The following is a 72,089-nucleotide window of genomic DNA, read 5'->3' on the forward strand; positions in this document are numbered from 1 at the left end:
TTAAAAGTAAAATATATTTTTTATTTTTGAAATTTGTCAAAAATTTTAAAAATACTCATAAATTTTATTTTGTGTCAATTTTGTTCAAAAAGTTTTCGATTCGTATCAAATATATTCGTGACAGCTAAATTTTTAAAAAATTTAAGATCGATCTATCAATAATGTATGACAACTATATCTGATTAGTTTGTGTTAAAAGTTGTTTTTGTGTATCTATTGGTAGATTAGTTCTAAAATTTTTTAAAAATTAGTCGCTAAAAGTATATCTGATGGATATTAAATTTTTTGGAATAAAATTCAAATAAAATAAAACTTAAGAATATTTTTAAAATTTTTAATAAATTTTTAAAAATAAAAAATATATTTTATACTAATTTTAAAGTAAATTATTAAAACAGATGTGAGCTACACTTTTTTAAATTTCGTTGATCAAAAGGGTGTGTTGTTTTTAAAATCTTAGTGGTTTTTTGTGTTTAAGACTGTTAGTCATGATGGTGGCCCTAGGCACCTTGATCCTTATCCAGATCTAAAAAGTATGTGAGGCTTGATTCACTTGTTTCTCAATAATTAAGCAAAAAACCCAAGAGATATATAGTGGTATTTTGTGCTTCATCATGTTTTTAATGGGGTTTGATTAACAGGTGTTTTAAGGATAACTTTAAGAATTCATTTACCATTTTGGTTGGGAGTAAAATAATAAACAAAATTTGTATGGATGAACTCTATTTGACTTTGTATATAATCATGATAAAACTGAAAGTAATTTACACTCACCAAGTCTAACTTAATTAAAATTTGAACGTTATTCTAAATAATAAAATTGAAGTTATTCTAAATTATAAAATTAAATCTAAATCTATTATAGTTTAAGAATATGTTTTAGAAAAATGTAAGATTAAACTCATTTAATATTTACATATTTGTTAGTTACTCTTTTATATATTCAATTATGTAATAATTAGTTTAAATAAATAAAATATGGTTTCAAATGTTAAAAAAAATTATCACTTCCTATTTAACAATGTCACTTTTTTATAATATAAAATTTATAAATTATTATTATAATCATTTTTATCTTCACTATAGAAATAAAATAAAAAGAGTAGAGGACAATTTAAACAAATTATAAAAAAAAGACATTTTCAACTATGAAAATATCACTATCTTAAAAACAACCTATTATGCTTGGATTAAATGAAAAACATTACCTTTGTATAATAACATAGGCAAGAAGGTGTAAAAGTATTATTTACAGAATAATGCTAGAAATATATATTTTTTTATTGTAAAATAAATAAATAAGGGATATATAAATATAAGATAAAAAAATATAAATATAAAATTTTAGTATTAATGGTTACTAATATAATCATCTTGATATAATAGAAGTGATATAATTATCTTGATATAATTATCTTGATATATATATATATATATATATATATATATATATATATATATATATATATATATATATATATAAAAGTAGTATCTTACGTAAAGAGAGAGAATATTGTTATTAATGTGTATGATACCTTGGATACATGTCTCTATTTATACATGTATGGGTCCTTATTTTCAACTTTCATTTAAGTTCATTCTTTTTGGAGAATGAACATCCACGTTAATCTTTATTACAATACTCTCCTTTGGATGTCCATTTAGGATTATGCTTTATTAAAACCTTACTAAAGAAAAATCCAATGGGAAAAAATTTTAGTGAAAAAAAAAAAGTACAGTATCCTTTGTGATGGGTACTGTTTCATTAAAAACCTTGTCAAAAAAACTCAATGAGAAAAAACCTGATCAAGGAAAAAGAGTACAGTCTCCCCCTCTTCTCGACATCATTTAATATCTCGAAATCGGCGCATCCCAATTTGATGTACCAATCTTTTAAAGGAGGATTTTGGGAGTGACTTTGTAAATAAATATGCCAAAGTATCACTTGAGTGGATCTGTTGGATATCAATTGTTCCTTGATTTTGAAGATCATAAGTGAAAAAGAATTTGGGAGAAATATGCTTTGTTATATCACCTTTGATATATCCACCCTTAAGTTGAGCAATGCATGTTGTATTATTTTCAAACAGGACAGTTGGAGCTATCTTATGATCAATCAGTCCACATGATGACAGAATATATTGGATCAAACTCATGAGCCAAAAACACTCGCGACTAGCTTCATGTATCGCTAGTATTTCAGCATGATTAGATGATGTTGCTACAATCGTCTGTTTTGTGGACCTCCATGATATAGTTGTACCACCATATGTGAACATGTATCCTGTTTGAGATCTCCCTTTGTGTGGACCAGACAAGTATCATGTATCTGCATAGCCAACTAGTTGTGACTTGGATCCATATGGATAAAACAATCTTATATCAACCGTTCCATGAAGATATCGAAAGATTTGTTTGATTCCATTCCAATGTCGTCTGGTTGGAGAGGAACTATACCTTACTAGTAAATTCACAGCAAATGATATGGTACTTCAAGACCAAGGATATCTTCATTTTTTTCTTAAGACAAAACTAATCCTTTTCCACATCCAAAGACCTTACGATCATTGGGGTACTCAAGGGATATGACTTATCCATATAAAATCTTTTCAAGATCTTTTCTGTGTATGTTGTTTGATGAATGAAGATCCCATTTTTTGTATGTTTGATCTGCAGGCCGAGACAAAATTTAGTCTTTCCAAGATCTTTCATCTCAAACTCTTCTTTTAGAGTTTTTTATAATTGTTGGAATCTCTTTAGGAGTTCCAATGATATTTAAATCATCAACGTACACAGCAATTATAATGAATCTAGATGCAGATTTCTTTATGAAAACGCACGAGCAGATATCATCATTCTTGAATCTATTTTTGGCCAAATACTCAGTAAGACGATTATACCACATTCGTCAAGATTGTTTTAGACCATATAAAGATATTTGCAATTTAAGTGAGTATAACCCCTCTGAATATTCATTGGATGGTTTAAATATCTTTAGTCCTTCAGAAACTTTCATATAGATATCATGATCTAACGAGCCGTATAAGTAGGCTGTTACCACATCCGTTAAATGCATATGTAATTTATGATATGCGGATAAACTGATCAAATAACGCAATATTATTGCATTCACTACAGGAGAATATATTTATTCATAATCTATCCCGGGCCTTTGTGAAAAATCTTATGCCACAAGTCGAACTTTGTAGCGTATAACTTTATTTTTCTCATTTCATTTTCTCACAAATACCCACCTGTATCCAATAGGTTTTACATCTTCTGGTGTACGGACTATAGGTCCAAAGATTTCACGTTTTACAAGTGAGTTTAACTCAGCCTTCATGGCTTCTTCCCATTTTGGCTAATCATTCTTTTATCGACATTCTTCGATTGATCTTGATTCAAGATTCTTACTTTCATGCATGATATTTAATGCCACATTATATGCAAATATTTCATTGACAATTGTCTTATTTCGATCCCATTTTTCTCCTGTAAAAACATAATTTATCGAGATCTCATCATTTTCACAATTTTCAGGTACCTGAACGTCTTCTTCCTTTAAAACTATATCAGAATTTTGGACAACTGCAGGTGTCTTTACTATATCTTTTTCAACAGGAATAATATTTACCTCTTTTCTTTTTCAAAAATTTTTATCTTTGGAACCGACAGGCCTACCATGTTTCTAGTGTGAATTCGTTTTAGTGGCTATTTTTTCAATTGGGACATCAATTCGAATTGAGGCATTTTCCGCTGGTATATAAGATTTGATTATCCTTTTTGTATCAAAAAATGTATCAGGCAATTCATTTTCTATTCTTTGCAAATATATAATCTTTTGAACTTCTAGTTCACATTACCCTGATAGAAGATCTAAATACATCAAGAATGATGCATTTCAATTAAGTTCCTTTTTAGGAAGCTTATTCTCTCCCCCTAATGTTGGAAATTTTGATTCATCAAAATGACAATCTGCAAATCTAGCTTTAAATACATCCCCAATTTGTATCTCGAGATACCTCACTATAGATGGAGAATCATATTCAACATATATAACCAATTTTCTTAGGGTCCTATTTTGGTGCGAGAAGGTGGTGCAATGGGAACATATATCGCACACCCGAATATTCTTAAATGGAAAATATTTGACTGCTGGCCAAAAGCTAATTGCATATGAGAGAACTGATGGTAACTCGTTGGCCTCAAATGAATGAGTGCTGTGACATACAAAATAGCATGCCCCCAACTCGAGGTTGGGAGATTTGTTCTCATAAGTAAGGGTCTAACAATTAATTGGAGGCGTTTAATAAGTGATTCTGCTAACCCATTTTGTGTGTAAACATGAGCTGCTGGATGTTCAACACTCATTCTATTAGCCATACAATAAGCATCAAAGGCTTGGGAAGTAAATTCACCAGCATTATCAAGATGAATTGCTTTGATTGGATTTTCTGAAAAATTGTGTTTTTAATTGAATAATTTGAGCAAGTAATCTCATAAATACCAGGTTGCGAGAAGACAATAAGCACACATGTGACCATCTCAAAGATGCGTCTATTAGGACCATAAAATATCTAAAAGATCCACATGGTAGATGAATAGGTCCACATATATCACCTTGAACCATTTCTAAGAATTCAGGAGACACAAATCTAACATTTACTGGTGATGGCTTTAAAATTAACTTTCCCTGAAAACATGCATCACAACAAAATTCACTAAATTTAAGAATCTCCTGATTCTTTAGTGAATGTCCATGTGAGTTTTCAATAATCCGCGTCATGGTTGTTCCCAGATAACCCAATCGATCATGCCAAGTTATGAATTCATTTGGGCTAGTAAACTTCTGGTTTACAATGGCATGTGATTCAATTGTACTAATTTTGGTATAATATAACCCAAATGAAAGTGGGGGTAACTTTTCTACTATAACCTTTTTATTTAAATCATGAGTTGTGATACATAAGTACTCATGATTTTCCTCATTCATTATTTCAATATGATACCCATTTTGGCGAATATCTTGAAACTCAATAAGTTCCTTAGGGACTTAGTAGATAATAGTGTATTATTTATTATAAATTTTGTTCCTTCATGAAACAAAATTATAACTCTTCCAAAACCTTCTATCACATTGTCTGAGCCAATAGTAGTATTAACATATTTTTCTTTTGGCACAAGATGAGTAAAATATATATTACTTTTAAGAATGGTGTGCGGACTTGCACTATTTACAAGACAAATATCTTCACTATATGTTCTTGCCATTTTCTTCAAAGACAAATAATAATAATAAAATGAGTAGAAGTATATGCCCATAAAATTATTTTCTTGATTGAAAATATTTTTTTAAGAAATATAGTATATACTAAAAATTTTTATTACCTTGGCACATTCAGTAATTTTAAAATTCATAAATATTTTATTATACATCATACTTGAAATTCAGATGCATAGAAAATAAAACTTAACAAGAAGTTTCTTTACATTATTTATTTACACGAATACTTAACAATGCCACATATTAAACTATTCCATCACTGATCTAATGGCCAATATTTTCTTCAAAATTTTCAAAGAAATCAGATACATCATAATGAGTAGTGTAATTTTCAGCATCATTTGAAACAAAATTTGTTTCCTTTTCTTTATCATCATTTTTTAAAGATGTTTGATAAAGATCGATTAGGTGTCTTGGGGTACGACAGGTACGTGACCAATAACCATTTCCACCACAACAGAAATATTTATTCTCTGTTGATTTATTTTGTCCGATATTTCTTTCTTTATCTCACTTCTGGTGAGATCCTTTCTTATGAACATAATTCTTTTTCCTTCCATAATTTTTCTTGTTACTAAAATCTTGCCATTTAACTCTTTTGGGGTAATAAGTTGCCGCATTTGCTTCAGGAAATGGGGCAGCGCTAGCTGGGAGCGCTTCATGATTTTTTAAAAGCAATTCATTGTTACGTTTAGCAACAAGAAGATAAGAAATTAGCTCAGAATATTTTTTAAATCATTTTTCTCGATACTGCTGCTGCAGGATCACATTCGAGGCATGGAAGGTCGAGAAAATTTTCTCTAGCATATCATTATTAGTTATCTTTTTCCCACATAATTTCATTCGTGAGGTGATTCGAAACACTGTTGAATTATATTCATTTGTGGATTTAAAATCCTGTAGACACAAGTGCATCCATTCATATCGGGTTTGAGGAAGTATCACTGTCTTTTGATGATTATACATTTCTTCATGGTCTTTCTACAGATCTGCAGGATCTTTTAATGTGAGATATTCATTTTTCAATCATTCGTCAAGATGACGATGAAGAAAAATCATGGCTTTGGCTTTATCCTTTTGGGATGTATTATTTTCAGCCTTAATGGTATCACCAAAATCTATTGAATCAAGATGGATTTCAACATCTAGTATCCATGATAAATAGTTGTTTCTATATATATCAAGAGCATTAAATTCAAGATGAGAGAACTTCAACATAATGAAAATTTGTTACTTGAGTATTCCTAAAATTTGATCAGAGTCTCGTGCTGATAACGTATTGTAAAATAAATAAATAAGAAAGATATAAATATAAGATTGAGAAATATAAATATAAAATTATAGTATTAATGTTCACCAATATAATTATCTTAATATTATTGTTATTGATGTGTATGATGCCTCATATACATGTCCCTATTTATACATGTATGAGGATCTTATTTTCAACTTTCATTTAACTTCATTCTTTTTTGAAAATGGACATTCACGTTGATCTTTATCGCAATATTCTTTTAATTGTTTATTTATCGTAAATTTTGAATTTTAAATTTTAAATTTTAAAATAAAATTGTCTAATATTAACAAACTAGAAATTATTTAGTCGCCAAAAAAAAAAGCTAAAAGTTATTTCCATATTTTTTAATTTATATTTATATTAATTAATATTTGTGAGTAATTTGATAAAATTATTACAAATCTAAAACAGTTACCATTTTTACTTAAACTATAAACATTTGCTTATAATATGGGGAGTGCGTATTATTATTCCTTTATTTTATATTATTTACAAATTATTTTTAATAAAAATCTCTCTAATTGTCATAGAAAATAAAATAATAAAATTGACAAATAATTTAAAAAATCACGCAAAAAGAATGAATAATAATATCTTCTATTTTTTTTAAATATGGTCTTTTTTTTAGTCTTTTCCAATACTTTTTTTGTGTTATTTGAGAGTTTTAACAAAAAGTTGTTAAGAATTTGTAGAAAAATGAACGAGTGATTGATGAAACAAAACCTCTAGAGTAAAAATTGGAATTGAATTGTTTCATATAAATAAGGGAAATCAAATTCTCTTTTGAATTGTGTATTGTGATAGCGTAACAATGGCGATGGCGCACCGTGACATAGGGCTGTACATGAATTAGATAATATCCGCATATCTGCAGTAATTATTCGCATCCGATCTGAATTTTACGGATATTATTCGATCCGCAGAATCATCGGATCAAATTCGATTCGCATTATAATAGGATTGGATTGCGAATTTGGCCGTGATATCCTCGAATCCGATCTGCATATCCGCATATCTGTACCCGCATATCCGTACGTCTTATATAAATAACATAATTTAAGAAAGTAAACCCTAATATGATTTGAATTTTAGTATGTTATTTTATAAATTTTATAATATCTTATTTTTAATTTTTTATATTGTACTTTAACTTAGAATAATTTTTACTCATATGATATTATATTTAATAATATAAGATTATACATTTTTTATAATTAAGTACCGATTAAATTTTAATAAAACGAGATTTCTCTTTTTTCTTTAAAAAAAAAATAAATTGGGCTATCCACTTGAATCTGAGAATCGAGTTCCTTTTCCTTTCCCATTCCGTTCGTTGTTTCCAATGGAGATGGATTCCCTTTCCAACGGCAACAACACCACCGCCACGGCCGCAACCCCCGCAACTGTCACCCCCGACGCCGCCGCCGCTGCCGCCGCCGCCAGAGCCACCCCTACGCCCCCTCCCTCCTCCACCGGTCCCCAACTGACGGAGGCCCTGAAGCTAGAGCACCAGTTCCTGAGGGTCCCTTTTGAGCACTACAAGAAGACCATCCGCGCCAACCACCGCGCCGTCGAGAAGGAGGTGTCCGCCGTCATATCCGGCGTCACGGACGCTGCCTCCGCTGACTTCTCCCCCGATGACGCCGTCAACCACCTCAACTCCCTCGTCTCCCGCCTCCAAGGGCTCAAGAGGAAGGTATAACTCCTAGCCTAATTTTCCAATTCCAATTCTGAATTCGCGTGATTTGAGCAATTTTCTCCGTTTACTCGCTTCTTACGGTTGCGATGTTGGAAATTATTTGAGCCTTGGGTTCGTTTTGTTCAATCTTGATTGCACTGTCAAATGGTATTCAGAATGGAAAAATTAATGCCCAATCCATGTATCTTGAACTGAAGTTCAGTAAATAATTTGATTTGATACATTATGGAACTCACCGACTTTTATTTTATGGGATTTCTGTGAGTAGTTGTGATTCTTAGATTGCCTTCTGTTCGATTCGTTTACTTTCCCAGATTTTTCTCTCAAATGGTTTATATTGCATCCAATGTTCAGTGTTGCATAATTGGAAAGTTTTCATAGCCGTTTGTTAAGTTTCTAAAGACAGTCATTTATGGAATATGTTAAGCTGGAGGAAGGAAGTCGAGCTGAGAATTTGCAAGCACAGAAGTGTCGCGCACGTCTTGATCACTTAGAATCTGCTGATGGGGAAAATCTGTCAGAATGGAACAACACTCGCTTGAAGCGGATTCTCGTTGATTACATGTTGAGGATGTCATATTATGACACTGCGGTGAAACTTGCTGAATGCAGCAACATACAGGTAATCTTGCCATTTTTCAGTTGCAAAGAATATGGTGTGAGCCTGTGAGGAAATAATAATGAGTTTTTAATGGATTTGACAAAGATCTGCCTCTTTAACCTGGAAAGAGGAGTTTAATTTTCGCATAAGTTTAGGCAACTATCCTGTAAGACAGCCAGGTTATCATTTTTGGTTGCTGAATGCTGATGCAGTTCATTTGTAACGAATATGTGGTCATCTGTGAATGCTACAACATGCTGTTCCTTCAGGGTCTTCTGCATGTAGAGTACATAATTCAGTTCTAAGTTCTAACGGTAATCTTATTTTGTCTTTGTGCTTCAGGATCTTGTTGATATTGATGTATTCCAAGAAGCAAAAAAGGTTATTGAGGCATTGCAAAATAAAGATGTTGCACCTGCCCTAGCATGGTGTGCCGATAATAAATCAAGGCTGAAGAAATCAAAGGTTTATACTTCTGTTTGAGCTTAATGTTTGCCACAACATACATACAGCTTCAACCTTTAGATTTTTTATTTTTTTGGTTTCTAGGTCTGGGATATATGCTTTTCTTTTTATGACATTGAGAATAGACAATCGTCTAAGCCATACTCTTAGTGTACTAGGTATTTATCAAAATAGAAAATTCATATGTGCAGCTGTGGATGTGTATAAAGTTGGTTTAAGCTGGTTGAGAATTGGAATGTAAAAGAAAAACCCAAACTCGTATTAGGGAAGTTAGGCCCATTATCCTAATGCTACTAGGGTTGGTTTCTCATCTGGTGGAAGTTGTCAGTAACAAATGCATAATTAGGTTACTGCAGCATATTTAGTATTGCTAATTTAGTGTGTTTTAATTACAACAGAGCAAATTAGAGTTCCAGTTGAGACTTCAAGAATTCATAGAATTGGTGAGAGCTGAGAACAATATGCGAGCCATCACATATGCCAGGAAATATCTTGCGCCATGGGGTGCCACCCACATGAAAGAATTGCAGCGAGTCCTTGCAACACTGGCTTTTAAAAGAGATACTGAATGTGCCACATATAAGGTGAGGCTGCTTCGTGATTGAGTCTTTTGAGCATTATTGATATGGAACATATCTAACTAGTGGGGTTTACAGGAGCAAATTCAACAAAATTTAGTTTACACATGCATTTGCATTTTTTATTTTTCTAAATCGTATGAACCATATCTATATCGATAGTTGTTAGAATCACATGATTCACAATCCAAATTGTGCAATTTAATAAAAACCACCAATCTAGAGCTATTTGTATCAGGTACATTTTTTATTTCATTCATTCTGATTTGTTCTTCAGTGTTTGGGAATTTAAGAAGTCAATCTGAAATGGTTTATCTATATTAGGATTATGAGTTATGACTTATGACTTATGACTTATGACTTATGACTTATGGTCTTACTTAGAGCTCGTTTGGGAAGTAGCAGAAGCTACTTTTTTTTTTTTTTTTTTTTTTTTACTTTTGGATTATGAAAAATCACAATCTGCGTGTTTGGCACCATTTTAGAAAAAGCTTTTAACTTCCCAAAAAGTTAATTTGCAGCTTTTTGAAGAAGTAGAAATATATGACTTCTCTACTTTTCGATAAGTCATTCTACCATTTCAAAAAAAATTAATTTCAAAACAAAAAAAATCTACTTTCCTTTTTCACTCTGTGAAAAATACTACCCTTCACCACCATTTTCACGCAAGGTCTACTAGAAGCATTGGCCTTCCACCATAATTCCATCATCATTCTCATGCAATGTTCCAAACCTCACCATTTTCACGTAATGATTCATCTTATGGAAGTATTGATGATCTTCCACCACCATTTTCAGACAATATTGCATTTGAACAACCTACTGCATATATTCTTTCTAAGTATTTTTTTTTATCATTTTATCACTTTATTTTTTATTATTAAGTTTGTATTTAACTGTGGTATGAAATTTCAGTTTTAATTTTATTTTTTTCATGTGATTTTATAGCTTGCTATTATTTTTATAGTTAATTATAGCAAATTCTTGACCTCAATAAAAGAGAAGAGAGTTCTAATAGGAGTAAAAAAAATAAAAAACAGCAACAAAATATACATTGACACACATTTTATATTTATTTTTTATTTTCACCTACCATATCATACATAATATTAGTGATTAGGTTATGTAAAATCAACATTCAATATTGGAAAGTATTTGTTATCATCGTTATTTTAATATTCATTCTCTTCTGTAAAAAAAATTTATTTTTTGAGTTATTTATCCAAACGCTACAACTTTAAAATAAGTACTTTTATAACTAAATATCCAAACACAAAATAACTTATTTATAAGCTGCTATTAATAAAAGTCCTTATGTTGTAAGCTCTTTTTTCAAAAGAACTTATTTAAGTTATTTACCCAAAGTGGGCCTTATTACATGACTTATATTGGTAGTGTGGTACTTATAGGGTTCACTATTTTGCATAATACTTTACAGGTCTTATTTGAAGCTAAGCAATGGGATTTTCTAGTGGACCAATTCAAGCAGGAGTTCTGCAAGTTATACGGCATGACAATGGAGCCTCTGCTCAATATCTATCTGCAAGCTGGCCTTTCTGCCCTTAAGACTCCGTATCCATTAACAACTCGTAAAATCAATTTAGTTGATTGCCTAATTCTTTAACTACTTTATCTTAGCTTAACATGCATTTATTCTGTTAAAAATAAAAAATAGAAGATCGAAGTATTTATGCATTGTCATGGACTCACAACTAACTCTATTGAGACATGTCCCTTGACTTTATAAAGATATTGTTACAAGGATGATTGCACGAAAGAGGACCCTCTGTCACAGGAAGCTTTTCGAACAATTGCCATGCCGTTACCATATTCGAAGCAGCATCATTCAAAGCTTGTTTGCTATATAACTAAGGAGCTAATGGACACTGAGAATCCTCCTCAAGTGTTGCCCAATGGATATGTTTATAGCACTAAGGTCCCTGATATCCTAGATTTTCGGTATAAAAGCTAGCATGTTTGCCTGCTATATTTTTATTTATTGATTCTTTGTTATTTGTTTGCTGTTCTTTCAGGCTCTTGAAGAGATGGCTAAGAAGAATGATGGTAGAATCACTTGCCCAAGGACAGGATCACAATACAACTATACGGACCTCGTCAAGGCATACATTTCATAATTCTCTCTTATTTAAAATAAACCTTGTCAATGATTGCAAATGTCAATGCTGCCATTGCCTTTAAGCCACCGTGGCTGTGTAATTGGAAATCTTTCGGAAATTCATCAAATGGGATTTATTAGTCCATACGTTGTGTTGTGTTCCATTTAATCATGTACATATGTAAAAGTAAGATTTTTTTTTACTTTTTTAGTGTCACTGAGATTTGACCTTGGACTGTTGCATAGGGGTTTTTTCACTCAACTGCCAACCTTTTAAAACTATTTATTTCACCTAATTAAATTGCTATCCTTTTGAAACATATTATTCAATTGTCACGGTAGCAACTGGTTTCCACCTGATATTTGTCGATTTAAAGGATGGAGAGCAGCTTAATTGTCATTAGATTAGATTATTTCTTGTTAATATTATGTTTTTTTTTTAAATATATTACATAACTATATATATTTCTTAATTAATATATATAACCTAAAAAATTTAATAAAATATTATTTTTATATTTATTTAATTTTATTTTTATTTTATATTTATTTGTTTTTAAATTAATTAATTTTTAATTGTATAAAATTATTAAAATAAATATTAAGTTTTAGGGTAAAAAACACATATATGTTAATGGGAGATTGATATTACATAAATCAGCCAAACAAGAATCTCATTCATCAATCAACCAGAGTACACTATAATGTAATTCGAATCAACTAAATTCGAATTATATTTCTTCGTAATTCGAATCAACCTAGATCGAATTATGACCAACCCAAGCTTACAAGTAGTTCGAATCAAGTAGGGTCGAATTAGACAACCCTAATTCGAATTACATGCATCACGTGACAAGGGGAAGTTCGAATCATAGATTCGAATTATTCCCTTTTCGTAACAAATTTTAATAAATTTTTTTAATGAATTTATTTAAATTATACTACAAAAAATATTTTATTCTATACAAAATAATTTTAAAAAATATTTTTTAAATTATTTTGCATACAATAAAATATTTTTTTGTGGTATAATTTAAATAAATTTATTAAAAAATATTCATGAGCTATCAAGAATGGGTAGAAGAGTATTGTATAAAATTCGAATTGCTCACCGTATAATTTGAATAAGGGTTGGTTTGGTAAATCTTTTACTTTTTAAGAGTAGCTTATGAAAGCTGTCTTTTAAAAGACGACTTTTTAAAAGCTACAGCACTTGCGTTTGGTAAAATCACATTAAAATAGTTTTTAATAAGCACAAGTACTATAATTGTGTTTGGTAAAACAGTTTTTAAAAATTAAAAAAAATTATAATAAACATATTTATAACGAAGAATAATATTTTTTTTCAAATTTTAGAGACCAATAATTTAAATATTTATTTGATTTACTCTATATTAATATAAATAGAGTTATCATTAGTCAATAATAAAACTTGTACTGATACGTCTATTACCCATTTATATATATTGACTCACTTATACAAATCACAAAAAATGAGACACATATCTCAAGTAAAATTATATGAAGATTGTGTTAGAATTTGTGAAGGTTAGGTTGAGAAATTAGAAATATATGAGGATTCCAATGGCAATATAATGAGAGGAAATATGTGTGGAAAAATAAATAAAATATATTTTTAATTATTTTGTATGGAATAAAATATTTTTTTTAATTTCTAAATTATTATTGACTATGTAGAAGACTTTATTTAAAATTTGAGTACATGCATGTATTTACCTAAATTTGTATGGAATTCGAATTGATAGCTCATTCATATTTTAAAGAAGTCTCGTAATTAAATATTTTGTTAGCTTTTTTTTAATGCATGAAATAAAATATATATTTTTTTATTTTTAAATTATTTTTTTTTTAATAAATTTTTTTAATAAATTATTAATTTTTTTAATAAATCAGGATGTAATTTAAATTAGGTTGATTCGAATTAGTGTGTGTGCGTGTGTGTATAATTCGAATCAATATGATTCAAATGATATGTAAATGAAGTTCGAATTGAGTAAATTCGAACTATATAAAAATAACTATTGATAGATTCATAAAGCAATTTTTTATTTAGCTTATTTGTATAAATTTTTTTTTCTCTTGATTTAATACAGTGATTTGGCCTAAGTTTTATTAAACATCTATAAATATTTGTGATATGGAATAAGGTTCGACAAAGTTAAAATTCAATTCAGCTCCATCCATTTCAACTCCTATTGCACTGCACTCGATTTTTGTTTGAGTGTGCTTGTACAAATAAGGATTTAAATTCTCTAAATTTTAAATTTTATTTTAAAAAATAAAACATGATCTTTATTATTTATTTTATTTTATAGATAAAATTAAAAAAAATACGAAAAAAAAATTATTTAAGAGGTGAGAGATTACATTTTATTTTCTAAAATAAAAATAAAAAATTTAAAAAATCTAAATTCTACAAGGAAACTCTCCTTTTTTTCATCTATAGTTCACTTCGCTTGCCTGCTGCTGTTGTACATATTTTTCTTTTGATGTTTTATTTTTTATTCTTCTTTTATAATTTGTCAACCCATTTTTTCAACTCGTATAATTTTCTATTCCTTTTAAAAATAAATAATATTTTTCCAAAAAAATTTTGTATTTTGTTATTATTAAAAGAAAATAACTTTCTTCTTTTTCTTCGCAAGCGTGTAATATGGAATGAGTAAAAATTGTCTTGTTTTCACAGACACCTAATGTGAAAATTCACTTTTTTAGTTTTATTTTTTTTATTTATAAAATAATATATTTCTATATTCGAATTTATTTTGGTACATAATTTTTATATAATTTAATATTTATAATTTCATGTATATATTAAATATAGTTGAAAAAAAATGAAAAAAGAAGAAAAAAAACTTTGCCTTCCTCCGTTTCTCGCAATTAAAAATAATATCAATCATCATAAATAAAATATGATAACGAAAAAAATTAAATTTAAGATCTAGCATATAATTATAAGATAGCTCACACTTTATATTTTGATTTTGAAGTTACAGAAAATTGGAGATGACGATGGACCTGTTTTCTAAAAAAACCTTATTTCATTAGTGGAAAATCACATGCGCTCTAACAAAAAGCTGATAATTAAAAATTATTAAATGATAATTTAATAAAAAATATTAAATTATCTAAAAAATTTTAGCTATCAACTTCTTACATATTTCATACTTTATATATGGCGGAAACTCATGTGAAGTCGACTTTCATTGTTATGCCGTATAACTTGCAGAAAGTCCACTTCACTCGAGTTTTCACCTCTATATATATTCCTAGATTATTCTACTTCATCCACAATTATCGTTTCGCCATGTCTTGGTAAGCACCCATTTTTCCTTGTCATAACTTTTGTACAAACCATCTTCTCTGACGGACCAATGAACGGCGTCATGGCCACCGTCAACGGCAGGATCATACTGATAAAATATGACACACAAAACATCAAAATATATCAAACCCGTTTGCCTTTGACGGTCGCTATATCGTTGGACAAGTACGCCGGATACCAACAGAGTCCTCTTATCTTCGAGATTGAAGAACATAAACACTGCTATATTTTTATCGTATACCTCGTTGATAAACGTCAGAAGAACATCGTTATCCGATGCTTTTATTGCAGTTGAGTTTGATTCAATAAGGTTTTTTCTAGCATTTGTATACGGTGATGATGCTGATGAAGTTGTAGTGAGACACCCTACAACAAGAACAAGAGAAAGTAGTAAGAGGGATGCATGAAATGGCATAGACATGGCTCTTCACTAAAATGTGATGTGTCATATTAACTTGAAGTGATGAGTATATATAGAGAAATTTTATAGACTATCAAAAAATAAACGTATCTTTATGCCGTAAATCTCTCATATAACATAAATCAATATCAATCAATATATTCTTTGAATTTAATGTGGTTTAGTGTTTATTTAGAAGTACAGCTGTATAGTCTTTGAAAGAATTCAAAGTAGAAATTGGTTGAATTAATTAGTAATTGTTGATTTTGTTTGGTTTCGTTGTATTATGCAGTAAATTTTTGCGAGATTTGAATTGAATTCATAAATTCATTCAGAAATAAAAGTAACGTTTACTCTATTTCTCTAGTCAACGTTAGAATTTAATTTACTTTCTGTATTTTGTTACTAAATTAGGTAGATGAAAATTTTCTATTGTTCAATTTATATTTTTGTAAATATTTTCAAACCTTTTCTTTACTAAATTATTTTTTTGAAAGAATTCAAAATAGAGATCGGTTGAATTAATTAATAATAATTTTTAAGAGTTTAATTTTGATACACTGACATTATAAAATCTGCAATTATAATCTTTCTCTTAAATGATCATTTACGCAATTAATATAAAAAATAATTATTTCTACTAATATAATATTATTTGATACACATATAAAATGATTTTATATCCGTTCATCAAAATTAAATTCAATTTTTAAATATAATTTATTGTAAAATAATATAATGTGATCATGATTTTTACTTATTATTTTCGTACTACTGGCAGCAAAAATAAAGAAGATTCTTTTTCCATTTTTCTGAGCTATATCCCTGCCAAATCGGGAAGAGAGAGAAATTAAATTTTGTTATTTAATTGGAATGATAGTAATTGGTTTTTCCTTTTTTTTTAATGTCACTTCTATTTTTTATGATAAAGTACTATGTTAGACCATAATATTTATGTTTAATTTTAATTTTATTTTTAATATTTAAAATATTTTATTTTATCATATTTTAGTCAATTAGTCATAATTAATTTTTTTTAAATATTTTTTTGTACTTTTTTTTTGTTTTTTATTGTGACACATCTATTCTTAAATTATTAGAACCACCAATTATGATTATTACAATTTTCACTTTTTTCATTACCTAAAAGAAAATCATAATGACAAAAAATATATTTTTAAAATAAAAAATTTTAATTTTAACTAAAAGATTAAAATAGAATGAAATAAAATGTTAAAAAAATAATATTTTAAATATTAAAGATGAAATAAGAAATTAATCCAAATATTAAAATAGGACTGCACATGAATCGGATCAGATTCGTAGATTTGCGGTGTTTTATTTGGATCCAATAAAAAAATTACGAATAAGATCTGATCCGCAAAGTTATCGAATTATATCTGATCCGCAAAACTATCGGATCGCATCTGATCGCATCTGCATACTAAAAGGATCGGATCGTGGGTTTGAGATGGATACCCACGAATCTGATATGAAAATTCGCATATCCGCAATAAATAAATAAATATAATATATACTTAAAATATAGGTGAAAAATCAGGTGTAGTTAACTTCACATGAAATTGATAATTGAGAGTCGTTAGATAATTTAATTGATTTGACTAAATTTTTATCTAACGGCTCTCAATTATCAACTTCACGTGAAGTTGACTGCACCTGGAGTTTCCACCTAAAATATAATATAGCTAAGAATTAAGAAACTCTAACTCCCTTTGTATTTCGACGCTACTATCACATCCCAATCTCATCTCACTCCCTCTCCAAGTCACTGACTCACAATCATCGAACACTGCCATCATCCTCATTCATGCTATGCACCGCCACACCGGAGGTTACTCGCCGCTGATGTTCCTCAGTCGCGCTTTTCCCTTCCTCGTCCCTCTCATCCCTTTCTCGCATTACAAGAAAAACGTTGAGTACCGTCGAATTTATTAGCGGAAACTACGTTAAATTCGTAAAGGTTTTTTAATTATCAGCGGATTCTGTTTTTCGATGGTAAATCTGTTAGTAATTTTTGGAGGAAAAATAAATTAAATTGCCGTGTCCTTTACCATTGGTAATTTGACTGTAAATTCAACGATAAAGGCAGCGTAAATTCAAATAACGAACCCCTTTCCCTCATTTGAACCCTCACCACCATGGCACCATCCCCCCCCTCTCTTTCTCTCTCTCATTCCCACCGCCGTCAAGACCACCGTCGTCACCACCCCGTCTTCGCCGCTGTTAACTCCTACTGCCGATACCTCCTTTTTCTCCTTCTTTTCCTCCCTCTCAGCGCTGCCGCGGTCCTTTCTTCCTTCTCCTTTCGGCCTTCTCAGCCAATAGCCTGCAATTCCATGCTCCAGCGGCTCACGATTATTACCTTCTTATATGTTTTGTTTTAGACTATACTCCTCCTATTTATACACGTACAGAGTTCACATTTTTAATAAGCTTCATTAATATTCAATTCAACTTTAAAAATTTTGCACTATCCACCATTAAAAATTTGAACCTCTCAAATAATTTTAATAATTTTAATTAGAAGAATAAATCATGAATATTTAATTAATGCACATCCATATTACAATGGAAAAATTTTCTTCTTTATTTTTGCTTGCGTGTAGTACGAAAATGAGTAAATATTTTGTCTTGTTTTGATAGATACTTACTACAAAAATGCACTTTTTCATTATTTTTATTTTTTATTATAAAAACACAACTAAATACATAAAATGATATATTTTTACATTCGTATTTATTTTGGTAAATAAGTTTGTTTATTTAATTTAGCCTTCATAACTAGTATTTTCATTCGTAATAATATTACGAAAATATAAATTTTTTAAAATTATGTTCTACTTTGTTTTGACATTGTAAATTATGCATGGCAAAAAGATTTATAAAATGAAACTACTTTTATGAAAAAAGTCATAGGTTGACAAAAGTCTCTGACCAAGAAAATCAAGGTATCTGTAGATAAAAAATCAAATAATAAGATTTTTAGTTATTATTTTTATATAAAAAGTCTAATTTTTATTAATAATTAATTTTAACATTTGTTATCTAAAATTTAAAATAATTTAATGTATATACTTTTACATTTAATTAGGTGTTAACTGTTAAGACTGTTGCACAAGTAGAAATAATTTATTTTTATACTTACTATTTAAAAATAATATTTTTTCTCTCTATGTATATAAAAATATAATTAGATATTAGCATAAAAAAATTATATTGGTAGTTATAAAATTAACTCAAATTAATTTTTTTAAAACAATTAAATCTTGATTCTAACTTTTAATTATAACATTAGTATTCTCTCTAAATTATATGTAATAAATATTTGAAAGAGGAGAATGAAAATATAGATTAAAAAGATAAGCGGTAAAAATTTAAAATTAAATAAAAAACTAAAAAATTATGTATATAATAGTAATAATAATAATATTTTTTATTTAAATTATATTATTTTGTTAAATTTATTTTCTATAGAAGAGAAAGATAAAAAAAATAGAGAATGAAAGAAAAGAGAGAGAAAGATAAAGATGAAGAATGAGAGTGAGAGTGAGAATTTATTAATTTTGGAAGAAAAAATTTAAATTTTACATGCACGTTAATCAAACAATAAGAATTACAATAAATCAATGTTCAAATACAAAAATTATAATATATAACCATATCTTAGTTTGAATTTTAAAACTTGAACACTAAACGATAATTTTTTGTTTATAAAAAGCATAACAATAGTAAATAATAAAGTGCTGATATTGTTACTTCTTAAATTACCTGTATTCTCAGCAACATCGAATATGGCTGGGTATTTAATTTGCACATAATCATCTAATATAGTCGTGTTTTTAGTAATATCCTCAACTTCTTCAAAAATTTTTGAAAAATTTATAGTCAATTCCTTCAAGAATGTTTTTCTTTGTATCAGGTGTCTTTCTTTTTCAGCTATGCACACTTCTTCTAATTCTTTAGTATCTAAATTTGAATTAGATGTACTTGCTCCTGTAATCATTAGAGATAATATACATCAAGTACTTTATATTATAAAAAAAATGAATATTTGTTAAATGTTTGAATCAGTTGAATTATGAATATATATTATGAAAGTAGTATTAAAGATAAAAGAAGTAAAATTTTAGCTTTGTGATAATTACAATCTATCATGCTTATCTTACCATGTCTCTTTTGAAGTAGCATAGTCTTCCTATTCAGTCTTGCATCGCTTTGCAATCTAATTCGATTTGTGTACTCCAATGAATCTATAATAATTATTTAGCATATACCAAAGATTGTTTTTAATAGACCAATTGAAAAGTTAAATGTTTGGTCTTTAAGTAATAAAATCATATTATATGCTGGCTTTGTAATTGATCGATATTGTTTGATGTTTATTGAAGATGTTGCTGACTTGTCAGATGACATGGGCTATCATATGCTTCACGTGTGATACCCGAATTACTAATATCACTAATATTGGAACATCATTATTTTTCATCTACAGAGTGTAGATTAGTAGTTGGAGACCTTGATCGATATGGTGTTGGGTTATTACCTAATAAGATAACTCGAGATATTAGCTTTGAACATATTTTCTGTTAAAGTTTATAATTGAATAAATAGTAGAAAAATCAAAATACATAAAGTGCATGTACATTAACATAAGCAAGTTCCAAAAAAAATCATCCAAAAATAAATATGTATTAATGCTATTTATAATGTTCGACAACACCGATTGAAAATGCACACCATTAGAACTATCACTCGAATTTCCTGTAATTTTTTCATAAACAAATTTATTAACATATTACGAAGACAATGCAAATTAATAATTTATTACTTGTCAATAGCTAAATAATATATAGAAAATATTGTATTTTATGAGCTTTCATTTGGCCAAAATACTAATGACATGTTATTTATTTTGTATACCCAATAAAAACTAAATATATAGAAATGACATACTTAAAAATACCAAATAAAAAAATATATTATTCTAACCTAAAAACAAAAATGATAAAATAATCAATTTATTTTTTTATATGAAATCTACTTTAAATTGTGCTTCGCTTTGTATTTTCTTTGTCTTTTAATATCAATTTTCTCTTCAATATAATCTTGCTTCTCTTTGGACTTCTTGCATCTTTCAATATATACCTAAAAATATTAAATAAATAAATTTTTTAACCAATTAAAAATATATATACATTATACATAATACATTTTTATTATCAAATTTTTTATATTATTAAAAAAAATAAAGTAGTACACATATGACAGCGTTTGTTTTTGGTATACATGTCCATCAAAACATAGACACAGGAGTACACAGGAGTACATGTATGGTGTTTGTTTATTGAGATAAAAATGATGAAAGACATAGTCATACACAAACACCCATTAAAAACATGTATTTTGTGTCTCTCTAAAATAAAATGCTGAAACACTAATTTTTAACTTGAGACACTAATTTTTTTATAATTTTTCTCATGTCTAACTTACCAAATAGAATATGAAATTAGTGTCTTCTTATGTCTATGTAAAATCACACAGGTTTTATTTTCAATGGCTGCTTTAATTTCTTTTTTATTCTCATTTATTTAGTTACTTAAACATATTTTACGGAAAATAATATATATTTTTCTACAAAAGTATCTTTTTTCAAAAAAAATATAAGTTTAATCTCACGATCAATAAATTCAACTTATAGTTAAAATCTTTTTTTTTTCATTTCCTTAAATAAAGAGATTGAAAATGAATAACTTATAAGTAAAAAGAGAGAAAAAGATGAAAGTACCTCTATTGTTGTACTGGGATAATCTAAAAAATAACAATGTAAAAGAAGTAAATAGAAAAAAATTATAAATGTGACAAATAAAAAAATTTAAATTTAAAAATCAAAACGGTTAAGAAGCCACTTAATTAGGAATTAGTATTAAAATTTTAAATTTCAAATTTTTAAATAAAGTTTCCTAATTAGCTAGTATAAATTTAAAATTTTTAAATAAACTTTTTTAATTAAACGTTTGCTATTCATTAAGAAAATAGGAATTTGTTAATTTAAAAATAATTTTTATTAGTTTCGTCATAAATAGTATCAATCCTATTATTTATCGATAAAAATAAATAAAATTAAATACAATCTAAAAATTAATAACCTTATAAATTATGTAAATTTAGAAAAAAATACTTAAAAAAAGAGAAAAAGATGAAAGTACTTCTACAATCTAAAAGATAATAATAAAAATTTATAAATATGGCAAGTAAAAAATTTAAATTTAAAAATCAAAATGGTTAAAAACTTAATTAGAAATTAGTATTAGAAATTCAAATTTAAAATTTTTAAATAAAATTTCCTAATTAGCTAATATAAATTTTAAATTTTTAAATAAATTTTTCTAATAAAACGTCCGTTGTCCCTTGTCCGTTGTCCATTAGAAATATAGAAATTTGTAAATTTAAAAATGATTTTTTTTAGTTTCATCATAAACAGTATTAACTTTATTATACTTTTTCTAAAATTTAAATAGTATTATATTTTTTTAAAATAGTATAAATAACTTCACATCTTAATAAGACTGATAATTCTATTTACAAATAACTTCAATTTATATTTAAAAAAATTCTAAATTCCAAACATAAAAATCGAAAAGAACCAAAAGAAAAATAACATCTCAAGAAAAGACAATGTTTCCACCAAAACAAACATATGCTTGGCATTATTCTATTAGATAGACTCTAAAAGGGATTCCAAAACATGTGCATCCAAATTCTCAAGTTTCTTTCTCAATCTTGATCTTCTTGCAAGTTGAGGTATCTCCTTCCACCTTCGAATCTTCCGACTCCGAGGATAGTCGCTTAGTTGGTGTAATAGCATTTTCCAACAATTCGGATTCATCATTGGCCGCAACTTCATTGGAATTCAAGCAACAAATTCTGTACAAAAAACCACGTTAAATTAAAGACTTCTTTCTAACCTTTGATTTTATCTCACTAATATTTTTTTAATAAAATTAAGATCTAATTTTGAGAGAACAAACAAAAAAAAATTATTTTTTGAACAAATACCTTAGCACCTTCTACTTTCTCCCCTTCAATGATTGAGGATGTCTTTGAAATTGGAAGCAAACCACCGATGTAGTCAACATCCTAAAATTATAATTAATTATTATTTATAAATTAGATACTACTAATGACCAAGAAAGCAAAAAATAAATTAATTTTTAATAGAAAGTACACTTATATATACTCATAATTTGAATAGGGTGAGCCTCTTTGAATTTATTTATGAGGTCCACATTATCTGTCATCTTCTTAACTTTATAAGAAGGTGAAAAATGTGGATTATCAGATATTTGAACTTCAACGATGAAGAGAAAGATCTTATCAATTAGGTTGAGCAAAAGTGTAGGTGTATCCGATAGATCTCCTTTCTGCAGGGTATTACATAATATAGTAATAATAAATAATATAAAAAGTACCAATAAAAATATCTTCACTAATGCTTTTAGAAATAAATATTGGTTAGATCTTACCAATAGGAGTGGATCAAGTATCTCTACACAGCTCTTTCCCAAAACTTGTTTTGCCTCCTTGTCAAAGACTACATAACATGCATAGTCAGAATCGTCAATGACATCAAGCTTTATTCGATACCTACTTAAAAAAGAAAATAACATAAAAAAAAATTAAATATAGACTTATTCAATATCTAATCTAATGTACATAGACTTTAATTTAAAAAAATAAATAAATAACCTTGGAGTCATGGATAAAAGGATATTAGTAGAAAACTTGCGTCTTCATCGAGCCAAACCATCTTAATTGAGTATGGCAATGAAGAATTTTCGTAACTTGATAGTGTCCATGACCGTATCACTCGTATACGTACACACAAATTGTCGATTGTAGGATTGATGTCAGCAATTTTGTGAATACCAGCCATTGGAATAAGTAGGGAGATTTTGGATATATGTAAAAAAAGGGATTGATGTACTTTAAATTGTGGTGCTTTACATCTCTCATAACTTATCCTTTTATAGTTGCATCATAACTAAATTTTTTTAAATTTGGTTGACTTCAATTTAAAATTTAAAAATAAAAACCTAAATAAATAATAATTTAAAAATTCTAAACTAACGTAAATCTTTATTTATAGTAATATTAGTATGTAACAACCGAAGAATAATTAACGTAAATTTTTTTAAAACTCTAAATTTCTTTAAAAGAATTTATGTAGCTGCCATTTAAAAAAAAAATCAACAAAATTTTAAAAAATAATTCTAAAAAGAATTAACAGATTTTAAAAAAATAGTGTTAAAATATAAAAAAGAACTATCTAAGTAAAATCTAAATAAAATTTAAAAAATAACAACTTAAATAAAATAATTTGAAATTTAAAAAATAACAACTTAAGTAAAACAACCCAAACAAATAAAACAATTTAAAATTTAAAAAATAACAACCTAAGTAAAACAACCCAAACTTAAAATTTGAAAATAACAACCTAAGCAAATAATAATTTATAATTTATAAATATAAATCCAAAAATTTCTAGTGACGACACGTAAGCAAAAAAACTCCCAGACTCAACGTATGAGCGCCACGTCAGCAAATGAGCTTCCCATTTGTATACTACTAGTATTAAACCCGTGCGATGCACGGGCTTATATTTAAATTTGATAAGTTAAATTAAAAATAATATTTTATAACTATATATTTTTTAAATTTAGTATAACACTATCATCGTCGTTATATAATAAACGTGTTAAATATGTTGTTTTATCTTTATTCAAAGTAAAATATAAATAGAAGAGTTTGAAGTTTATAATATTCTTGAACCATAAAGAGGGAGACATAAAAAAATAAGAACATATATAACTGTAATAATAGCATGGTAATTTTACCCTAAATTTTATATCAAAAAGCTAATAAAAATTTATCGACAACCTAGTATCTTACTAACTTTATTAGAAAAGCAATTGGCATAGGATGTTGTGCTCCTTGCTACACATTTCATTTCAAATTTGAAAAAAGAGTTATAGATAAATTAGTTATATCTATAGTAAATATTTGTACAAAAGTGTAAATCATAACATGCTATTAAAATGAAAATAATATTATTCTTACCTAAATATTATTAAAAACCTCTTTGAACACGACATTTGTTGTTGATGACTTTGGGTTGCCGTCTTCGTCTAGAATTAAAACCCTGAGGCCACTGCGACTCTTAACTCTTGACAAAGTAACATAAAGTTGTCTATGGGTGAACACTGATTTTGGCAAATAAAGTCGTACATGTGATAATGATTGACCCTGACTCATGTTAATGGTCATTGCAAAGCATACTGTTAATGAAAATTATCTCCGTTGGAACTTAAATGGCAATCCTGAATCTGAAGGATCAAGTTCATTCTTGGAATGTACACTTTATCTCCAATATTTCTACCAGTCACTACCGTCGCTCCAATTACGTTGCTGCCAAGTTCGTTAACTATTAATCTTGTCCCGTTGCATAAACCTAAAGTCTGGTCTATGTTTTGCAGTAGCATTACAGCGACTCCTGGTTTCAAAGTCAACTTGTGATTAGATAGTCCCGAACATTTGATGTCATTTAGGAACTCTGGTGTGAACCACTCTTATTGTACATCTTCATTCTCATCAGCTTGACATGTTGTGTCAGAGCTCAAATACTCCTTTTCCATCCTTGGAAAGATTGTCAAGACAAAATCGTTTACCTTCTTGACACTCTCAAGCGTGGGTGCAAGAATTGCCCTACTCTGAAAATACCTGTAATCTGACATATTTTGCAACAAATTTGGATATGCAAAGTCTACCAAATGAGAGAGTGGGTCATTAGTAGTTGTAATCAATAGATCATCTGGAATTTCAACTTCTGATTCATCACCAACAACAGAGCCAATATTTCCATTTCCAACATCAAGTATCCAATTAACAAATCTCTTTATTTCACCTTCATCTTGATCCGAAGAAGATATTAGAAGCCTCATATTCGTATGCAGTTTCAGAACGAACCTTACAAAATGACCACAGATGGGATGAGTTAATAGCGGATGCCAATATATCGTGTCTACTTCCTTTCGGAATCACCGGAAGTATCTGTCTGAAATCACCTCCTAGAACAACAACCTTACCACCAAATGGTTGATGTGTCTTATGTTGATTGGTAACTGACATAAGATCCCTGAGCGTCCGATCAAGTGCTTCAAAATGGCAGTTGTACCTTTCCTCGCATACAACATATTGAGAACTCAAAATTGGATCCTGTTTTGGACTTCTCTGATCTATCCTCATACCACATCATGGCGTCGCAATGCCAACAAAAAAATTCTGGGTCACCAATATCTATCACATCTAATAATCACCAAGATAATAAATTGTTTCAGTTAAACAAATACTTTATATAAAAATATACATTTCTTTCACCATGTTAAGTATAAAAATAATATTTATAAAAGATTACCGAAGAATGCAATTTATGGATTAAAAAGATGATATCATATAATACAATTTCATTGTGCCAACCTCAAGATTTAAGTTTTACATGCACGTTAATCAAACAATAAGAATTACAATAAATATCAATTTTTTCTTCAATATAATCTTGCTTCTCTTTGGACTTCTTGCATCTTTCAATATATACCTAAAAATATTAAATAAATAAATTTTTTAACCAATTAAAAATATATATACATTATACATAATACATTTTTATTATCAAATTTTTTATATTATTAAAAAAATAAAATAGTACATATATGACAGCGTTTGTTTTTGGTATACATGTCCATCAAAATATAGACACAGGAGTACACAGGAGTACATGTATGGTGTTTGTTTACTGAGACAAAAATGATGAAAGACATAGTCATACACAAACACCCATTAAAAATATGTATTTTGTGTCTCTCTAAAATGCTGAAACACTAATTTTTTTACAATTTTTTCTCATGTCTAACTTACCAAATTGAATATGAAATTAGTGTCTTCTTATGTCTATGTAAAATTGCACAAGTTTTATTTTTAATGGCTGCTTTAATTTTTTTTTATTCTCATTTATTTAGTTACGTAAACATATTTTACGAAAAATAATATATATTTTTTTACAAAAGTATCTTTTTTAAAAAAAAATATAAGTTTAATCTCACGGTCAATAAATTCAACTTATAGTTAAATTTTTTTTCATTTCCTTAAATAAAGATATTGAAAATGAATAATTTATAAGTAAAAAGAGAGAAAAAGATGAAAATACCTCTATTGTTGTGCTGGGATAATCTAAAAAATAACAACGTAAAAGAAGTAAATAGAAAAAAATTATAAATGTGACAAATAAAAAAATTTTAATTTAAAAATCAAAACGGTTAAGAAGCCACTTAATTAGGAATTAGTATTAGAATTTTAAATTTCAAATTTTTAAATATAGTTTCCTAATTAGTTAGTATAAATTTAAAATTTTTAAATAAACTTTTTTAATTAAACGTTTGTTATTCATTAAGAATATAGAAATTTGTTAATTTAAAAATAATTTTTATTAGTTTCGTCATAAATAGTATCAATCCTATTATTTATCGATAAAAATAAATAAAATTAAATACAATCTAAAAATTAATAACCTTATAAATTACGTAAATTTAGAAAAAAATACTTAAAAAAAAGAGAAAAAGATGAAAGTACTTCTACAATCTAAAAGATAATAATAAAAATTTATAAATGTGGCAAGTAAAAAAATTTAAATTTAAAAATCGAAATGGTTAAAAACTTAATTAGAAATTAGTATTAGAAATTCAAATTTAAAATTTTTAAATAAAATTTTCTAATTAGCTAATATAAATTTTAAATTTTTAAATAAAATTTTCTAATCAAACGTCCGTTGTCCATTAGGAATATAGAAATTTGTAAATTTAAAAATGATTTTTTTTAGTTTCATCATAAACAGTATTAACTTTATTATACTTTTTCTAAAATTTAAACAGTATTACATTTTTTTAAAATAGTATAAATAACTTCACATTTTAATAAGACTGATAATTCTATTTACAAATAAATTCAATTTATATTTAAAAAAATTCTAAATTCCAAACATAAAAATCGAAAAGAACCAAAAGAAAAATAACATCTCAAGAAAAGACAATGTTTCCACCAAAATAAACATATGCTTGGCATTATTCTATTAGATAGACTCTAAAAGGGATTCCAAAACATGTGCATCCAAATTCTCAAGTTTCTTTCTCAATCTTGATCTTCTTGCAAGTTGAGGTATCTCCTTCCACCTTCGAATCTTCCGACTCCGAGGATAGTCGCTTAGTTGGTGTAATAGCTTTTTCCAACAATTCGGATTCATCATTGGCCGCAACTTCATTGGAATTCAAGTAACAAATTCTGTACAAAAAATCACGTTAAATTAAAGACTTCTTTCTAACCTTTGATTTTATCTCACTAATATTTTTTGAATAAAATTAAGATCTAATTTTGAGAAAACAAACAAAAAAAATTTATTTTTTGAACAAATACTTTAGCACCTTCTACTTTCTCCCCTTCAATGATTGAGGATGTCTTTGAAATTGGAAGCAAACCACCAATGTAGTCAACATCCTAAAATTATAATTAATTATTATTTATAAATTAGATACTACTAATGACCAAGGAAGCAAAAAATAAATTAATTTTTAATAGAAAGTACACTTATATATACTCATAATTTGAATAGGGTGAGCCTCTTTGAATTTATTTATGAGGTCCACATTATCAGTCATCTTCTTAACTTTATAAGAAGGTGAAAAATATGGATTATCAGATATTTAAACTTCAACGATGAAGAGAAAGATCTTATCAATTAGGTTGAGTAAAAGTGTAGGTGTATCCGATAGATCTCCTTTCTGCAGGGTATTACATAATATATTAATAATAAATAATATAAAAAGTACCAATAAAAATATCTTCACTAATGCTTTTAGAAATAAATATTGGTTAGATCTTACCAATAGGAGTGGATCAAGTATCTCTACACAGCTCTTTTCCAAAACTTATTTTGCCTCCTTGTCAAAGACTACATAACATGCACAGTCAGAATCATCAATGACACCAAGCTTTATTCGATACCGGCTTAAAAAAGAAAATAACATAAAAAAAGTTAAAAATATAGACTTATTCAATATCTAATCCAATGTACATAGACTTTAATTTAAAAAAATAAATAAATAACCTTGGAGTTATGGATAAAAGGATATTAGTAGAAAACTCGCGTCTTCATCGAGCCAAACCATCTCAATTGAGCAATGGAGAATTTTCGTAACTTGATAGTGTCCATGACCGTATCACTCGTATACGTACACACAAATTGTCGATTGTAGGATTGATGTAAGCAATTTTGTGAATACCAGCCAGTGGAATAAGTAGGGAGATTTTGGATATATGTAAAGAAAGAGATTGATGTACTTTAAATTGTGGTGCTTTACATCTCTCATAACTTATCCTTTTATAGTTGCATCATAACTAAATTTTTTTAAATTTGGTTGACTTCAATTTAAAATTTAAAAAATAACAAACTAAGTAAAACAACCCAAACTTAAAATTTGAAAATAACAACCTAAATAACACTTTTTTATTTTTAATATTGGGAGAGAAGTGGTGTATAACAACGATATGGGGCTGCATGGTGCATAACCGGAGTGTGACGGCTAGGATCGAAGAAATCGGACGGTCCCTTTTGAGGGACTGAAATCGGATGGTCCGATTTTAGGCTTGGAAGGTACGCAAATCGGACCGTCCGATTTGCGCCCCCCAGCCACGTGTCGAGCATGCACGTTGGTCCAGAACGATGATCAAATCCCAACCATCCGAGCTCCCTTAAGCCAGTTTCACTTTCCCTTTCCCATTTCACTTTCACTTTGTTCCATTTCTCTTCTCCCATATACCCCACCCCCAAGCCACGGTAGTGTACTCCATTGTTGAAGGCTTCAGCTCAAAAAAATTGGACCACACAGAATGCCTAAAATAAGAAAAATAAAAGATGTGAATCGTCCAGAACTCCATATTGCTAATTATCTTGATCATCCTAATTATGTAAGTTTTTAATCCAAAATTTTTTATTTTAGTTAAAATAATAATTATAATGTTAGAAATTAGTAATAATTTATTATAATGATAATGTTAGTTAGGAATTAGTGGAGTAATAATATTTAGATATTTGAGTTTAATTAAAATAATATTAGAGATTATTCAGAGATTACATTATAATAATAAATTAATTATAAATTAATTATTGTTATTAATAGAATAATTACAATAATAATATTGTTACTAATAATAATACGGTTATTATAAAATCTTGGATGTATGATAAATAAATAGAATAAGTAATGTTAATATTAATTGTTATAACGCTTATTGTAATAATAATAATTATTACTGCTAGTAGCGTTTAATTTAACTATCAGTAGAAATAGAACACACATAGTAGTGTTAATGTGCTGTGCTGTACGTGTATGTGAATATGAATAAGTTAAGTAGTTTTAATTGTTAGTAATAAATAATTTATCTGTAGTTACTTAATATTTTATTATTAGTAGTCGTTCGTAAATAAATATTATGAATTAAAAATTGTTTAATTAATTATTTATGTTATAGGTTTAATATAAATAATTAATGAAGGATTAGTGATTGATTTATTATTGTATGTTTGTTGTTAGAATAGAATAAAATAGAGTAGTTAGTTAATTGAGTATTAGTGGATAATATAATAGTTATTTGTATAAAGTATTGTAATATTGTTGTTATTAATATATTTATTGATTTTTATGTGTGGCTGATTATTTGATAACGAAAGTTCGATTCTTTTAAGTTTAATTTGTTAATTTATTAATATTATTGTATTTGTTTAGGGATCTAGAATGTTGCAATGTGACCACTACATGCCGCCGGATCGGTACAATCCAATAGTGGAGGGGTTTTTACGGGACACTGGATTTTATTATGTTTCACAGATTGGAGTTGTCCAATGTCAGGCTGCATTGGTTAATGCTCTGATTGAGAGATGGCGACCCGAGACTCATACCTTCCATTTTCCGGTTGGTGAGTGTGCTGTGACACTGGAGGATGTGGCGTTAATTTATGGTCTTCCGACGAATGGTTTGCCAGTTACGGGACCGACACTGAGTAGTTATGAGGCGTTAGAGGCTGAATGCTTGGATCAGTTTGGTGTTGCACCTAGGCAGGCAGACTGTAGGGGAAGTTTCATCAAGTTGACGTGGTTTCGAGCATTGAAGGATCGGTTAGTGTTGGCTGATGATATCCAGATTCAGAGGTACGTGAAGTGCCACATAATGTTATTGTTTGGGACAGTAATGTTTGGAGATAAGTCTGGAGCAGGGGTGCACTGGAAGTTTCTCCCATTACTCCGTAACTTTGCCGGGATAATACAGTTTAGTTGGGGTTCGGCTTGCCTGGCACACCTGTACAGAGCGTTGTGTAGGGCAACTCGTGTCGACTGTAAGGAGATTGATGGTCCGTTGACACTCTTGCTTGCCTGGGCTTGGATCCGCCTACCGTTCCTTGCGCCGATTCCTAGCAATCCTCGAATCTTTCCGATTGCAAATAGGTAAATTTAATTACTAAACGCTTTATAATAGTGTATCTTAAATGGAATTGATAAATGTAAATTAACGAAGTGCATGATGTTAGGTGGCATAACTGGGAACGTGAGAATTGGCCTTACAGATTGAGGAAACTTGAGCACCTTAGGGGAAACCTGGATGCTCTGCAAGAAGGACAGGTCTGTTGTAATAAATACGTAGTTGTTTTCAATTAGCCGTGTTATTATTCATTGTGTAATCCTCGGTTACGTGCATAATGTGTGCAGTTTGTTTGGGAGCCTTATGCAATAGGTCGGACCGATCCAGACGTGATTCCTGCTGACATCCGTCAGCATTCGGCTATTTGGAGTGCCACAGTTCCGCTTATATCCTTTGAATGTATTGAGTGGCATGCATCTGATAGGGTGAGGAGGCAATTTGGCTTGACTCAAGGCCTTCCTCAACAAGAGCGTGACCTAGGTGAAGCACACGGCCAAGTTCTAACAGGTCCGAAGAATCAAGATTGGTCTGGAACCCACTCATCCTGGGTCATGCATTGGATGAACCGGTTTAGTCATGTTCTTGTTCAAGACACGGTGCCATCACAGAATCAGTTAGATATCTACTTGCATTGGTACCGACGTACATATGGTGACCACTTGCATCTGTCACAGCTCGGACCGGAAGAGAATCAGCACGGTGATCCTATGATTAACCAGGAGAATCAACAAGAACAACCACCGCCACCACCACCGCCTCCCTCACAGACACATGCACAACAAGAGCCTGATCAGTTCACTCCATACATCCCTGATACGCATTCTGCGGATTACTCGAGTATTCCAGTTCATCAGCAGTACTGGAATGTCCCGCACCAAGAATCAGGTGAACATGGTTCATTTAGCCAGTTGCTTGGATTCATGGCTCCTGTGTCAGGTTACTCATACCCAGCATACGGAAACATTCCCACCGACCAGATGGCCCAACCGAGTGGGATTGCTCCAGGTAGATTTTCATTGGATGCGAGACCTCGACAGATCACTTCGTCTGGTACTTCCGGAGGTAGGATTTCTGTTGACTCGAGTATGAGTGATGATGCCACGAGGGGGATCATACATAGTGGAAATTCACGCCGTGTTCCGATGAATCTCATTCTAGAGAGCTACCAGCCAGTTGATGAGGACAATGATGACTATCTGGTTGACCATCCAGATGGGGATGAGGATGAGGATGAGGATGAGGATGATGATGAGGACAATGATGAAGATGAGGAGGATGGTGAGGATGAAGATGATGGGGGTGATGGTTCAACGCCTACTGCAGGTAAAAGAATTTGTTACCTGATTGGATTTGGTTATTGATTATATGAGTTGATTAGTTTACTTGATTAGTTGGTGGTCGAATTTATTGATTTGATTAGTTGTTAATCGGATTAGTTGTATATTGATTATTTGATTAGTTAGTTGGTTATTGATTTATTGACGTGGTTAGGTACACCCACTGGTGAAAAAGGAAAAGGATACAACCTTAGAGCTGACCCCCCTCGTCGGAGCGCCAATCGGTATACCCCATCCGCTTTTAAAAAGGTTGCAAAGAAATGCAAGAAATTAGTCAAAGAAGTAAAATGGGCAATGAGAAAATGATGTTGGAGTTATTATGTATCTATCAGGTGTTGGACTAGTGCATTCAGTGGACTTGCTTAAGTACAATGTGTTGGACTCATTTATGGTTTATGTCTTGGATTTAGTTATTTGTATCGTATTTATTATGTATCAGGTGTTGGACTAGTGCATTCAGTGGACTTGCTTAAGTACAATGTGTTGGACTCATTTATGGTTTATGTCTTGGATTTAGTTATTTGTATCGTATTTATTATGTATCTATCAGGTGTTGGACTTGTGCATTCAGTGGACTTGCTTAAGTACAATGTGTTGGACTCATTTATGGTTTATGTCTTGGATTTAGTTATTTGTATCGTATTTATTATGTATCTATCAGGTGTTGGACTTGTGCATTCAGTGGACTTGCTTAAGTACAATGTGTTGGACTCATTTATGGTTTATGTCTTGGATTTAGTTATTTGTATCGTATTTATTATGTATCTATCAGGTGTTGGACTTGTGCATTCAGTGGACTTTTTTATTATGTCTTGGATGACTTATTTATGCTTTAGGTGTTGGACTCACAGTAAGTTCACATATGAAAGTCATACAATAAGGTCACATATGAAAGTCATACCATAAGGTCACATATCAAAGTCATACCATACATAAAATATTGAAAGTCACACTAAAACTGGAGCCCTATTGGGTTGTCGCACCCGGATTACCTGCACCACCACATTGACGACATCTACTACGACTGTGGCCCTCGGCCCCGCACTGCTTACATCGCCTAGGAGCACGCAACATCCGAGTGTCCATCTCATTCAAGAAACGAGTCATCCTTGGCCGACCTTTAGACACCCGTCGAAGGAATGGATTACCTACGAATCGAGGTCCATGATAAACAGGCCATGTTGTGGGATTCTCGAGGGGCCTAAACCTAGCCCTATACACTCGTCGAACCTGGTCCATCTTGTAGACATCATGTACATACAGTTGCCAATCCAGTCGTTGGTTTGCACAACAAGCAAACACATGTCGACACGGAACCGGTCCACTTGAAATTCACCACAGTCACACCGTTGACGACGGAGATCCACGGCATACTCCACACCACTGGGACACTCACGCACCTCGAATACCTCGTTCTGTCGGTCAAAGCAACTAACTTGGATGTTACCTGCTGCCCGCTGATTCGCATGCAGTTTGGAGGTTACAAGCTCAGAGAACACATGACCTGCGTTAATCCGAGCCTCGGCCTCGGCTCTTTTCCGGGTGAACAACTCATTAAGCCTGTAAAACATTGCCTTAACAAGTGCCGTGACTGGAAGATTGCGAGCCCCTTTCAGAACCGAGTTGATGCATTCCACTAGATTCGTTGTCATGTGACCCCATCGATATCCCCCATCAAACGCTAACGCATACTGCTCACGCGGAATCCGATCCAACCAGTCGGTATAAGCCTCACCCCGCTCGCGTAAACGCTGATAACGTGTCTCGTACTCGCGAACTGTTCACGAGTATCCTGTCAAATCAAAAAAGCCCCACGTTTAAAAAAAGCTCATCATAATAACTGAGTTCAGGAGTAAATGTAATCATAACTACCATACCGATGTTGACGATTAGTTTCTGCAGATACGGAGCCTTGAATTTCCTAAGAAAGTTGGACTCTATGTGTCTGATACAGAACATGTGGAATGCTCTTGGAGGAGACCAAGCTCCATTACTACGAGCAATAGCAGCTCTAATAGAATCGTGCCGATCGGAGATAAGGCCGACACCATCACGTGTCACAACATGCTGTCTGAGGTTACTCAGAAAAAAGTGCCAAGCCTCAGATGTCTCTCCCTCAACTATCGCAAATGCAATCGGCACTATGTTGTTGTTGCCATCCTGTGAGACTGCAACCAACAAACAACCCTTGTACTTTCCATACAGATGAGTTCCGTCTACCTGCACTATTGGCTTGCAATGTCTGAATGCTCTAATACAAGGGTAATAACTCCAGAAGACTCGGTGTAGTACACGAATATTAGGAACCAAGTCATCTCCCTGATACGCAGGCATCGTTTCAAAATGAACGACTGCGGATGGCTCCTTGTGACACATAGCCTCAAACCATATCGGCAAGGCTTCGTAAGAAGCTTTCCACCCACCGAAAATTGACTCCACTGCCTTCTGTTTTGTCAACCATGCTTTGCGATAACTTATGGTGTAGTTAAACTTTGCCTGTACTTCCGCAATCACTGACTTCACCCTTATAGACGGGTCAACTTCTACCAATGGCTTTATTGCTTCTGCAACTGTGTTGGAATCCAGCTTCGCATGATCTTGAGAAATGGTGGCCCTAGTACAGGTGTGACTTCCATTGTACCTCCTTATCTCCCAGCAGAACTTTCTGGACATTTTGGTCACCCTGATCAGCCAATCACATCCTGCACCATACTGGGTGCATTTAGCATAGAATGTCGTCGGTTCTGACTCATACACCCGATAATCTACACCTCTGCGGATTGTATAATCTTTCATCGCCTTAATTACTGCCTCCCTAGAACTGAACTCCATTCCCACAGTAAATTCGCCATCTGGCATAAGCGGAAGCTCTGCTGCAATCACATCACAAATTTTAGAGTTGTCAGAAGTGATAATCTAATAAACTAATAATCACAGAACGATGTCGTTCGTCCGGCTGAACCGGTCGGCCCGGCTGAACCGGTAGGTCCGGTTGAACTGAGCTGCCCGGCTGAACCGGTCAGTCCGTCTGGACCGGTCGGTCCGGCTGATCCGGTCGGTCCAGCTGAACCGGTCAATCCGTCTGGACCGGTCGGCCCGTCTGGACCGGTCGGTCCGTCTGGACCGGTCGGTCCGTCTGGACTGGTCAGTCCGGCTAAACCGCCAGGTCCAGCTGACTTACTAAACAGAAGACTAACTTATTACATGCTATATTTGGCCTATTTACCGTTGTCTCTACTATTTCTCATAAACTCAAACCTCATGCTCAAATCATACTATAACAAATCTTAATTTAAATTGATGGCTCACCTGCATTTACATATTGAGGAAACTCCGGCTCATGCATAGCCTCCAAATCCAACAATCGCATGAAACTTGGCTTCACAAAAGGCTGCTGGTTTGCTAGTGCATTTGCCACATCTGCCACATCTGCCACCATAGCCTCGTCAGCTTGATCTTCGTCTGCACCCGGATCAACAACCTCGTAATTACTTTCGAACTCTTCTTCACTATCACTGTTGTAATCTTCCAATTCAATGTCTCGGTCCACTGCAGATTGCTCGAACTCGACATACAGTTCGATGAATGATATTCGCGACCGACTTTCAAGATACACTGAAAACATTTCTTGCATGCTCGCTTCGTCGGTCACGTATTTCGTTTGAAATTGCACGAACCCACCAAAGACAGGTACAGGATATCTGTACAGAACACACGACACTCTACTAGATATTTGAGAATCTATCTTCTCAGAAATGACACCTTTTAATTCTTCAAATGAAAGTGTGAACGGAATAATAATATCCAACGGATTTTCACACACAAACTTAACTCCTTCTGATGTTTGTAATAAAATTTGGCCATGATAATACACTTTTAATCTTACTCTATCATCCATGAGAATAGAAAAGAGCAGATCTACAAACTAAAAGAAGAGATCCGGAGATAAGAAGTTTATATACACAGTCACACCGGAGAAGAAGAAAATGAAATGAGCTGCTCAGTCTGCGAAGGAACATATGTATATATATGACATTCAAATCGGACCGTCCGACCGCTTGCATCCTCTTTCGAAATTTTTTTATCAAGAAAATCGGACAGTCCGATTACTAAGAAGCCCGCCCAAAAATTTTTGAAACCCAGAAATCGCTGGGTCCGATTTGAGGCTCTTTTTGAATCAGGCCAAAAATCGGTCGGTCCGATTTCTTTGGGCCAAAAAAAAAAAATCTCCCCACGCCTGAAATCGCACGGTCCGTTTACCATGCACGCGACCTCACCACGCACAAATCGGATGGTCCGATTTGTGCCCCCTGACGCCTGATCGAAATCGCACCGTCCGATTTCAGTCCGTCAACTAACCGCCGTCATAAGTCTGTTAAACACCTCCCATGTCCATAACCGGGCGTTACACCAAACGCTGCATCATATGTTAAAAAATCAGCCAAACAAATAATAATTTAAAAATTCTAAACTAACGTAAATCTTTATTTATAGTAATATTAGTATGTAACAACCGAAGAATAATTAACGTAAATTTTTTTAAAACTCTAAATTTCTTTAAAAGAATTTATGTAGCTGCAATTTAAAAAAAAATCAACAAAATTTTAAAAAATAATTCTAAAAAGAATTAACAGATTTTTAAAAAATAGTGTTAAAATATAAAAAAGAACTATCTAAGTAAAATCTAAATAAAATTTAAAAAATAACAACTTAAATAAAATAATTTAAAATTTAAAAAATAACAACCTAAGTAAAACAACCCAAACAAATAAAATAATTTAAAATTTAAAAAATAACAACCTAAGTAAAACAACCCAAACTTAAAATTTGAAAATAACAACCTAAGCAAATAATAATTTATAATTTATAAATATAAATCCAAAAATTTCTAGTGACGACACGTAAGCAAAAAAACTCCCAGACTCAACGTATGAGCGCCACGTCAGCAAATGAGCTTCCCATTTGTATACTATAAAGATAAAGATGAATGGAGTTATTGCAATTCAATTCAATTTCAAAAATAAAAAGAAACGGATGATCCTAATTTAGAAGGAAGTGCTGATTTGAGGGGATATAATGATTTGCTAATAAATGATGCTGAATCCGAAAATACTATTACTTGGGATTACAGCATTGATGGGCTGAAGAAAGGTAACTATTGGAGGGAAACAGGACAGCAAAAAAAGCTTGTTGGCTGGCCCAATAGAGTGTTTTGTGCAAATTGTGCAAATGGAGGTAGATTGAGCCCAACTAGCTTAAACAGAAGCCCGTTGCATACTGAAGATGCTGGACGTGGTGGGCTGGTGTTGGTGGATGCGGATTGGGTCACTCCAAGTCGGGTTGAGCTTTCACCCACTCCTGGGATTTGCGACGCTACACAGAATCAGGTGGATCAGGCGAATCAAATCCGGGACAGTATGCCTGATTCGGTCGGCAATGGAAAGCTCAGAACCGTGGATCAGCGATGGGATCGTGGAGGCGAGTATGATTGCGGGCCTGCGACGGTGAAGGTTGCGCTTGAGCTTCGCCCGACGGAAACCACCCTCATGGAGTGCACGACGGATGAGGCGAGCCGACTAGTGATGCCGATAGTGAGGTTTCAATCTCCAAGGGATGGTGGGCCAGGAGAGAAAGCCGTGGACAAACCTGTAGTGACCCGGATAGATACTAGTCGTACTACGGACCTTCAATAAAGCATTGTCAAGAATGGAAGAGACGCCATGGGTGACTGTATAACAGTCGGTGGTACGGGACTTGATGGATGCAGTACTGGGCCCGAGGGTATGGTGGATACTGACGCCGAAAAATAGGGAAACAGTAAAATAAAAGATTTGGAACGGGAGGAGCAGATGCTTGAAAACAGGAAGACGTGGGAATTGGCGGTTGAATCAGGAGCAATGCAGTACAACGACGAAGATGACATCATGGCCATTCTTCAAGAACAGAACGAAGCACTAGCTCAAAAAAGGAGGTTGGCAAAGCAGAAAGAGAAGGCACAAAGATGCAGACCCAAAAAATTGAAAAAGGTGTGTAATAATATTTTAAAATGATTTTTAGCACTTGGAATGTTAGGGGGTTGCGGGGTGTTGGAAAGTCGAGTATGGTGAAAGAATTAAAAAAGAAGCAAAAACTGAATATGTTAGGTTTGGTTGAAACTAAAATGCAAATTGTGACTAAGTTTGATATAGCTAATATTTGGGGGAGTGATGCTGTGGGGTGGGAGTTTGTAGGGTCGGAAGGCTCATCCGGAGGTCTATTATTAATGTGGGATGAATTGCTATTTAAAATGAATAACTATTATAAAGGGGAGAGATGGTTATGTATTGAAGGAGTCCTATCAAAAAATGAATTCAATTGTGCTTTCTGTTTAGTATATGGTGCTCATACTAGAGTGGAGAAACTGGCTGTGTAGGAGGAACTGAGCTTTTTAGCCGGGTTATGTCAAGTCATGATATGCTACATGGGAGATTTTAATGAGGTTATACAGATTGAAGAGAGGAAAGATCATAACAGATTAACAGCGTCTGCAGAAGATTTTAAGACTTGGGTCCAAGATATGCAATTAGTGGAACATATTCACCACTTGTTTCTTGGTTGTGAGTTTACCTGGCAAGTGTGGTGTGAATAGCTATCTGAATTTGGGAGGTTGTGGTCTGTTCCGCGTTCACTAAAAGAGCACTTTGAGAGTTGGACGGGTGTCATTAGGAAGAAAGAGGAGCGCAACAAGTGGCTCGTATGTTTTTTTGCAGTCATATGGAATGTTTGGCTTGAGAGAAACGGACGGATATTTAACAACAAGGAAGCAGGTGTTCAAGAGGTGTTTCACAAATCTTTGACCAATTATAGAGAGTGGTGTAGTGCGAATCCCTTCTGTTGTTGATGGCAATGCCAAAGATAACAACAGGAATTCTGTTCAAATTGTTTGTTGCTTTGCAGGGACGGACATAAGGGGGGGCGAGTGGCGGCCTCGGCCCCCCCAATTTTTTTTAACAGTAATAAGTTATTATGTATAATTTAATTTTTTTAAAAAATATTTAGTATTTAGTCTAATATAAATAAAAGTTCAGTATAATTTAAATATTAATAATTTTTAATATCTAAAAAATAAGTAACAATATTAAAAAATTCTGAAAAAATATTATTACTAATATTTTTTAATTAAATAAAAATTTTTAAATCTCATAAAGTGAATTCTTTTTCTTTTTGTGGCCGTTTTTTTATTCGTTTGGTATTAATTCTCTTTGTTTCAACTGCTACAATTAAGAGATCTTTTTCAACTATGAATATTGTGAAAAATAACTTAGAAACAAAATAAAAGATGAATTTCTTGATAATTGTCTTTTAATTATATTGAAAAGAAAATTGTTGAAAATTTTGACACAAATTCTATTATCGGTGAATTTTATGATACGAAGAATCGACCACTTCGTTAGTAAAAAGTATACACATTTTTTTTACTTTAAAATATATTCTCTATTCGTGTATTTTTATAATACATCTTATATTATATAATTTTTTTACATAATTTTTAATATTATATGTGTTATTGGCCCCCCATAATATCATTTCTGGATCCGTCCCTGTTGCTTTGTTATTTGAATTCCTTGTCTGTCGCTCCACATTACTGTGTTGAGCTCATTTATTCAAAAAAAAAAAAAAACAATTGAAAAAAAATTCATTACAATGAGTATATTCATTTTAACAAATATTCTTCTATCTAATACTATAAAAAAATACATTGGCCACTTTGAATTGCTACAGGTCAACTTCCATCCACATTAGTAGAATGCCTAAATTGAGATATATTCATCAAACAAACAATCAATAAAACACTCATCCGTGCTTTCTCATTTTGGGTACATTTATACATAAAAGAAATTATACATAAAGAAAAAAAAAAGAAGAAAAGAAGAGTTGAAATAGCAAGAGTAATAAAAATTTTGATTCTTATAATTTTGTGTGGCCATCTGTATATAGTAGACCAGACAATTATGATTATCTAACAAAATTAATTTGTATTTATTGCACTCAACTTGAATAAGTAAGAAATTATCTTATTTTAATTTAGTCTTTAATTTACATGATTTGAATTTAGCTTAATATATATTATTTGATTTGATTTGATTTAATTATTAGTTAAAAATATCTCAATTGTCTATTTTATTCATAAATTTATTATTTAATGACTAATAAATTGATCAAATTAATTAATTAGTACACACAATAAATTTGGTTTAATAAATTAAAAAAATTAAATTAAAAAATACTAACAGAATATTAAAATAAATGAATTAAAAAATATTACCAAATCAAATTAATATAAATTATAATAAATTATATGATATTTAAATATCTAATCAAATCAATTAGTTGATATAGTTAGTTTATCGTAATAACTTGTATTTAATGAGTTAAAATAAATAAATCGAGAAACACTCTCAGAAACATGCCACGTTAGCTCCATCATTAAATGCAAAAATTTGATTTTTATATAGATAGAATAGATAGATATAATAGATTTCATGTATACATTAAAAAAAAAAAATCAATGAGTAATAGCTCAAATGGCATAGTCTCCTCATACTCAATTAAGAGGTTGCGGGTTCGAGTCTCATATCTTTGGTAAAAAATAAATAAATAAATAAATAAATAAATGAAGAAAGAAAGCAAACCAAAAAAAAAAAATTGCCTCATCATTTTCTCGCAATTAAAAATAATATCAATCATCATAAATAAAATATGATAACAAAAAAAATTCAATTTAAGATCTAGCATATAAGATAGCTCACATTTTATATTTTGATTTTGAAATTACAGAAAATTTGATAATAACCTATTTTTATTGTGACAGGAGATGACGATTGACCTATTTTTTAAAGAAACCTTATTTTATTGATGGAAAATCACATGCCCCTTAACGAGAAGTTGATCCTCTATTTTTAGATTATTCTACTTCATCCACAATTATCGTTTCGCCACTTATTGGTAAGCACCCATTTTTCATTGTCATAACTTTTGAACAAACCATCTACTCTGACGGACCAATGAACGGCGTCATGGCCTCCGTCAACGGCAGGATCATACTGATAAAATATAACACAAAAAACGTCAAAATATATCAAACCCGTTTGCCTTTGACGGTCAGTATATCGTTGGATAAGTACAGTGGGTTGTAACCAAGTCTTCTGATCTTCGAGGTTGAAGAACATAAACACTTGTACTTTGTCGAATATTTCGCTTTTAAACGTCAGAAGAAGGTCATTCGATGATTTTGTCACAGTTGAGTTTGGTTCAATAAGGTTTTTTCTAGCATTTGCATTTGGTGATGATGATGCTGATGAAGTTGTAGTGAGACACCCCACAACAAAAACAAAAGAAAGTAGTAAGAGGGATGCATGAAATGAAAGAGACATGGTTGTTCACTAAAATGTGTGGTGTCACATTAACCTGACCCTGAAGTGATGAATATATATATGAGGAAAAGTATATATAAATAAGGATATTAAAGAGATCAAAAATATTTATATAATAAAATAAAATTTTACCAGGAACTAAATTAAAATTTATATATAATTTATATGTAAACATAATAAATTTATCTAAAAATATAATTTATATACCTTATTTTTATAAAATTAAAAATTTTAATATAATAAAAAAAATTTTAATAACAAAAATATCCGATACAAAATTTTTAAAAAAAATCTATTTAAATATATATTCTTCTTCAATTTAGCATATGTGGTTTAGTGATCATTTAAAAGTACAGCTGTATTGTCTTTGAAAGAATTCAAAATAAAGATTGGTTGAAATTAATTAGTAATTATTGATTTGTTTAATTTGGTTTCATTTATACTACGCTGTAAACATTTACGGGATTTAAATTGAATTCGTAAATTCTTTTAAAAAATAACATTTATCCTATTTCTCTAGTCAATGTTAGCATTTATATAATTTACTTTCTATACTTTTTTAATCAAATTATGTTGACAAAAAATTTTAGGGTTTAATTATTATGTCGGTTTCTATAATTTTACCGAATTTTTAATTAAGTTTTTATATTTTTTTTCTTTTTAATTAGGTCCCTATATCATATCAGATTTTGTAACTAAGCTCCTATCGTAACAAAATATTAAAATTAACAGAATATTTTGTTAAATTATACAAATTATCCAATCAATTGTTGGTATATTCATTTTGTTTAACAGAATATTCTGTTAATTCCAGCGTTTTTATCAATGTAGGGACTTAATTACAAAATCTGATATAGTATAGGAACTCAATCGAAAAGAAAAAAAGTATATAGACCTAATTAAAAAATTTAGTAAAATTATAGGGATTGACAGTATAATTAAACCAAATTTCTATTATTCAATTCATATTTTTGTAAAAATTTTTAAATTTATTCTTTATTAATTTATTTTTTGAAAAAATTCAAAATAGAGATTGGTTGAATTAATTAGTAATTGTTAATTTTGTTTGGTTTCATTTATATTATGCGGTAAACTTTTACGGGATTTAAATTTAAAAAATTAATTCATTCAAAAAATAGCATTTCCTCTATTTGTGTAGTTAATGTTAGCATTTAATTTACTTTCTATATGTTTTTAACCAAACTAGGTAAATAAAAAATTTCTATTCAATTTATATTTTTGTAAAAAAATTTAGTTTATTATTTACTAATTTTGAAAGAATTCAAAATAGAGATTGGTTGAATTAATTAATAATTGTTGATTTTGTTTGGTTTTACTTATATTATTCAGTAAACTTTTACGGAATTTGAATTGAATACATAAATTCATTAAAAAAATTAACATTTACTTTATCTCTCTAGTCAATGTTAGCATTTAATTTAGTTTCTATATTTTTTTTTACCAAACTAGGTAGATGAAAATTTTCTATTATTCAATTTATATTTTTGAAAAAACTTAAATTTATTCTTTACTAATTTATTTTTTGAAAGAATTCAAAATAGAGATTGGCTGAATTAATGTTAGCATTTAATTTACTTTCTATACGTTTTTAACCAAATTAGGTAGACAAAAAATTTCTATTCAACTTTTATTTTTGTAAAAAATTTTAAGTATATTCTTTACTAATTAATTTTTTTGAAAGAATTCAAAATAGGGATTGATTGAATTAATTAGTAATTGTTGATTTTGTTTGGTTTCATTTATATTATGCAGTAAACTTTTACGGAATTTGAATTGAATCCATAAATTCATTTAAAAAATATCATTTATTCTATTTTTCTAATAAATGTTAGGATTTAATTTATTTTGTTAATTAAATTAGGTAGATGAAAATTTTCTATTATTCATTTTATATTTTTGTAAAAAATTTTAAGTTTATTCTTACTAATTTATTTTTTGAAAGAATTCAAAATAGAGATTAGTTAAATAGTTAATCAATAATTGTTGATTTTGTTTGTTTTATTTATATTAGTTGGTAAACTTTTACGGGATTTGGATTGAATGCTTAAATTTATTAAAAGATAACATTTATATATTGTATAAGGAAAATTTTTTACAACCAAATAAAATACTCAACGAAGTCCAATCAAGATATTATCAATGTTTTAAATTTACGCCTGTCTCTTTTTATGTTGTGGCCAAATCTTCTTCGATTCTTCTTCCGTGTTACTGTTGTATTTTCTTCTTTTTTTTGTATTATTATTGTCACCGTCACATCATCACCACCACCACCACCATCTCCTCCTCATCCTCCTCTTTTTTCATTTAAATTTTTTCATTTTTTTTTTCTCCTCTTTCTCTTCCATCTTCATCATCATTGTCATTATCATCGTCGTTATCGTTATCGTTATTGTTATCATCGCCATCTTCTTCTTTTCATCCTTTTTTTCTATCTTTCTCTATTATTATCGTCGTTATCACCACCTCCATGTCCTCCCCTCCTCATTCTTTTCTTATTTAAATTTTTTTTATCTCCTCCTTAGCTTCTTTTTCCTCTTTCACTTTTTACTCTATCATCATTATTATCATTAACGTCGTCTTTTTCTTATATGTATAACAATTCAAATTTAGAATACATCAAAATACACCAAAATTTGTTAATGATGGAGACACATAAACAAACTCAATTGAAAACAAGTTCAGACTAAAATTATATTTTATTTAAATTTAGAATGCACCAAAATTAAATTCAGAATGCACCAAAATTACTGACGATATACAAACAAACTTGATTCAAAACAAACACAGACTATCTTATTTAAATCCAGGATGTGGCAAAATTACTTAATGATGACGTCACACAAATGGACTCAATTCAAAATAAGTATAGACCAAAAGTGTATCTTATTTAAATATAAAATGCTCCAAAATTATTTAATGATAACTCATAACTTCTCCTTTTTCTTCTTCGTTATCATCATCATCTTCTTCTTCGTTTTTTATTAATTTTTTTGTTTTACCTTCTTGTAATTTTTTTTGTTTTACTCTCTTAATAAGAATAAAAACATGAAAAAAGAGAAATAGATAATGCTACAAAATCATTAGGAAGATGAGAATCCCACCTTAATTCAACTAAATAAGATTACAATACATTACAAATATGTTCATTCAAGTCTAATATGAGAAGTAATGCTCCTAAAAGAAGAAATAAGAGCAATAAGAAAAGAAAGAAAGAAGAATAAAAAGAAGGAAAAAAATACAACATTAAAGAAGATATTTTTGTGCTTTTGTAACAAAATTTCGGTGTAAAAATTAAGAAATTTATATGTTATTGTTAGAAAATTTTGATGTTATTTGTTATGATAGATTTTGCATAATCAAAATTCTTCCTCTTCTTCCTCATCTTTCTCATCTTCTGCTGCTTCTTCTCCTTCTTTTTTATCCCTTTTTTCTTCGTCATCTCTTCTTATTATATTTTCTCATAAATTATTCTTATTTCACTCTCTTAAGAGAAATAAAAAAAATCAATACTGCAAAATTATTAGAAATAAAAGAAGGAAAAGAAAAAACGCAGCAAAAAGCAGTAGCAATAAAAGAACGACAATGGGAAGAAAACACGCAGAGAAAAAGAAGGAACGTAAAGAAGAAGAAGGAACGCAAAGAAGAAGAAGGATATTGTTGAGATTTCTTATGCTTAATTATAAAAATTCTGTAACTTATTTTTAGGGATCTCTTTTTGCAAATATGGAAGCTATAAATTAGGATACTAAATTATAGGGTCAGTAGCTAAACGATAGGGCCTAGAATAGTAAACATTTTTTCTATATATATGTGTACATATACGTTGAAATAGACAGAAAGAATACAATTGATTTTCTTCTCACAAAATAAATTTGGTACCAGAGCCCAGGTTACGTCTAGTACAATGGGCAAGTCAGAGTCTGACCCCTCTGAACCCTCTGGCACTAAGACTGCTCCCATCATTATTCAATCTGAAAATTCATCTTTCAATGCTGGAATTGTCCTCAATGAAACGAACTATGATGTTTGGTGCCGATGATGGAGATGCATATTGCTGAGAAGGAGAAACTCTCCTTTATTCGTGGTAAAACAGCACTACCGACTAAAAAAGATGCAAGTTACAACAAGTGGTACACAGACAACCAAAGAGTTAAGAGATGGCTATTGATGTCCATGTATCCGGAAATCATGAAGCGATATATCCATCTTCCTACTGCTCGTGAAATTTCGAAGGCTTTATCAAAAGCTTTCTATGTGGGGCCGATGAACTGCAAGTTTTCACCTTGAATCAGAGGGCTTTCTCTGCCAAACAAGATGATAGAACACTTTCTATCTATTATGGTGAATTAATCGAAATTTTTGGTGAGTTGGATTATCGCAATAAGGTGAGTATGGAATGTGAGAAAGATGTAGAATTGTATCGCAAATCCATTGAGAGACAAAGGGTGCATATCTTTCTTGCTGGTCTGGATTGTGAGTTCGATCAGATTCGTGGTGATATTTTGAGAAAAGATCCAATCCCTGAGTTAGAAGAATGCTACTCACTGGTTCATCGTGAGTCTGTGCGGCTTGCAACAATGAAAGGAGAACCTGAGAAGCCTGAAGCTTCAGCCCTTGTTAGCCGGAACCGATCCACTCAACACAAATCCAATCCCAATCAGTTAGATCGAACAGGTTCTAATTATTTTAAATCTACTGCTAGTGCTAACAGATCCACTTATAGATGCGCCCATTGTGATCAATCTGGCCATACCAAAAGTCACTGTTTTGAACTTGTGGGATATCCGGACTGGTGGAATCATAATCGTGATCCACGAAAAAAGAATTCACACAAGAACTCCACTTCTGGAGTTGTAGAATCAAAGGCAGAACAAGATATTGAGGAAAAAGGCCCGGCTTTGATAGCAACAGCAGGTAATGGAGGTAAAGTTTTAAATATTTGCGCACCTGTTTCTAATAGTACATGGCCGGATAATTGACTCTGGTGCTTCGGATCACATGACCTTTGATTCTGGACAGGTTCTATCTCTTAAACCTTCCTCACAAAAATTTGTCTCTACTGCTAATGGTACCTCAGCTCCTGTTATAGGAGAAGGATCCTTGTCTCTTACTGATACTTTGCATTTGAATTCTGTTTTAGTTGTTCCATCTTTGGATTATAACCTTTTGTCAGTATCTCAAATTACCGCTGCTTTATTTTGTGTTGTAATTTTTTTGCCTGAATTTTGTGTGTTTAAGGACATCCAAACAAGGCAAACGATTGGTTGTGGTGTTAAGAGAGGGAATCTATATTACTTAGACATAGAGTCAAAGAGTTTGAATCAACTGTGTCAAGCATTGACAATGGACAACAATGAAGCAACAAAAAGGAAATCTGATATCTGGTTATAGCATCGACGTTTGGGACATGCCTCATTTGGTTATCTTAAAAAATTATTTCCTAGCTTATTTGCAAAATTTGATATTTCTAGTTTTCGTTGTGATGCTTGTGAATATGCAAAAAGCCATCGTGCTTCATTTTCTTTGAGTTTGAATAAAAGTTTAATTCCTTTTATGGTTATACATTCTGATGTTTGGGGTCCATCCAAAATAGCTACCTTGGGTGGAGCACGTTGGTATGTCACTTTTATTGATGATTGTACAAGGATAACTTGGATGTGTTTGATGAAATCCAAAAGTGAGGTAAATATGTTGTTCCAAAAATTTTATAAAATGATTTGTACTCAATACAATGTAAAGGTTAAGGTTCTACGAAGTGACAATGGAGGTGAATATTTGAGTTCTAGTTTTCAACAGTATTTGGAAGCACAATGAATCATTCATCAAACTATTTGTCCTGAAACACCCCAACAAAATGGGGTGGCTGAGAGAAAAAATCGTCACTTATTGGAAGTTGTTCGTGCATTATTGATAGAGGCTCATATGCCATTGTGTTATTAAGGTGAAGCACTTACATCTGCAGCATATTTAATTAATCGAATTCCCTCCAGTACCATTGATTTCAAGACACCATACCAAGCTCTTATTGAAGCTCCTACTACAACAAACTTACCTCCTCATGTCTTTGGTTGTGTAGCATTTGTACATCTCCATAAACACCATCGCAACAAATTGAGTCCTCGTGCATTGCGATGTATTTTTGTGGGATATGCTACTTATCAGAAAGGGTATCGATGTTATCACCCTCCAACACAAAGAATGTTTATTACATTGGATGTCGTCTTTCATGAAGACACAGTGTATTTTTCCCTTCAGCCTGAACTTCAGGGGGAGTACCAAGAGGAAGTTCTGACTTTAGATCTTCAAATACCAAAAGAAGTAGAACTCTCTACTAGAGAGGAGGTTGTTGAACTTAATGCCCGAGATATGGATGAGTTGAACTTGGGTAATGGTGAGCACCTAGAAAGGGAAGTATCAAATCCATCATCGGCATCTGAATCCCTCAAACCACAAGAAACCAATACACCAAACAACCATTCGTCAGCTGAGGATGCTCCTGATATGGCTGAACCATCTAGAAAACAACTACCACCATGTCACACCAGAGGTATCCCTAAACCCACATATGAACCTGAGATTTCTAGTAAGGTCAAATATCCTATGAGTCATTATGTGTCTAACCACCGCTTGTCTAAATCAAATCGATCATTTGTAAATCAATTATCTACTGTATCTATTCCTAACAGTGTGCAGGAAGCCTTAGATGACCCAAGATGGAAGGCATCTATGAATGAGGAGATGGAATCCTTGAAAAAAAAATGAGACTTGGGAGCTTGTTGATTGTCCTCCCGGGAAGAAAACAGTCGGATGCAGATGGGTTTATACAGTGAAGTACAAAGCAGATGATACAATCGAACGCTTTAAAGCGAGACTAGTGGCTAAAGGATACACTCAGGTCTATGAAATTGATTATACAGAAACATTTGCACCTGTAGCCAAAATCAACACAATTCGAGTCTTGTTGTCTTTAGCTTCGAATTTGAACTGGCCATTACAACAGTTTGATGTGAAGAATGCCTTTCTACATGGAGAATTATCTGAAGAAGTCTACATGGACCTTTCACCAGGATGCATGATACCAGAAAAACACACTCAAAAGGTGTGCAGATTAAAAAAGTCGTTGTATGGGATTAAGCAATCTTCAAGGGCATGGTTTGGAAGATTCACCAAATCCATGAAGGCTTTCGGCTACAATCAAAGCAATACAGATCATACTTTGTTCTTGAAGAAACAACATGTAAGATAACTGCACTTATTATTTACATAGATGACATGGTGGTAACGGGAAATGATCCTGAAGAAAGAAAGGCATTACAAAGTTATTTGTTTAAAGAATTTGAAATGAAAGACCTCGACCCTTTAAAATTATTCCTTGGCATCGAAGTGTCTAGATTCATCAAAGGTATTTTTCTATTTCAAAGAAAATATACTTTAGACTTGTTACAAGAAACTGGCATGTCAGCCTGTCAGCCAGCTGATACACCAATGGAAGAAGGATTGAAGTTATCATTTGAATCAAATCAAGTGCCAGTCGATAAAGGGCGATACCAGATATTGGTTGGAAGGTTAATGTACTTAGCACACACAAGGCCAAATCTTGCATATACATTGAGTGTTGTGAGCCAGTTTATGCATAATCCTGGAGAACAACATATGAATGCAGTGGTACGTATTCTGAGATATCTGAAATCTTCTCCAGGAAAAAGAATCTTGTTCACTAAAAATGCAGATTGTCAAAATGTGGATGCATATACAAATGCTGATTGGGTTGGGGCAATAGATGATCGACGTTCAACTTCTGGTTATTTCACCTTTGGAGGAGGTAATCTTGTTTTCTAGAGAAGCAAGAAGCAGAAAATTGTAGCACGATCAAGTGCAGAGGCTGAATTTAGAAGAATGGCACTTGGACTATGCGAAACACTATGGCTAAGACTTCTCTTAATAGATTTGGGTTTTCCCCCCAAGCAACCAATTCAATTGTATTGTGACAACAAGGCTGCATGTGATATTGCTCATAATCCAGTCCAACATGATCGTACGAAGCATGTGGAAGTAGATAGATTTTTCATTAAGGAGAAACTAGATGCGAAGATTCTGGAGTTACCTAAGATTCTATCAGAAGATCAACTGGCAGATATCCTCACAAAAGCAGTTTCAAGTCAAGTTTTTTCAAAATTCTTAAGCAAGTTGGACATGTGTGACATCTATGCACCAACTTGAGAGGGAGTGTTGAGATTTCTTATGCTTAATTATAGGAATTCTGTAACTTATTTTTAGGGATCTCTTTTTGCAAATATAGAAGCTATAAATTAGGATACTAAATTATAGGGTCAGTAGCTAAACGATAGGGCCTAGAATAAACATTTTTTCTATATATGTGTATATATACATTGAAATAGCCAGAGAGAATACAATTGATTTTCTTCTCACAAAATAAACTGATATAAGCATGCACGCTCATGTTAGTGGCTGGGGGTTGGAGAGTGTATTCACGCTCTCACTAATAAAATTGATTTTTATTGGGTTTGGACCAACTTTATTGGACTTAGTTATAAAATAGATTTGGATGTGTAGCAAGATTGATTGTATAATTCTTATGCAGCTTCTCGTAGAAACTACCGATCATTTGTTAACTATTACAACTATTCCAACTATTTAATCAATTACTTCTTGGAAATGCTAAAAATATTACTCAAATTTTTTATATGATACCGGGATTGATATTAAGAATCAGAAACCCATAAATTTGAATAGCAAAAATAAGAGTTGCTTTTGGATTATTACATATATATTTTAGTGGAACCAATACAAAAAATGGATGAAATAAAGAATAAATTGGAGCTACTATGTACATTAGATATAATGATGTAATGGAATTGAAATTCGATATATATAAGTCTATATATAAGAAGGTCGATCTGAATATTTAGATACATATTGTAGATTGATCCATATTATATTATAGAGTAAAAGTTTTTGCACTACAATTATAGAATAGATAATATAGATAATATGGTAGCCATATTATCTATCCAGATTTTATAGAATTCTGTTGGTTCTAGTCCGATTATTTCATTTATTAAGTCTTAAGCAAAAATAGAATCTTTTTTTTCATTCACTGTATTGACATGAATTAAGAAATGAAATCATGTTTTAAGTCAAATTAGTCACTTTGACTTACCGTCTTTACATAAATTATAAGTAAAAAGGCAGTGGGAACTAGAATGAACAGTGCAGTAGCAATAAATGCCAGAATATTTACTTCCATACTCTCTATGCTTTTTTCGATTCCCGTTCGTTAATATATAAAGCCCAATAAGCATATCTTGAGTCGGTACGAAAATAGAATCGGGAGAGGGAAGGTTCCCTTTTTTTAGTTTTAAGGTACCCCGGAAAACAGATCCAGTGGAGACGGGATGGGGCCTGTAGCTCAGAGGATTAGAGCACGTGGCTACGAACCACGGTGTCGGGGGGTTCGAATCCCTCCTCGCCCACAACCGGCCAAAAAGGTAGGATCAAGTTCGCCGCAAATTGTAGCAGCACCAGCCGCTAAAATTTGACCCCTTTTTATGCATTTATTCATTTCCCATCTCATGGGAAACCCTTTTCGCTCCGCTTAGCCCTACCCTCCCCCCCCCCCCAAGGGGTATTTTAGTGATAGGTTCTATAGGAACTGGACGATCCTATTTGGTCAAATACCTAGCGACAAACTCCTATGTTCCTTTCATGTTACAATCCTCTTGCCGCTAAGCTTCCTTTCTCCTCGGTCCACAGAACAGAGACAAAATGTAGGACTGGTGCCAACTCGCACACACTATCGAATCGAATTAGAAAATGGAAAGATTTGTTCAAGGAAAAGCTAAAAGATCCTGGACCAAATAAATACCAATTTAAAATTGTCGCAATAATACTATTACCCCCCGCCGTTAACTACTTCAATTTTATAGTAAAATACATGCCCTACCAAGAAAAAGACAGAATTTGTAACTTGCTAAGTGGGCTAACTTTTTCAACATAAAAAATTCCAATAATAATTCTTTATATGCTAAAAAGTTAAAGAATGATGGTAGTAAATCGAATCGACATATATATGTTGTATTAATAGTAAATCAAATTAACTTGATTCGATTTACTATTGATACAATATATACACATATAAATGAGACATGCATGTAATTCAATCCAGTTTTTAAGACATTGGTATAGTAATTTTGAATTGGATTTATTTTACATATGTGAATTACCCAATAATATATGTTGTCTAATAGTTTTAAATAGTTGCTTATTGTATAATTAAAATTTTAAAAATAAAATTTTTATTTAAGACAAATTCTTAAAAAAACGAAACAAATTAATTAGAATAGAATTATAAACAAACATTATTTTTGTCTAACTACTTTGCATTCCCCCTAACTCTCCCTTAAAAATATATAGAAAAGAGAAGAATTACAACCTAATGATAAAACTAAAAAAGAAATACTAGATAATTAATATTTTTTCTTACATCTTAGCTAACACTAGTTTTTTACTAAAATATTTTTTTTTTGAACAAAGGAACTCAACACAGAACAGTGGAACGAAAAACTAACCAAACAAAAAACATGTAAAAACTATAAATAGACAACTATCCCTAATATCATCTCCGGCATTGCCATCAACAACAAAAGGGATCCAATCTACTCCACTCTCTAAAATTGATGACGGATTTTTGGAACACCTCCTCCGTATTCCCTTCCTTGTTATTGAAAAGCCGTCCATTCCTCTCTAGCCAAACGTTCCAAATAACAGAAAAGAAACATATGAGCCACTTGTTGCGCTCTCCCTTCCTATTAGCAACACCTGTCCAACTCTCAAAGTGTTCTTTTAGTGAGCTCGGAAAGGACCACAATCTCCCAAAGTCGGATAACCAATGACACCACACCTGCCAAGTAAACTCACAGCCCAAAAACAAGTGGTGAATATATTCGATGTCTTTTTTACACAAAACACATATGTTATCACCCTGGCTAATAATTCCCAGTCTATGCAGCCTTTCTTTAGTGTTAACTCTTCCTATCAAGGTAAACCAAATGAATAACTCTACTCGTGGCGGAACCAAACCTTTCCAAATGGTTCTGGTGAAACTGTAGCTAGTTATTTCTTCCGGGAGGGATTCTGACTGCATCACCTGCACAAAGGAGTTAGTTAAAAATATACCTTCCTTGTCAAACTTCCAAACAACTCTGTCTTGCTTTCCATGAGCTAGCTTAATCGGCCTTAAGGTTTCATGTAGTCGGTCTACTAATTCCAACTCCCATTGGTATAACTCCCTTCTCCACTGGAAATTTCAGATCCACTCTACCCTATCCCAAAACCCACAATCCCCTATAACAGATCCTATTTGGTTTGAAACAGAGAAAAGTCTCGGAAAACTCATCTTTAACGGACCACTTTGTAGCCATACATCTTCCCAAAATCGAGTCCGCTTTCCATCACCCACTTCCATAGATAACCCCGTGACCATCTTCTCTCTCACAATATTATCCCTGACCTGCAACTGACAGATATCCTTCCAAGGGCCCCCTCTAGTAGGTAATGTTTGAGCTGATAACATCACAATGGGGTTCAAGTCATAGCAAGAGCAAACAACCCTCTTCCATAATGGACACTCCTCTTTTGAAAACCGCCACCACCACTTGAACAGAAGTGCAGTATTTCTAATCACTGCATCACCCACCCCCAACCCACCCGCCTTTTTAGGGGCCTGGACCATCTCCCACTTTACTAGTGCCAAACCATTTCTGCCTTCCTCCTTACTCCATAGGAATCTCCTCTACAGCGATATCAACTTTTCTACCACAGCTTTTGGCATAATATTGGTCTCTAGTATTTTCCAAACTAAAAATCAAAATGAAATTTCGAATTGTCTTTCTACGTATTTTTCACTTTTGAATTCTTAATATTTTAATAAAAAAATATAAAAGAATACACTTTTTTTTTCTACAAAGTTTCATTCAAGTTTTTTTTTTTTTGGCAGAATACCACTTTAATGAAGACACTAAAAATGTCTTTTTCTAAAAACGTTCACACATGTCATATTATTATTGAACATTCTTATTAAACCGATTAATAATTTATTTTTTATTATAAACCAGAACAAAATCGGTTTATTATAGCAACAATAATAAACCCAATTGTCTGCATTATAATTATTAGACCCGATTTGATCCGATCGAATTATACAATCTAAATCGAATATCTTTAAATTTTTTGATAAAAAGACAATTATATCCCTGATTTTTTGTTTTTCGGATATTTAAATCCCTAAAAATTTAAAAAATACAATTAAATCCCTAAAAAAATGGGTTTATTGTTATTGTTATAAAAAAAATCAGTTTTATTCTAATTTATTAAGAAATTCAAAAATAACCGGTTCATTAATACGTCCAATAATAATGCGACACGTAAATATCTTTACAAAAAGACGTTTTACACATCTTTATAGGAGCATCTCCCATTATTAAAATAGACATATATCATTATACATAATGTGTGAAAACATAACACATCTCCCATTTTGCTTTAGCACATTCACAGAGATAGATAGGTTACTCAATTACACAAAGAAACTTTAATTTATTGAATAAACACAGCTTATTAAGTATATAACTATTTATAATGCTTCATCCCCAGGTTGCGACTTGGTCCCAATTGGTATTATCTTTACTTTTGAAGAGACCATCCAATCTACCCGAATAATGTAAACTTAAAAGGTCAACGTCAACATAAGGATCATAGTGATTAAAGTTGATACACCTTGTGATCCAACATATATTACTGCTTTGTATAAATATCTCATTGGCAAGTCGTAACACTGGAACTAATGGTTCCAACCTTGTCTTTGTTTGTTGCGTGTTGTAAAGCAGGAACAACTCTGTTCTATTGTTGCCTACATCGGATGGCAATTCGTTAATAAATGTAATATTAACGTCATCAAAATCGAAAACAGGAGTTCGAGATGGAGATGGTAATAAACTTGTAGCTGTTGTGACGACAGAATACGCCACAACAGCTACAAGAAAAAGCAACAGCGTTGCATGAATTGATGGCATGGACATTTTTTTTCTCGTTGATGATCAATGTCATCATCAATGTGATGAACAGTGGTATATATACAGTTTTTTTTATATTAATATTAATATAATAGTATGATTAGATAAAATGGTATTTAATGATCCAAAATACATAATTTGATTTAAATTATAGATAGTCTGAATTAAATTAATTTGATTTTTGCATTGGTTTGATTTATAATGTTAGAAAATTTGTGGAGATTCGAATTGCCTTAGCTTAGAAAAATTATAAATTGATATGATTCTCTAGTCATCAATAATGTTAATATAAGGTGATAATATCAAGGATAAGGTTTTTTTTTTTTTTGGTATCATATCAAGGATAAGATCACACTACTATTCAAATTTTAGAAGCTTTGCATTAATTAAAATTGATTTCGGATAAATGTCTAGAGAACTATCCTCGTGAATGTTATTCATGGAAGATTATCAAATATTAACATCAAATTCTGCTAAAGATGTGGTTATTCTTGCAATTTTATAAGGAATGTGCTCAAATGGAAAAATCATTTTTTGGATAATATTGCAAGTGGTTATTTAGCCTAGAGGTGTGCATGGCCCGGCCCGGTCTGAAGATCCGGGTCAGTTTCAAACATTTTAGAGGCTAATTTGGTGTGATTTTACTGGATCTAGGACCGGATAAAGGTCTCAAAAATAGACTCGGTCATTATTTTGGGTCAGGTCTAGGGTATAGCTCGGGTCACCCGAACTCGGCTCGGTAGCCCTGTTATCATACACAATTAATATTTTGTGTTGTTAGTGATAGATGGTGGCTATTCTTATATAGAATTTAAGTATCGTAAACCTTAATATTTTGTGTTATTAGTCATTATAAGACTATAAGTTAATGTTTTATGTTTAAAATGCATAAGACTTTAGACTAATGCATAATGTTGTGTTATTTGTATTGATTTAAATATTTGGTGTTATTAGACAACATTAGTATTGATTGTGGTTATGCTTTAATTCTAGAGAAGAGTTGGTTTTTGTTATATTTTTCTAAGTGAATTTTACCATGTCAAATAATGGTTGGAGTCTTGAAATTTTAGATATTTTCACATGCTAACTTACAAGAAGGTATCAAGGTAATGTAATGTTAATGGCCCGGTTTTCACCCGGTTTCTACTCGGTATAATCGTGACCCGAAAATGTGTAGGTTTCATCGGGTCTAGGACCAAGTTCGGGTCTAACAAACATGCTCGGTATATATTTCGGATCGAATTTGGGTCACATTAAACCCGGTTTCACCCAACCCATAAACATCCCTAATTTAGCCATTCAAAGAGCGGCAATTGGCAAAATTTCAAATTAATTTAATCTTGTAAGAAATTTTTTATTTAAAATATTGTGAAATGATTTTGGTATATCTAAAACTCAATGTATTTGAATGTAAATTATATGTCTAAGTATATTAATGAATACATAAAAAATAAATTGAAAATGAAGTTAGAATATATAAAAAGATGTTAAAAATAATTAATGCTATAGCCTTCTTACTTAAGTCTAGTTTATTAGCTAGGATTTTATTATAATTTGAAGCTTTACCTTTGTTTATTTATACATTTTTTTATTTATATATAAAAGATGATTCTTTTATGAGTTTAATTTTAATGTACTAGTACACAACTATACAACACATTTATTTTTTGAATAACTATTCATGCAATCAATATAAAAAGGTAATTATTTTTCTTAATGTCTCATTACATAATTGGATGCAATACAGATTTATTTTACACTGAGACAAACAGTTTTGCCATCACATCAGATGCCTCAACCACACAATTCATCATTTTCTGATCCAGAAGGGAGAGAATAAATTAAGGTACAACATGAGAAATATATTTATTTCTACTATTCTACAACAGATGCTGCCCTAACTTGCTCTCTGATATACTCATTCCAAATCCAGTAGGTGATAGAACCAAAACAACTGAGGTTGAATAGTCTAACCAACCAAAAGAAGCAGCTAACCCATAGTCAGCACAATCTTCAGGTTGTGATAATTCCAATATATCTGATGTGGTAGTTTCATTTTCCTGCTATACTGAGGCTGCAGCTACAAACAACTGTTAAGTTGACGACAAACAGTAGTTCTCCAGCCATGTAAAAGCAGAATTCAGAATGCGAAGTTCGCCGCGTAGGAGATCCCGGGCCATGAATCTTCTAACAGGAACTCTTACACAAAATGATGAACAATTGGAAGACTCCTCCAATGACTACAAATAATTGAAATAACACATGAACATACAATTAATACACCTTTACAAAAAAAAAAATGCTCCAATTGTTTTATCTTGCTACCAATCATACACCTATAAGATAAAGTCATTACCATAATGGCTGCACTGCGCTCCTCAATTAATTTGCCGATTAATGACGATAACATCAGGTGGGCTTGAATCTCTTTGTTGACATCCGGTAACGGCCGCCTACCTAGCCTACCATCAGTTTGTGCAGCTTCCACAACCAGATCATCAAGTTCTGATAATTGATCAATGTGAATTACAAAAGTGGATACTGTTAGGTAGAGTTTATTCAACAAGTGTAAACTACTTTTTGGGTGGGAAAAATTAGCAACTAGATGCTATGCGCACCTTGACGATTAGTACAAGAAAGAACACGAGCAAAGGCACGAAGCGATTGCGGAAGACCTTTCCCTTTTCCTTTAGGCCACTTGACCTCCCTATGTGATGATCATAGCTCCATCAGATATCCAAATACTGGCAAGTTTATCAGCAATATTTTAGGGTAAAATCATATAGAGATTTCTGCATTATTAACATGCACATTTTATGCAACCAGACATGTATAAAGGCCGATGCAAAATAGTCAGCAAAAGATATCTCATGCCCAATATACATAAAATTGACTATTCAAGTGCTGTGTGGGTCATCTTTTTTGTCTGATATCGAATGAAAAGGAAAGAAAGAAGCAAATGATAACGATCAGTTTGCTGAAGTAAGCACTGGTTCATGAGCATTAACAAAAGTTTGCACTGATAAAGTAGAATCAACATGACGGATGAAAAATTAAGAATCAGTACAAACTTGATTGTGAAGATGTTCCAAGAATGTTTCAAGTTTTCCGCGTTTTTCCTTGAAGGCACAAAGTATTGTTGCATGAGTTCCAACTTCATCTTGTGCAGAGGATCATGCTTAGGTATATCTAACTGGATCTGAACCTGAGAATGACCAGCATTATTAATCAATGATTACAGATGCAATCATAGAGTTAATAAAGCAACAAGTCGGCAATAAAATTCATTATGCTGTGCTAATGATACAAGAAATTTAATTATTACAAGGAATACCTGGTCATAAATGTTGTAGGGGACTGTAAAACCGAAGTCTAACATCAATGTAGCATTTGAAAACTTTCCATATCTTATCAGTACCTAAAACAATGAAAGCAGAAAACCCAGTAACCTCTAAGTGACAAATTTTACAAACAGCAAAATTTGGCAACAAATTGAAATACATTGTAGCTATTAAACACAATCAAAATCACATAATTGCATAATAGCCCTATACAGAGAAAAAGAAAATACATGATTGCAAGGATCTCTAAATCTAGGGATCATATAATTAAGGTGAAGCAACAATAATGTTCCTTTCGCTCTTTTTTTTTTACCAATTGTTGATTTCTTGTTTTAAGTCACATTCAGTGCAGAAAACTTGTACTTGAGCTATTTTAGTAATTATGGTTCGTGAAAGCATATTCCAAGAGTCTGGCATATTTGCATTCATGGGAATAATGTTGACGTTTTAATTCAGAATATTTCACTATAATGAACAGCATGAAACTCAAGGTAATCCTTGCTGTTTAATCGATAAAGAAACAGCAGGAATCAATGGTCAGCATTTTTGAAATGACATTACTGGTTAATAATGGAAAATACAAAGACAATAAGAGGTAATTTAATCCCTGCAGGTAAAATTTTCATTAAAGAAGACTTTGTTCAAGCTTGCAGAAAATGAAAAATGAGTGAAACTCACATGCAGTTGTCTTCATGTGAAGTTGCTAGTTGAGAATCATTAGATAACAATTTTATCAAACATGTCAAATCATCTAATGGTTCTTAACTAACAACTTTACATGAAGACAACTGCATGGGAGTCTTCACCTTGGAAACCATTAGCACATATGAGACGGGAAAGTATATAGTCTTCAGTAAGAGATATATGACCTGCTCCCCAGGCGCATAGTCACGATCAGAGATAACCTGCACATATTTGCAAATATTAAATTAAATGGGTGTGAGAATTGTTTAAGAAAATATATACATATATATTAATTTGGGTTAAGAAGTGGAACTGGTGTCCTACACTAGTACTTAACCTAATAATAGGTAAGAAAAAAAATACACCTCAAAATATCAGTCTCATAAAAACATTATTTGAGTATTAATGAGGTAATTTCAAAAGCAGATTTTTTTTATATATGGAGAACGATAATACAAAATGAGGGATAAGAGTTCCCCAATACAAAAGCAATGTAAAAAAAGGATATATCTATAAAACATTAGATTCCTAATCTCTCAACATGTCTGTGAGGGAAAGTCCCCTATATAAACATCACGAACCTTACTATATGAGACATTGAATATGAAAAGAGTGGAGTATTAATGGCCATCAGAAAGAAATTTGGCTTTCATCTATGAGAAAATATCTCTTTAAACCATTTTAATAGACTCCAATCACCATGTTAGAATAGATACAAGGGAGAGAAGGGTGTGTGTGTGTGTGTGTGTGTGTGTGTGTGTGTGTGTGTGTGTGTGAGAGAGAGAGAGAGAGAGAGAGAGAGAACTTCTGATAATTGTTTGTCATCATCACTCATCACAATTGCTTCTGAATTCCCATCATGGTTTACAAAATCTGCAAAAGGAATCTAGAACAAAGAAAAAAAGGTCAGAAAACTAACTATGGTTGAAACAAAATATTAAAATAAGTCTCCTTACAGTAACAATACCAGAGATAAACCATTGGTGCTTCCCCATGCTCGAGAACCAACTGATAATGATATTGAGGTTAACAACGAAACTAAAGATGAAAGTCCATATTTACATAAAATATAATAATGAGGTTTCCTTTCAAAATTTGGTATGAGTAAAGATACACCATCATATAGATATCCTTCATACATAGGTGGAGAAAAGAAGGAAAAGACAACTACTAGGGAGGCTGAGTCCCCAAGCATGTCGATCTATTAAAGGAATCTGAAAAGCAGAGCTCCAAAGGGAGGCCATATAGACTAAATCAATGTCGTAGAAAGGGAACTTGGTAGGGAACTACAAATTTTGAAGTGGTTGCTTACCTAGTGTGCATGCATACATGAAGTCTTTATAAGTAATATCTCCAAAACTTTGACTGAAACATTCAAAAATCTGAAATAGACGGACAAATTTGGCACAACCAGTCTTTCAGCTTTTAAACAGTAAAATATAAATAAAACGGGGAACATACCAAATTAAAATATTAGTGAACACAAGAATGCAATTATCACACTTCCAGTGACAAATTTTCAAAAAATAAAAAATGTCGTGCAGGAAAAGATTAGATGTTTGGCCTATATATGATGTAAAGCAAGTCAGATATCTTGAGAGAGAAGAATATTATGCTCCACTGACAGTTATATTTACAATTTTTCTTTTCTTTCTTGTACAAAGTATCTCATATCCTCCCATCTTGTAATTTCAATCTTGTCAATATACTTACAAGTTACAATAAAAAGAAAGGAACATACTGAAACAATATAGGAAGAGCATGCTAAAGCAGCCAAGGTCAATCAATAGTATGCTTATGCTTGTTCAATTAAACTCTATGTGGCCAGAGAATCAAACTATATTTTCTGCTGATGCACGGCACTTCAATTAATGTTGCATGAATCCAGATTTAGCAGTCAGCTCAATTTAATAAGTTACTTGAAAAGACATGGTGTCCTGATACACTCGGTACTCTGATCCAGTTACTTACCTATTGCCGTTTGAACAGCAATACATTTCTTTAATTTTGATTGAAAGAACTCTTGATGATTCTAAATTTCAATATATAGAAGTAATCAATTCATCATGACCTCTTATACTCCATACTCTAAGACTACCTATTCTAGGTTTCTATATTCTGATTAGTTTTGTCTTAAGATGTTTCATCATATCATATATGTGTATTCCTCCCCTGGCAGAAAATGACTTGCATTTCATAAGTTAGAATATATATAGCCAACACAAAGCACTTACAGGTCTGATTGCCAAGAAGTCCCTTTCAATTTGAGACTTTTGGTTAATTGTTTCCCAATAAACCGAGCTTCGATGAATCATCTCCAGCTCACTTTCATTCCAAAAAATCTAAGATTAAAAAAAATACCATAGTGAATAATATAGTTTATAATAGCACAATGTAGTGAAATGTGTAAAAGAAAAATAAATCATAGTCATACACCATGTAACAAGAACAATTTTTACCATGTTAAAAAGATGGGTTATGCTATGTGTACACCAAAATCAGCCACCAAAGTCAGCCACCAGTATAAAATACATGCTGGAATACAAATACACATTTAAAATAAATTAAACTACACATGTATTTATACACAAATACATTAGTGGCTGATTTTAGTGGCTAATTTTGGTGTACAAATAGCATTTCTCTAAAAAGATAAAAGATCATTACTCAAAAACCAAAATGAAAAGAAAACCTGCCGTGTTATGCAACTCCTCTTGCCATGGTAGACGGCAGATATAAGGATTCCACTGAGAGTCCTGCATACAGAGAGAGATATTTCAGACATACAAGCAAGCTTCAAGATTTTACCAAGAGCAAAACTCAAAGTTTGCAAAAGTTCAACAATTCCCAAATTTCAGATGAAACCTTTTACAGGAACATGATAACAATGGTACCTGACCCAATTTCCGCTCAATTAGAAGAAGAACAGCAAGTTTTGCAACATTCGCAACTTCCTCACTGATCAGAGATTTGATCTTAGCAGGGAGATTATCTGCTGTTATTTGCTACAAAACCAATTACAAATACTATCTTATCAAGAGTGACTTGTCATTGTGACATATAAAAAGCAAGCCATAACATATAGTTCGAGGAAAGATTAAGAGTGGATGCCTACCACTCTATAAGGAACCTTCAAAATACAATCTCCGGTTTTTATCGCCTTAGAAGCAAACAGAGACCTAGATGCAAGACACAAATTAATAGTTACTAAACCACCATTAATTAATATAATAATATATAATATAAACAGGAAGATGTTCCATCTTCGGTATATCATTCTGTGTTATGACTTATAAAGAATATTAACCCATAAACTACTCCTAAATTCACAATCATTCTTACTATTCGATTTCAAGAATGATGACATAGGAAACAATAAGCATGCAGTTAAGAGCTAGAACCTGGTAGGTTTTCATTTCTTACATTACAACATTAATCTCTTAAGGGAAGCACCTACATTAGGATTAGGATTACAATGAACTTCAAATTGAGCATTGTTTTCCCTGTTCAATGGAAACAAATTCAATCAGCAGAAGAACAAAGAGGGTACCTGCCATATGAAGATTTACCAATTGAAAGCGATGAAGAAATTCTACAACCAGCTTTCCGCTCCAACCATGACAAAAATCCATCATCGTCACATGTTTCAACAGATTTGCCATTAACCTGGTTCAAAACAGTGTTTGGATGGAAAAGGAAAATAAAAATGTGATAAGAAATAGATAGAAGGGAGAAAAAGGTTGAAAGAATTTCGAACCTGAGGTTGGGCCAAAGAAGTGAACTTGAGGAGAATGGAAGAAGAAGAAGAGTGAAGAGAATGAGGTTGATGGTGATGGATACTGTAAGGAACACTATGCAGAGACCAACGGAAGATTGCAGTGCGAGCTCGAAATGGCATTGCGGCGCCTCCGTCGTTGAAAACGGTGTCGTTTGCAGAGTGGCAAACTGGCAATGACTGCTAGCTTCACCTGAGTTCAGTTGTATCAGCTGTTGTTAGAGGAAGGGCATTATAGGGAAATACTCTATTCTATTTTTTCTTTTCATATAATTTTTATATTAAATAATGAGGAATGTTAGGCCAGCCATTTTAGTATTTTGTAACTATCAATTGGTCATTAATAATATTTTTAATGGTGTGAGATTACATCTAATGGTGGGAAATCACTCACTTTTATTTTGATGGTTAAGTGCTGGCCAGAAAACACAAAAATTGCTAGTCCCCTAAACTTTTCCTTAAATAATATAGGAAGCGGTTCTCATATTCCGCTGCACTTAGCGAAACGTGATATTCCATCTATGTTAACCATTTAGATATAATATAAATTATGTGAACGTTCAAGATTTTGAAAACTTTTTTTGAGTGAACATGAAGAGGAGGAGTTTATGGTGGACTTCAAACTGGCTATGTAGTTGAAAAGTATTGAAACTCATATATTATCTTGTCTGACCATGTGCAATGAAACTTGGTGTCATGGTGTGCTTTTGGCTTTTCGCGTGGTCTTGAACATACAGTCGAGTTGACAATTTGTTGGAAATGGGCTTAATAAGCATATTTGTTTAATCATGGAAGAAAACAATTTTTGGTAATCATAGAATGAATAAGAAATGATCCTAATTGAATAGAAAGAATACTATATATGTAATTGGATAATTTGTTTTTTAAAAAATACAGCAATGTTCCGAAGAAATAAGAGAGGAATTGAAATATGCAAAATATAGTGACAGATAAAATAATATTTTTTATGAGAGAAAAAATAGAGTGAAATTATTGTAAAATCGAACTATTTAAATGTATATGAAATTTGTCTTAATTTGTTTATTGTATATTATATGAATGAATTATTTGTGGGGATAAAGTTAAATTTTTTTTAATGTATTATAAAATAAATAATTAAAAATAATATAAAATTCTTTAATATTATGCAATATTTTTGGCAAATTTAATCGATCATCAATAAGTGAAAAAAAAATCACTCTGAATAATTTGAATGAAAAATATATCCCTTCAAACTTTAAATTAAAGTACTATGATTTTTTGTTGGTTATATTAATAAAGAAATTATTAAATTGACAAGTTCATATGAAATAATTAGTGTTGATTTATACGGTTTTAAAAATTGTATAATTAAAATTGGTTTAATTATTTTATTAGTTTTTATAATTTTATCAAATTTATAATTAAATATTTATATTTTTTAATTTAGTTTTTAAACTATTTTTAATTTTGTAATTGGATTATTTTTATGTTAAAAATGTTAAAATTAATAGAATATTTTTCTTAAAAAATATGTAATTAAAGATCTGATTAAGTTCTTAACTATGAATACATTTATGGATACCTTTATAACAATCTAATTATAAATACTGAATAATTAAACTATTAAAATTTAAAAAATAGATAATAGAATAAAAAATTTGAGATAACACATACTCGCAATTTATATAGAATTTATGTTTAAAATGAAATTGAAATTTAAAATTTAAATATTTTTAGTCTAATTCAAGGGTCGTAATTCAAACCATAAATTTTATGAGACTTATAATTTAAAATTAAAAACGTAGTTAGTATCAAATTAAAATAAGGGATATTATTAAAGTTTTTTTGTTAGTATTTTCAATTATATTTTGTAATGAAGATATAATAATAAAGAAATGTAAATATTTTAAACATAAATTATATTTGTTACAAAACCAAATTTTCAAAGTGAAAATAAGTAAATAACGTATTTCTTAAAAAATTACAAGGGTAAGCAATTTTTTAAAAAGTTGATCAGCATTTAACCGTAAAAAAAAATGGAATGATCTCACACTATTGAATTTAATCTCACACTATTAAAAATACTATTGATAACCAATTGGTTATAAAACACAAAAGTTGCTGGCTCCTAGTACTTCTCTTTTTTTTTTGAAATAATATATGTATCTGTTCATACCCTAGCCCAATGATAAGGCCCAGGTCCAAACGGAAGGCCCAATCCAAAGGATTAAGCCTCGCTCTACACCGACCTTCACCCCATGAAGTCGGTCCCTACCACGACTTGCTCTAAAGAAGTCGAGACGAAGATTAGCTGGCAGATAAACACTCATTCAAATGAGTAACTGCCCCTAAAATCTCTCTACCCACTTCCTGGAGTCATATCTCAACCTCCCTAAGATAAAGGGACGGTTACTCCCCATAAATAACGGAACTACACCAATGGTTGTTATGGGTTCACCACTATAAATACATTGACACTTCTCAGGTATCTCAGAAGCCCAATACTCTCTAGACCTGTTTTGCTCCCTTTGCTGACTTTGGCATCGGAGTGTCTTTGCATGTACCACCCCCCATTCTCTCATACCGAAGTCAGACGGGGGCCTTGAATAATCAATCTGCTTGGATACTTCCTCATTCCGACGATTGGGCCAGCCAAATTAATCCAACCCAATAATCTCCGGTTACCCATCGTAACATTGGCGCCGTTGCCGGGGACCTGAGAGATCAACTAGTAATGGCGGACGTACCCCCTGAGGATGGTCATGTGGCGTCGGATTCCGAACAAGAGAATCTGAATACCGGAAACAATGACGCAGACTTGACCCTCCACCAGGAAACCAACGACCAACACAGGGAAGGAACCTCCGGATTTAAAAATCCGAAGACAAATTCCTCGGAGGGGTGTGAATCAGAAAAGGACGGACCATCCCACGCAACTGAACTAATGGGGCTAGTCCATGTCCACCAAAGTCGCTTGGAACAGTTGGAACAGGAACGGGAGCGACAAAAGGAGATAGAAAAGCACCTAAGAGAGGAGATGGATCGACGAAAAGAGTTAGAGAAGAAACTCTTAAAGTTAGAATCCTCCCTCAGAGGTCGGAACTCCCGTGACGATCGAGAAGAGTCGCCCCCGGGAGGGGAGGACCCTTTTAGTGAGGACATAATGAGGGCAAAAGTTCCAAAAAACTTTAAAAGCCCCGATATGGACCTCTATGACGGAACCACTGATCCGGAGCATCATCTAAGCAACTTTAAAAGTCGGATGTATCTGGCTGATGCTTCTGATGCAACGCGCTGCAAAGCTTTCCCGACCACCTTATCGAAAGCAGCGATGAAGTGGTTTGATAGTCTCCCTCCAAGGTCTGTCACCAGCTTCGAGGACCTCTCGAGGAAGTTTCTAATGAGGTTCTCCATTCAGAAAGATAAAGTAAAGCATGCACCGAGATTATATGGAAAGGTTCAACAAAGCATGCTTAGAGATTCAAGACCTGCCCACCGAGGCAGTCATTATGGGGCTGGTAAATGGACTTAGAGAAGGTTCTTTCTCACAGTCCATATCAAAAAGGCACCCCACCTCCCTGAGTGATGTACAAGAAAGAGCTGAAAAGTACATCAACATGGAGGAAAATGCCAGGCTGAGAGAGTCGAGCTGGCGACCTGGGCACCTTCCCTCAATAAAGGAGAGAGAAAGAGAGCCCAAGAAGAAAGAAGACCTCGGTCCCGATAGACCCAGGAAATATCACTCTTATACTCCTCTAAAGGTTTCTATAGTGGACGTATACAGAGAAATTTGCAATACTGAAAGGCTGCCACCTCCCAGGCCCATTAAAAATAAAAGAGGGGGGAGTCGCAGCGACTACTGTGAGTACCATAAAATATATGGTCACTCAACAAATGACTATTACGACCTTAAAAATGTGATAGAAAAGCTGGCCAGAGAAGGCCGACTTGACAGATATCTCATAGAAAGGTCGGACAATCATGGGAAGAGAAAGCGAGACGATACGGATAGAAGAGACCTACCACCGCAGTCTCCGGAGAGACATATACATATGATCTTAGGCGGATTCGCGGGAGGGGGACTCACCAAGTCCGCTCGCAAAAGACACCTCAAGCGAGTCTACTAGGTCGGAAATGAATCGTCCGACCTCCCCACCATCTCATTTACAAAGGAAGATGGGCAAGGAGTAATCCCTGGACACGACGATCCAGTGGTAATAACTATGATCCTAGCTAATGCCCATCTCCACAGAACCCTAGTAGATCAAGGAAGCTCGGCGGATATCCTTTTCAAGCCCGCGTTTGACAAACTGGGGGTGGATGAAAAGGAGTTAAGAGCCTACCCCGACACCTTGTACGGGCTAGGCGATACGCCAATAAAACCACTAGGATTTCTACCCCTCCACACCACCTTCGGAAAGGGGGAAAAATCAAAAACTCTGAGCATAGACTTTATAGTCATCGACGTGGGGTCAGCATACAATGCCCTAATCGGTAGAACTACCCTGAATCAACTCGGAGCGGTGGTGTCTACCCTCTATCTTTGCATGAAAGTTCCGACACCTGCGGGAATAGCAACAGTCATCGTTGTCAAACTCTCGAGTTAACTCGTAAACTTGTACGAGTTTACGAGTTTAGATATGGAAACGAGTTGACTCGGACATAGACTCTATCCTGAGTAAACTCGGCTACACTTGGCTGGACTCGGTCAAACTCGGACAAACTCGTGAGTTTAGGACCGAGTTAGCGAGTTTGTGTTTTTCTTCATTTTTACTAAAAAAATGTTATTTTGAAACAAAAAAAAAACTTTTTTTTATTAGGGTTACGATAACACTCCCAAAGAATGAAAGAAAACTCACTCACAACTCACTCATCTGCGTCGTTTCTCTCAAGTCTCACTTTCTCCATGTTCTACCGCAGTCGATGTTCCCCGTTGAGCTGCCGCTGTTTGCTTGCGTCTACTACCTCTGCTCTTATTTGCGCTATTGTCTTTGTGAATTTTATCTATGTTACCCTCTACTTTGTATTTCTTCACATCTCCATTATCCGCAACTCCATCATGCTATCACCGTTTACGAGTTCGATTACTTCTCCTACAGTCATATCTCTTTACGACGTCGTGAAATCCATGACTCTTTGTCATCATCGTTTCGTGCTGCTGCTGCACCCTTGTCTTCGATCTACTGTTGCTGAAACTTTTTCCCTTCTTTTCTTTTGTATCCTCTATTTTTTGTATGCCTTTTGCCCCTTTTTTTGAGCATTTACTTCTTGATTTAGTTTTTTTTTCTTTTTAAATTTTATTGCTTCTAATTTTAGCCTATTGCTTATCGTTTATGTTAGATGGCCAGATAGTTCATCCATTCATGGCTGATTAGTAATTAATTATTTTGATTAGAGTTAATTTGATTATTTGATATTGTTCAATGTTCAATTAAAGATTTAGTATTACAGATTTAGAATTTTTAATTTTGTGTGTTCTATGTTGTATTTGTATAAGAATAATTATAGAGGATTTGAAAGTGTATTTTAAAATATTTGTTATAATGTATGCTACTATTTTAATTTATTATGTGCTTTAAGATTGATATTATTAATTTTGAAGGGTCAGAATTAAGCAAATATACATTATGTATGAATATATATATATATATATAAACTTCATAACAGGTGAACTCGTACGAGTCTACGAGTTAACTCGTGAGTCGAGTCTAGGTCAGTTCCACGAGTTTACTTAAACTCGCGAGTTCGACAACCTTGGCAACAGTGCGGGAAGACCAGAAGTTGGCAAGAAAGTGCTACAATGAAAGCCTGAACCTAAGGGGAAAAGGCAAAGAGGTTCACACCATAGAGCTCGGTGGTGCAAGGGCCAAAGAAGAGTTACGACCACAGCCAGGAGGAAAAACTGAAGAAATACAGGTCGGCGAAGAGGAATGGAAGAATACCAGCATAGGAGCCAACCTAGGGGAAACCCTGAAGCAAGGGTTGACTAAGCTCCTAAGAGACAATTCTGACCTCTTCGCCTGGAAAGCTTCCGACATGCCTGGGATAGACCCCGAGCTCATGTCCCACAAGCTCTCGGTACATCCGGGATCCCGACCTGTACAACAGAGAAGGCGCAAGCTCGGCCCGGAGCGAGCCCTAGTGGTGGAAGAGCAAGTACAGGCACTCCTAGAAGCTAGCTTCATTAGAGAAGTTAAATATCCAACATGGCTAGCAAATGTAGTGCTAGTCAAGAAGCAAAACGGCAAATGGAGGATGTGTGTTGACTACACCGACTTAAATAAGGCATGTCCCAAAGACCCTTATCCACTCCCGAGTATTGATACCCTAGTAGATTCTAGCTCGGGATATCAATACTTGTCATTCATGGATGCCTACTCGGGATATAACCAAATCCCAATGTATGAGCCAGACCAGGAGAAAACATCATTCATCACGCCCAGAGCAAATTTTTGCTACGTGGTCATGCCATTTGGATTAAAAAATGCAGGGGCCACATACCAAAGGCTGATGAACAAGGTGTTTGCTTCTCACCTTGGGAGCTTAATGGAAGTCTATGTAGACGACATGCTAGTAAAAACCAAGGAAGAAGCCGACCTCTTGGCAGACCTCTCGCAAGTATTCGACACCATAAGGTTACACGGGATGAGGCTAAATCCCGCAAAGTGTACCTTCACGGTGGAGGCCGGAAAATTCCTAGGATTCATGCTAACACAGAGAGGGATTGAAGCAAATCCTGATAAGTGTAAAGCTATCCTGGAAATGAAGAGCCCGACTTGCTTAAGAGAGGTTCAGCAACTGAATGGCCGACTTGCAGCCCTCTCTAGATTTTTGGCAGGATCGACACTAAAATCCCTTTCACTGTTTTATTTATTAAGAAAGGGATGCCAGTTTGAATGGACTCCAGAATGCGAAGGAGCGTTCCAGGAGTTCAAAAGATTCTTGAGCCAACTACCAATACTGACCCGACCTCTAGTTGGGGAGGACCTTGTCTTTTATTTGTCCGTAGCAGACAAAGCTGTCGCATCAGCCCTGATAAGGGAGGACAAGGTCGGACAGCATCCGGTTTACTTCATCAGCAAAGTTCTACAGGGCCTCGAGCTAAGGTACCACAAACTAGAAAAGTTTGCCTACTCCTTAGTAATAGCCTCACGAAGGCTACGGCATTACTTTCAAGCACATACAATAAAAGTCCGCACGAACCAACCCATGAAGCAAATCCTCCAAAAGACGGATGTTGCAGGGAGAATGGTTCAATGGGCAATAGAGCTCTCCGAGTTCGACTTGAAGTATGAAACTCGGACAGCAATCAAAGCCCAATGTCTCACCGACTTCATAGCAAAATACGCGGGAGATCAAGAGAAAAAGCCAACTACATGAGAACTTTATGTAGATGGATCCTCAAACAAGACAGGAAGCGGTGCAGGCATAATACTGGCCGACGAAAGGGGAACCCAAATAGAGGTATCCCTCAAATTTGAATTCCCAGCTTCAAATAATCAGGCAGAATATGAAGCCCTGATTGCAGGATTGAAGCTGGCCGAAGAAGTCGGTGCAACAAAAGTGATGATATACAGTGACTCTCAGGTGGTGACCTCCCAGATAAATAGAGAGTATCAGGCCAAAGACCCAAACATGAAGAGATACTTGAAAAAAACTCTGGAGTATCTAGGGCGCTTTGCGGAGACCGAGGTTAGGCATATAACTCGGGATCTCAATAGTAGAGCAGATGCCCTCTCCAAGTTAGCAAGTACAAAGCCAGGTGGGAATAATAGAAGCCTGATCCAGGAAACTCTCCAAGAGCCCTCTGTAGTAAAAGCAGAGGGCAAACAAGATGTCCTCGAGGTATCCGGGCTAAATCTCGGATGGATGAATCCTCTGGTCGAATACCTAAAATTCGACATCCTCCCCAAAGAGGAAAAAGAGGCCAAGAAAATCCGGAGAGAAGCACAATATTACACTTTGGTGAAAAGTATACTTTATAAAAGAGGAATATCAACACCATTGTTGAAGTGCGTACCGACCTCAAGGACCACTGAAGTGCTAGAGGAAGTTCATAATGGGATCTGCGGAAACCATCTCGGAGCTAGGTCACTAGCCAGAAAAGTAATCCGAGCTGGATTCTACTGGCCGACCTTGCAGAAAGATGCCACAGAATTTGTGAAAAAATGCCAACCATGCCAGATGCATACAAATTTCCACGTGGCTCCCCCCAAGGAGCTAATCAGTATAACTTCTCCATGGCCCTTTGCAAAATGGGGGATGGACCTGTTAGGACCTTTTTCCCAGGCCCCAGGACAAGTCAAATACTTAATTGTGGGAATAGACTACTTCACAAAGTGGATAGAAGCAGAACCATTGGCCACCATCACCGCCCAGAGAAGTCGGAGGTTCCTCTACAAAAATATCATCACAAGGTATGGGATACCTTATTCCATTACTACAGACAACGGAACTCAGTTCACCGACTCTACCTTTAGAAGCCTAGTGGCCAGTATGAAAATCAAACACCAGTTCACCTTGGTGGAACACCCACAAGCAAATGGACAAGCCGAGGCAGCCAACAAAGTCATACTGGCAGGGCTAAAGAAAAGACTACAAGATGCAAAAGGAGCCTGGACAGAGGAGCTCCCCCAAGTGTTGTGGGCTTATCGGACGACACCCCAATCTGCCACTGGAGAAACACCCTTCCGACTTGTCTATGGGGTAGAAGCTATGATACCAGTGGAAATCAGTGAGCAAAGCCCAAGGGTGATTCTCCATGATGAAATCGAAAACATACAGGGGCACAAAGAGGAGCTTGAGTTGCTCCCCGAAGTCCGAGAACAAGCCCAGATAAGAGAAGCAACGCTGAAGCAAAGGATGGCTACCAGGTACAACAAGAAAGTCATTCGAAGAAGTTTCGCACTAAACGATCTGGTCTTGATCAGAAACGACATAAGAGTCAACAAATCGGCGGAAGGAAAACTCGCTGCCAATTGGAAAGGACCCTACAAAGTTAGCGAAGTCTTAGGAAAAGGTTATTATAAGGTGACCGACTTAAACGGCACCGAGCTACCA

The 72,089-nt window shown here is 32.5% G+C and overlaps 5 protein-coding genes across 7 annotated transcripts; 3 read left to right on the plus strand and 2 right to left on the minus strand.

The window, feature by feature from the left end:
• Window positions 1-7,849: 7,849 nt before the first annotated feature.
• LOC107618831 (LisH/CRA/RING-U-box domains-containing protein) lies at window positions 7,850-12,360 on the plus strand. The gene is made up of 7 exons (XM_016321003.3): window positions 7,850-8,277; window positions 8,708-8,902; window positions 9,224-9,346; window positions 9,745-9,930; window positions 11,363-11,496; window positions 11,674-11,860; window positions 11,958-12,360. The coding sequence occupies exons 1-7, from the start codon at window positions 7,924-7,926 to the stop codon at window positions 12,057-12,059; spliced, it is 1,281 nt and encodes a 426-aa protein (XP_016176489.1). The 5' UTR covers window positions 7,850-7,923; the 3' UTR covers window positions 12,060-12,360.
• Window positions 12,361-29,799: 17,439 nt separating this feature from the next.
• On the plus strand, window positions 29,800-31,621 carry LOC148546854 (serine/threonine-protein phosphatase 7 long form homolog). The gene is made up of 3 exons (XM_088499398.1): window positions 29,800-29,877; window positions 30,696-31,411; window positions 31,495-31,621. Exons 1-3 carry the CDS (start codon window positions 29,800-29,802, stop codon window positions 31,619-31,621), a joined length of 921 nt encoding a protein of 306 aa, XP_088355524.1.
• A 471-nt stretch (window positions 31,622-32,092) lies between these two features.
• LOC148546855 (uncharacterized) lies at window positions 32,093-33,028 on the plus strand. The gene is made up of 2 exons (XM_088497762.1): window positions 32,093-32,708; window positions 32,877-33,028. The coding sequence occupies exons 1-2, from the start codon at window positions 32,093-32,095 to the stop codon at window positions 33,026-33,028; spliced, it is 768 nt and encodes a 255-aa protein (XP_088353888.1).
• Window positions 33,029-33,870: 842 nt separating this feature from the next.
• LOC107616250 (uncharacterized) lies at window positions 33,871-36,161 on the minus strand. The gene is made up of 3 exons (XM_016318232.3): window positions 36,032-36,161; window positions 34,600-35,595; window positions 33,871-34,499 (listed from the first exon to the last, which is right to left on the minus strand). The coding sequence occupies exons 1-3, from the start codon at window positions 36,159-36,161 to the stop codon at window positions 33,871-33,873; spliced, it is 1,755 nt and encodes a 584-aa protein (XP_016173718.3).
• Window positions 36,162-56,892: 20,731 nt separating this feature from the next.
• Window positions 56,893-63,270, minus strand: LOC107618672 (SET domain-containing protein). 3 transcript variants are annotated; one of them, XM_016320798.3, is made up of 15 exons: window positions 63,030-63,270; window positions 62,823-62,938; window positions 62,388-62,451; window positions 62,167-62,277; window positions 61,969-62,028; window positions 61,507-61,614; window positions 60,585-60,654; window positions 60,240-60,280; window positions 60,078-60,158; window positions 59,458-59,493; window positions 58,582-58,665; window positions 58,319-58,452; window positions 57,866-57,954; window positions 57,604-57,752; window positions 56,893-57,487 (listed from the first exon to the last, which is right to left on the minus strand). In XM_016320798.3, the coding sequence occupies exons 1-15, from the start codon at window positions 63,168-63,170 to the stop codon at window positions 57,341-57,343; spliced, it is 1,431 nt and encodes a 476-aa protein (XP_016176284.1). In that variant the 5' UTR covers window positions 63,171-63,270; the 3' UTR covers window positions 56,893-57,340. The 3 variants fall into 3 exon arrangements, with proteins under 3 accessions (XP_016176284.1, XP_088356640.1, XP_088356641.1); XM_088500514.1 differs by having other exon boundaries at window positions 57,200-57,487; window positions 61,965-62,066; XM_088500515.1 differs by lacking the exons at window positions 60,240-60,280; window positions 60,585-60,654 and having other exon boundaries at window positions 57,200-57,487; window positions 61,965-62,066.
• Window positions 63,271-72,089: the final 8,819 nt, after the last annotated feature.

Source organism: Arachis ipaensis, chromosome B9 (assembly GCF_059453495.1).
Source record: "Arachis ipaensis isolate K30076 ecotype BB chromosome B9, ASM5945349v1, whole genome shotgun sequence".
In the NCBI taxonomy this organism is placed as follows: Eukaryota; Viridiplantae; Streptophyta; class Magnoliopsida; order Fabales; family Fabaceae; genus Arachis; species Arachis ipaensis.

Coding starts and splice junctions, on each gene's coding strand:
- LOC148546855 (XM_088497762.1), top strand. CDS start 32,093: ATGATTAACCAGGAGAATCAACAAGAACAACCACCGCCACCACCACCG. Junction 32,709..32,876: donor TGGTTCAACGCCTACTGCAG/GTAAAAGAATTT, acceptor TGACGTGGTTAG/GTACACCCACTGGTGAAAAA.
- LOC107618672 (XM_088500514.1), bottom strand. CDS start 63,170: ATGCCATTTCGAGCTCGCACTGCAATCTTCCGTTGGTCTCTGCATAGT. Junction 61,615..61,964: donor GGAGTTGCATAACACGGCAG/GTTTTCTTTTCA, acceptor TTTTAATCTTAG/ATTTTTTGGAATGAAAGTGA. Junction 60,159..60,239: donor GCACCAATGGTTTATCTCTG/GTATTGTTACTG, acceptor TCTTTGTTCTAG/ATTCCTTTTGCAGATTTTGT.
- LOC148546854 (XM_088499398.1), top strand. CDS start 29,800: ATGCCTAAAATAAGAAAAATAAAAGATGTGAATCGTCCAGAACTCCAT. Junction 29,878..30,695: donor ATCTTGATCATCCTAATTAT/GTAAGTTTTTAA, acceptor GTATTTGTTTAG/GGATCTAGAATGTTGCAATG. Junction 31,412..31,494: donor ATCTTTCCGATTGCAAATAG/GTAAATTTAATT, acceptor GCATGATGTTAG/GTGGCATAACTGGGAACGTG.
- LOC107618831 (XM_016321003.3), top strand. CDS start 7,924: ATGGAGATGGATTCCCTTTCCAACGGCAACAACACCACCGCCACGGCC. Junction 11,497..11,673: donor CTTTCTGCCCTTAAGACTCC/GTATCCATTAAC, acceptor GACTTTATAAAG/ATATTGTTACAAGGATGATT. Junction 11,861..11,957: donor GATATGTTTATAGCACTAAG/GTCCCTGATATC, acceptor CTGTTCTTTCAG/GCTCTTGAAGAGATGGCTAA.
- LOC107616250 (XM_016318232.3), bottom strand. CDS start 36,161: ATGGTGGCAGATGTGGCAGATGTGGCAAATGCACTAGCAAACCAGCAG. Junction 35,596..36,031: donor TCCTCAATATGTAAATGCAG/GTGAGCCATCAA, acceptor ATGTGATTGCAG/CAGAGCTTCCGCTTATGCCA. Junction 34,500..34,599: donor GAAACTAATCGTCAACATCG/GTATGGTAGTTA, acceptor ACTCGTGAACAG/TTCGCGAGTACGAGACACGT.